Genomic DNA, 68,021 nt, shown 5'->3' on the forward strand with positions numbered 1-68,021 from the left:
TTGGTGAAAAGTAGTGCACTACATAGGGAATAGGGTGCCATTTCAGACACAGCCACAGTCCCAGCTCTCATTACTTCAGAGACAGGGTTTATCATAGGGCAGCTTTTATATGCCAGCTACAGAAGAGAACAGGCCTTAGATGAGTGTTTCAATGGCTGGTTGAATGGGGATGGATCATAGAAAAGGAATAGATGTAGAGATGCTGTGTTCTCTATTTCCCATCTGTTAATTCTCTCTCTCTCTCTTTAGAACTAGTACTCTAGCATAAAGAACAAGACGGACATTGATCTATGTAGCTAACACAAACAGATGGGTTTCTTTTCAATAACGTAATTCATCATCACGAAGCCACTTTTTTTCACCACAATTATTGATGTCATGTCCTCGTGTATAATAACAGCAAAGAACACCTGCCATTTACCTTTTTCCCATATCATAACAAGTGATGTTCTTTCTTCTTTTAAATAGGAGTAGAAATGTGTATTTTGTTGTCCAATCGAGCATAGTGCTGTTCAATGTGTATCCTGTCCAGCGTTCTCTGTTTCAAAAGATTTCACATACATTTAATTAAGTAACACATTACTTCAAACTTCACACTACTTCAGACTTCACTTTAAATATGTTTTTAGTCTAGCACTGTCCAATCCAAATTACTGTTTCAATTTCCATGTGTTTATGCTCAGCCAGCCTGCTTAGTTCCAGTCAGTCATGATGGCTCCACAGTTTAACAGATGACAGTCCAATCCAGTGTTGAATGTGTTTCCAGTCAGCCATGATGGATCCACAGGGACCGGTAGCTCATGTTTCTGTTGCTAAACCTAATTAACAGCTTGATATAATTATTGGAGGAGTCTGCTGGTCCCACAGATCATATCTGTCTCTGTCTGATTGTATCTTCTCCCTAGGGCCTTATCAGGCGCACCAACCAACTACTTGAGCCCCAGATGCTCCCTATTACACTTGGCCTGTGTCCCAAATGGCACCCTATTCCCTACCTCAAAAGTAGTGCACTATATAGGGAATAGGGTGCCATTTGGGACACACACCGGGAGGATAGAGGAGGATAGGGGATTATTGGTCCCTGTTTGATCAGGTGTTTAGACAAGCCCAATTATTGGCTGTGTCCGAAATCTGTCTTGCCTACTACTTACTAAAACTCGTACTACACACTATTTAGAAAGTACTGTTTAGTAAAATCGAACGCTGGGAGTCAGGAAGCAGGTGCAGAAGGTGGGTTGAATAATAGTAAAAGGCAGATAACCAAAACAGGAGACGTGTACCGAAACGTGACAAAACCAAGACTGCCTGATGACTGAGGCTACTGAGGGCTAAATAAAGGGAGCGTAATCAAGGTGATGATGAGGTCCAGGTATGCGTAACGATATGGAGCAGGTGTGCGTAGTAATGGTTGCCAGGTGTGCGTAATGATGGTTGCCAGGACCGGTGGTTAGTAGACCGGCGACGTCGAGCGGGGTAGCAGGAGTAGACGTGACAGTCCAAATGGATCTAAGTCTAATGGCCACCTTATGGACACTGTAACTCGTTTTAATCTGACGTCTAGAATTTGAGGTAGGTTTGGGCAAAACATTGTCTGATGACCCTAATGCTAACAACCCTGTCAAAAATCTGGTATAATTATTATTGGTAACGGCTGGACGAATCATGACAACAGGTGGGGAGTGTGTTGTGTACCTCCAATCAAGTTTATTTGTGAATTTCCATCAACATTGGTGTCATATTGGCTTACATATGATGGTAGAGAGATTTTAATTTAATATTGAGCTTCAACCAATGCATACCATAGTTGTGCCAAACGGCACGACTATAATCATTCTACTCATGTTTGACATATGACAAGAAGTGGCAAGTGGAATGAGAGTGGAATAAGAGTGGAATGAAAGCACAAACAGGTCTGGTACCCAGGCTAACATTCTACATCACTGACCACCTAATGAGGTCAAGCTTTCCTTGTGGAAAGATTTCTCAAGCAGCATGATTAAGTAATTAACAGCTCACATAGGGCTTCACTACAGACTGTCCTCCTACGCCAGACAGTGTATCATTTACCATCTAAATACGTTTTTAGAGCGTTAGAATTTAGAGTTGTTATGTGCTCATCTAAAATGTATGAATATCTGAGGTGTAGCGCAGAATGCAAATCATCCCTGATGTAAACAGTTTAAGGAACGATGTTTGTGTAGAGAAGCTGTCTAGTTGGTTCTTCATTTGCATGGCCTGTTTATGTGGATGCCTCTAGAGGTGGAAATACTGTAGTATCATGATTAAATTAAATAAACTGGCTGGTGATTTTTAAAATCAAATAGCAAGGATGAGTTGTCACAGATGAGACTACACACACACACACACACACGTTTTCTTGTTCTAGTTTGTTGATGAAGAAAACGCCATATGCAATGGTAAGGACTGCTACTGTACATGTCACTGTACACGTCACTTCCTGTTGAAGGCGGAATGAGGGAGAGCTCGGTTTGTTGTTTTGAAATTCTATTGAAAGGTTTCTTAGTAGCTAGCTACCTTTTGAGTTTGGATCCTGCGATGTGGTTGGACTACTAGGACTGCTACTATCTGTCCAGTGATCCTGCCGACCAAAGCCAGGTCTGAGGAGCTGTTTGGCTTGAACGCAGCCTGCGACGCGGTTAGCCATTGTGGCTGGGACCGCGGATTGTTCCGGGCTTTTGGTTGTCTAGATCCCTGCTGTTTGTTGTTGTTTCCAATCTTCCCTGTGACCTGCCCTGTCTGGAACTGCAAGGAGTAACAGCGGCGTAACCTACATTGCTACCATGACAGTTCTCCCAGGGTCAGCTTGATGAGTTGAAACAAGAGAACGGCAAGATGACAGCAATCTGTAAGTCATTGAGAGAGGACATCAGTTCTGTATGTAAATCCATGATAACAATGAAATCAGATTATCTCGAAGGGACAATCAAGGCGGAACAACATGGTTGTGGACGGAATTGTAGAATCTCCACAAGACCTGGAAGGAGTCTGAGGACAAAGTGAGGGAAATGATCTCAGAGAAACTGAAGATGGACCACAGGAAGATTGAGGTGGAGTACACCCACAGAACTGGAAAACCCACTACCAGCCCAGGTGACAGGCCTAGGCCGATATTGGCCAAGTTCCTGAGGTTCAAGGACAAGGTAGTTGTTCTGGAAAGAGCCAAGAACTTGAGAGAAACATATATCTTCCACAACGAGGACTATCCAGAAGCTGTGCGCCAGAAGAGGAAAGAACTTATCCCAGCCAGAGCGCGTGGGGACATTGCATACATCCGCTATGACAGGCTCATTGTCCACCCTCCCTCCCAAAAGCCTGGAAGGGATGAGAGAGCCAAGCCTATGGGTTTGTATCTCTGATAAGCTACCCAGGAAAGGGCTGAAAATAGCCATATCTGAGACTCACTTAGTTAATAATTTGATGATACAGCAGTAGCAATACAAGGATATAACATCTATAGAAGAGACAGGAATGATTATGGGGGAGGTGTTGCTGTATATATTCAGACTCATATCCCTGTAATGCTTAGAGAAGATCTTATGTCAAGTGTTATTGAAGTGTTGTGGTTGCAGGTTCACTTGGCACATCTAAAGCCTTTTCTTTTTGGGTGTTGCTATAGGCCACCAAGTGCTAACCGTCAGTATCTAAATAATATGTGTGAAATGCTTGTGATGTAAACAGAAAGGTCTACTTTCTTGGGGATCTGAATATTGACTGGTTTTCATCAAGCTGTCAGCTCAAGAGGAAGCTTCTCACTGTAACCAGCGCCTGTAATCTGGTTCAGGTTATTAATCAACCTACTATGGTGTTTACAAACACTACAGGAACAAGATCATCCAAATGTACTGTATTGATCACATTTTTACTAATACTGTAGAACTTTGTTCTAAAACTGTATCCGTACACATTGGATGCAGTGATCACAATATAGTGGCTATATCCAGGAAAGCCAAAGTTCCGAAAGCTGGGCCTAAAATAGTGTATAAGAGATCATACAAAATATTTATGTGGATGATGTTAAAAATATTTGTTGGTCTGATGTGATTAATAAGGAACGTCCAGACGCTGCACTTGATGCATTTATAAAATTGCTTCTTCCAATTATTGATAAACATGCACTTGTTAAGAAACTGACTGTTAGAACTGTTAAGGCTCCATGGATTGATGAGGAATTGAAAAACGATATGGTTGAAAGAGATGGAGCAAAAGGACCAAATCCAGAACAAATGTAAGAAAGTGTACAGTATTATATAAAGGCATTATTGCATGGAACTCCCTTCCACCTCATATTGCTCAAATGAACAGCAAACCTGATTTCAAAAAACAGATAAAGCAACACCTCGCGGCACCAATGCCTCTCCCCTATTTGACCTAGATAGTTTGTGTGTATGTATTGATATGTAGGCTACGTGTGACATTTTTTAAATTGATGTAGTTCTGTCCTTGAGCTGTTCTTGTCTATTAATGTTCTGTATTATGTCATGTTTCATGTTTTGTGTGAACCCCAGGAAGAGTAGCTGCTTCTTTCGCAACAGCTAATGGGGATCCTAATAAAATACCAAATACCAATACCTCAGTGCTCTGCTCTGTACCGCCACAGCCTCTCGCTGGCCCCAATGTGTTCTGTCATTTTAATTAAACTGTTGATTTAAAGCCTCAGCTTAAGAGCCGTCGTGCGTGCATGCTTTCATTTGTGGCTGTGTGTTGCCTTATTATGTTTGCATGTCTGAGTGCCATTGCTTTAAATCAAATCAAATTGTATTTGTCACATGCTTTGTAAACAACAGGTGTAGACTAACAGTGAAATGCTTACTTACGGGCCCTTCCCAACAATGCAGAGAGAAGAATAGAGGAATAATAGAAAAATAATAACACAAGGAATAAATACACAATGAGTAACGACAACTTGGCTATCTATATACACGGTGTACCAGTACCGAGTCGATGTGCAGGGGTACGAGGTAATTTAGGTATATACTGTATGTACATATAGGTAGTGATAAAGTGACTAGGCAACAGGATAGATAATAAACAGTAGCAGCAGTGTATGTGAGTCAAAAGAGTTAGTGCAAAACGGCTCAATGCAGATAGTCTGGGTAGTTTTGGTTAACTAATTAACGAACAATTTAGCAGTCTTATGGCTTGGGGGTAGAAGCTGTTCAGGGTCCTGTTGGTTCCAGACTTGGTGCATCGGTACCGCTTGCTGTGCGGTAGCAGAGAGAACAGTCTATGACTTGGGTATCTGGAGTTTGACCATTTTTAGGGCCTTCCTCTGACACCGCCTGGTATAGAGGTCCTGGATGGCAGGGAGCTCGGCCCCAATTATGTACTGGACCATACGTACTACCCTCTGTAGCGCCTTGCGGTCGGATGCCAAGCAGTTGCCATACCAAGCGGTGATGCAGCCAGTCAAGATGCTCTCAATGGTGCAGCTGAAGTACTTTTTGAGGATCTGAGGGCCCATGCCAAATCTTTTTAGCTTCCTGAGCATTGTCGTGCCTTCTTCACGACTGTGTTGGTGTGTGTGGACCATGATAATTCCTTAGTGATGTGGACACCGAGGAACATGAAGCTCTCGACCCGCTCCACTACAGCCCCGTCATTTCCTGTAGTCCACAATCAGCTCCTTTGTCTGGCTGACGTTAAGGGAGAGGTTGTTGTCCTGGCACCACACTGCCAGGTCACTGACCTCCTCCCTATGGGCTGTCTCATCATTGTCTGTGATCAGGCCAACCACTGTCGTGTCGTTAGCAAACTTAATAATGGTGTTGGAGTCGTGCACGGCTACACAGTTGTGGGTGAACAGGGAGTATAGGAGGGGACTAAGCACGCAACCCTGAGGGGCCCCTGTGTTGAGGGTCAGTGTGGCGGATGTGTTGTTGCCTACCCTCACCACCCAGGGGCGGCCCGTCAGGCAGTCCAGGATCCAGTTGCAGAGGTGTTGATGTGAGCCATGACCAGCCTTTCAAAGCATTTCATGGCTACAGATGTGAGTGCTACGGGGTGATAGTCATTTAGACAGGTTACCTTGGCGTTCTGGGGCACAAAGACTATGGTGGTCTGCTTGAAACATGTAGGTATTACAGACTGGTTCAGGGAGAGGTTTAAAATGTCAGTAAAGAAACTTGTCAGCGCATGTTCTGAGTATGCTTCCTGATAATCCATCTGGCCCTGCGGCCTTGTGAATGTTAACCTGTTTAATAATAATAATATGCCATTTAGCAGACGCTTTTATCCAAAGCGACTTACAGTCATGTGTGCATACATTTTTACGTATGGGTGGTCCCGGGGATCAAACCCACTACCCTGGCATTACAAGTGCCATGCTCTACCAATTGAGCTACAGAGGACCATGTTTAAAAGTCTTACTCTATCTTATTCCTGAATTGACACTTTGCCTGTTTGATGGCTTGTCCGATGTAGTAGCAGGATTTCTTATAATCGTCCAGATTGGTGTCCCGCTCCTTGAAAGCGGCAGCTTTAGCCTTTATCTCAGTGTGGATGTTTATTTTTTAGTATTTATTTTATTTTATTTTTTTGATATATATATATACTTTTTTTTGTTTCCATTTTTTTTTAGGGGGTAGATCAGCTTTAATATTGCAGATAAATTGTAACTTCCATAATTGTCTGCATCACTTCCAATCCCCATATGTTTTTTCCCGCAAATATATATATATACACTACCGTTCAAAAGTTTGGGGTCCTTGTTTTCGAAAGAAAATCATTTTTTTGTCCATTAAAACAACATCAAATTGATCAGAAATACAGTGTAGACATTGTTAATGTTGTAAATGGCTATTGTAGCTGGAAACGGCTGATTTTTTATGGAATATCTACATAGGCGTACAGAGGCCCATTATCAGCAACCATCAGTCCTGTGTTCCAATGGCATGTTGTGTTTGCTAATCCAAGTTTATAATTTTAAAAGGCTAATTGATCATTAGAAAGCCCTTTTGCAATTATGTTAGCACAGCTGAAAACTGTTGTGCTGATTAAAGAAGCAATAAAACTGGCATTCTTGAGACTACATTTTACATTACAGTCATTTAGCAGACGCTCTTATCCAGAGCGACTTACAGTTAGAGAGTGCATACATAATATTTTTTATTTTTCATACTGGCCCCCCGTGGGAATCGAACCCACAACCCTGGCTTTGCAAACGCCATGCTCTACCAACTGAGCTACATCCCTGCCGGCCATTCCCTCCCCTACCCTGGACGACGCTTGGCCAATTGTGCGCCGCCCCATGGGTCTCCCGGTCACGGCCAGCTACGACAGAGCCTGGATTCGAACCAGGATCTCTAGTGGCACAGCTGTGGCCTTAGACCACTGCGCCACTCGGGAGCATCAGCAATTGGAGTATCTGGAGCATCAGCAATTGTGGTTATGATTACAGGCTCAAAATGGCCAGAAAAAAATAACTTTCTTCTGAAACTCGTCAGTTTATTCTTGTTCTGAGAAATGAAGGCTATTCCATGCGAGAAATTGCCAAGAAACTGAAGATCTCGTACAACGCTGTGTACTACTCCCTTCACAGAACAGCGCAAACTGGCTCTAACCAGAATAGAAAGAGGAGTGGGAGGCCCCGGTGCACAACTGAGCAAGAGGACAAATACATTAGAGTGTCTAGTTTGAGAAACAGACGCCTTACAGGTCCTCGACTGGCAGCTTCATTAAATAGTACCCGCAAAACACTAGTCTCAATGTCAACAGTGAAGAGGCGACTCTGGGATGCTAACCTTCTGGGCAGAGTTGCAAAGAAAAAGCCATATCTCAGACTGCACATCTTAATCTTTTATTTTTATTGGCCAGTCTGCTATAGGCTTTTTCTTTGCAACTCTGCCTAGAAGGTCAGCATCCCGGAGTCGCCTCTTCATGTTTTTCTTTATTTTTACTATTTTTTACATTGTAAAATAATAGTGAAGACATCAAAACTATGAAATAACACATATGGAATCATGTAGTAACCAAAAAACTAATCAAAATATATTTTCTATTTGAGATTCTTCAAAGTAGCCACCCTTTGCCTTGATGACAGCTTTGCACACTCTTGGCATTCTCTCAACGAGCTTCATGAGGTAGTCACCTGGAATACATTTCAAATAATAGATGTGCCTTGTTAAAAGTTAATTTGTGGAATTTCTTTCCTTCTTAATGTGTTTGAGCCAATCAGTTGTGTTGTGACAAGGTAGGGGGGTATACAGAAGATAGCCCTATTTGGTAAAAGACCAAGCCTATATTATGGCAAGAACAGATCAAATAAGCGAAGAGAAATGACAGTCAATATGGAAAATTTCAAGAACTTTGAACGTTTCTTCAAGTGCAGTCACAAAAACCATGAAGCGCTATGATGAAACTGGCTCTCATGAAGACCACCACAGGAATGGAAGACCCAGAGTTACCTCTGCTGCAGAGGATAAGTTCGTTAAAGTTACCAGCCTCTGAAAAGCAGCCCAAATATATGCTTCACAGAGTTCATGTCACAGACACATCTCAACATCAACTGTTCAGAGGATACTGTGTGAATCAGGCCTTGATGGTTGAATTGCTGCAAAGAAACCATTACTAAAGGACACCATTAAGAAGAAGAAGATAACTACTTGGGCCAAGAAACATGAGCAATGGACATTAGACCGGTGGACATTTCTCCTTAGGGCTGGTGTCCAAATTTGAGATTTTTGGTTCCAACCGCTGTGTCTTTGTGTGACGCGGTGTGGATGAACGGATGATCTCTGCATGTGTAGTTCCCACCGTAAAGCATGGAGGAGGAGGTGTTATGGTGTAGGGGTGCTTTGCTGTGATTTATTTAGAATTCAAGGAACACTTAACCAGCATGGCTACCACAGCATTCTGCAGCGATACGCCATCCCATCTGGTTTGGGCTTAGTGGGACTATCATTTGTTTTTCAACAGGACAATGACCCAACACCTCCAGGCTGTGTAAGGGCTATTTGACCAAGAAGGAGAGTGATGGAGTGCTGCATCAGATGACCTGGCCTCCACAATCCCCTGACCTCAACCCAATTGAGATGGTTTGGGATGAGTCGGACGGCAGAGTGAAGGAAAAGCAGCCAACAAGTGCTCAGCATATGTGGGAACTCCTTCAAGACTGTTGGAAAAGCCTTCCAGGGGAAGCTGGTTGAGAGAATGCCAAGAGTGTGCAAAGCTGTCATCAAGGCAAAGGGTGGCTATTTGAAGAATCTCAAATATAAAATATATTTCGATTTGTTTAACACTTTTTGGGTTACTACTTGATTCCATATGTGTTATTTCATAGTTTTGATGTCTTCACTATTATTCTACAATGTAGAAAATAGTAAAAATAATGAAAAACCGTTGAATGAGTAGGTATGTCCAAACTTTTGACTGGTACTGTATCTATTCAAATATCTTGCATATCTTAATTTCCATCATTATCAATTAATATGTGTAGTAATGTCGGCAGTTCATGCGAAGGATTGTTAACTATAATCCGGATTGCCAATGCATTACATTACATTTTTGTCAAGCAATTACTATTTTAGCAAACAATTATTGTGGTTCATCCTATATTCTCCCTAACATCCTTACCCTCTTGCAACAGATGTGGGATACATACACACACACACACACACACACACACACACACACACACACACACACACACACACACACACACTTACACACTCAACCCCTTTCCTCCACAATCAATCATAAGCTCAGATGCTCAATGGTTGTTACATCCCAGAGCCCAACTCAAGAAAGGACCTGATTTATGAATGCATATACAGTTACAGCTGTTTGAGAAAGCATGCAAGATTGAGGAAAAATTGTCAAATATTTGAGATTTGATTCACCTATATCAAGTCCTAGGTGATGGAGATCAGATCCACCCCCTTCCCCTGAAACACACACACTCTGGTCCTCCATTGTAACCATTTTCCCAAGCACCTCCATGCAGTAATATGGCCCTTCTCTGATTGTCCGAGTGTGACCCCCTCCCCATGGGTTACTGCAGCCAGTGTTGCCAGCACTGCCACTACCTGGGTGGGGGTACCCCACCGGAATCCCCACCGGCTAGGTACAAGTTCGTCAAGGTTCTCATTAGCAGCTTTGAGAATGTCCTTGTATATTATGCTCTCCAATCAGGGGGCTCTGGCTTTGTAGGACCAACCCTGCCAGGCAGGCTCAAGAATCTTGAGGGGGCGGTGCTGCTCTAGTAGGTCTCTGACCGCATTTATCTTTCTGTTTTGGCTGCATATAGGCAACTTACAGCAGGGCCATAAAACAGATGGGGACTTCTCTTTGGTGTATGGGTCGCTCAGGTGGGTGTCTAGGATATAGGTTTGGGGACCGTTCCATCATGATTGGACAATAAAAAATTAATTAGATGTATACTTTATTTTAAAATGTATATCCCTCATCTGCACAAAATTGAAAGCTCTCTCTCACAACCCCTACTCACAGACACACATTGGTTCTGGAATATGTAACCATTTCCTTTCTCACTCACTTAACGCCACACTTTTCCAAACACAAAAACGCACACCACATCTTCCATCACAATACATCCACACATACCCACATACTGTGCCTTCTATGTCTTCTGTTTGCTATGTTTTTATCTCCACTATGTTGATTGAGTACTTTTGTGTTCTAATTAGTTATATTTGAAGATTTATTATTTCACTAGTTATCCTTTCTTGTAATGCCGTCTTATCCCTTTATAAAATACTATAAATACTATAAATGTGTTTTATTAGTACAATCCCTACCATTAGAACTTTCAGAATAGCCATGGAGTAGTCTTTGTGTCGCGGAACATTTGGTTGTCAATATACAGTTTATCGACTACGAGAGCAACACGCTTCCCTTTTAATCTATTTACCTTGAAGATTGGGTACAGAACTTTGCGCCGTTCTGCAATCTCCCTCGGGAACTGATCATTCATGCCTATTTTCATGTCAGCAAGTCTTTCACCTAGGCTTTTAACCATTACTTGATCCTTAAAGAAAGCAAATTTGGCAACGATTGGACGCTCATATCTCTGTCCTCTTTGTCTGAAATGTTTGAGTTGGATTTTATCGACAGCCTCGAGTGGGATTTGAAGCGCCGTAAGAAAGAAGTCCTTCACTATTTTTTCGGGAACCTCTCCTTCTTTTTCTTGGAGACCCGTAAGTACTAGATTTTCTCTCATCGATCTAGTCTGTATGTCTAGTAAGGCTTCTCTCAGAAAGTTGTTCTCCTTTTTAAGTTAATTAATTTCCGTTTCTATCTTAGTGACTGTCTCTTTTAGCTTTTTTGTATCTTTCTCCATTATCACAGGTTTTTCGTCAATCATTTCATGGCTCGCCTTCTACTCCTTTAAATCCTTAGTGACTAATTCTAGTATGCCCAGTTTGTCATTTATCGACTTCAACAGATCGCTTTCCACACTTACCTGTCCAAGTGGTGAAAAGCATAAATAATCTGTTTCCATCGAGGAGTCGCGGTTTCTCTTGGAGATTGACTCTCCTCGTTTATCCTCCGTCATGTTTGAGTGTTGCTCGTTGTTGTAATATTTGTCGATACATTTCTCTAGCCTTATGATTTGTTTTGTGTTATTATCCAGATTTAATGTTATTACCCACGAGTATATGAAGTGCTAATATCTAGTCTAACTTACTGATATTGAATATTGCGTTTTTATCTTGAGGTGATTCACACCGCTGTGTGTTCAATACGCTGTCTTGTCACGTGACCACAGTCTTGCAGTCTCTCAGTGTGGATGTTGCTTGTAATCCTTCTGGTTGGCATATGTACGTATCCACTGTGGGGATGACGTCGTCGATGCACTTATTAATGAAGCCGGTGACTGATGTGGTAAACTCCTCAATGTTATCGGATGAATCCCGGAACATTTTCCAGTCTGTGCTAGCAAAACAGTCCTGTAGCTTAGCATCCGCTTCATCGGACCGCTTCCTTATTGAGCGCGTCACTGGTACTTCCAGTTTGAGTTTTGGATTGTAAGCAGGAATCAGGAGGATAGAGTTATGGTCAGATTTGCCAAAGTGAGGGCAAGGGAGAGCTTTGTATGTGTTTCAGGGTGTAGAGTAAAGGTGATCTAGAGTTTTGTCTCCTCTAGTTGCACAGGTGACTTGCCGGTAAAAATGAGGCAAAACGGATTTCAGTTTCCCTGCATTAAAATCCCTGGCCACTAGGAGCGCTGCCTCTAGATGTGCATTTTCCTGTTTGCTTATGGCTCTAAACAGCTCGTTGAGTGCGGTCTTAGTGCCAGCATCGGTTTGTGGTGGTAAACAGACAGCTACGGAAAATATAGATTAAAACTATTTGGGTAAATAGTATGGTCTGCAGCTTATCATTAGGTATTCTAACTCAGGCGAGCAAAAACTAGAGACTTCCTTAACATTAGAGATCGCGCACCAGCTGTTGTTGAGAAATATACACACCCCTCCCCCTTAACCTTACCCAAGGCTGACAGTCTTGACGATGCATAGAAAAAACAGCCAGATGTATATTATCCATGTCCTTGTTCAGCAATGACTCCGCGAAACTTAGGATATTACAGTTCTTCAGGTCCCGTTGATAGAATAGTCTAGAACTGAGCTTTTCCACTTTGTATTCTAGTGATTGTACATTCACCAATAGAATGGAGGGTAGAGGCGGTTTATTTACTTTCCGACATCAGGATGCCCGCTCATTTGCCTCTCTTGCGCCGTCTCTTCCTCTTTCGAGTCCCGGGGATTAGGGCCTGGTGCGGAATGAGCAGTATATCCAGAGATGCCTACTCGTTGAAGTAGAAATGTTCATAAGCTGTTTTCGGTCATAGGAAATGATGGCGGAAACATTATGTACAAAAAAAGTTAAGAAAAGCACACACAAAATAGCAGAATTGGTCAGGAGCCCATAACACGGCTGCTATCCACTGCAGCACCATCTCCTCCAAATGTGAGTTTGTCTCTATATCTGCTTCAATGTGTGATAAATAAACCAGCAGCCGTATTACCCCGGACGCCAATTTCAGAGCCAGCCGAAAGTTGTTTTCCACATTATATTAAAAAGGCAATTTCGTGATGAAATATGTGTTCATGCATCAAACAAGCTTTATTGGAATGCTTATGAAACAAAGTCAATAGCAGGAAAACAGACTTTCAGCTACAAGCAAATTAATGGGTGGTTTTCATTCAGGTAATGCTGTTCAGCATGGTTTGGGATCAATTCCATTTCAATTCCAATTAATTAGTATTTCAGCATGATCACTTTGCTCGCATCTACACGCTCTCCTCCTCTCACCTTTTCCCTTCGCTTCTGGACTTCAATGCACAACACAACAGCTGTCTGTGAACAGGCGAAAAAACCTTTCCAAGCCAAACTTTCATACCATAACCGCTAACCGCTACACACAGCCTACATCGTTGTCACCATATTAGCTAACGTCTTAGTCAACATAGCTACTAGAACTAACGCATTAGTAAACCCACTACAATCATGCAGTACAGTGTACAGCAAACAGTTTAGCAGTTACACTGGCAGACCCAGGTGGCAATACATTTATAAAACCAAAAGCTTACTTTGACTTGGAAGAGTTCCAGTGTTGGATAGCCATAGCCAGCTAGCTAACATAGCATCCCTCTCTGTTTGAGCTGGGTGTTGGAGTAGGCTAAACTACAGTATATTATTAAATCAGAATAAATATTATCCTCACATGAATATATATTTATATGTACACTGTGTAAGAAAACCTGACATTCAGCATGCACGCTGGAGGCAAAATAAGTTGTATATTAAACCCAATTAAGCCATCAAATGTCAACAGTAGCAACCCTCACTAACAACCATGTTGTCTGTCCCTGTTGTAATTTCACAGGTGTCACTAGAAAGTCTAATTTCCCACGCACACAGAGAAGACTGTGATATACAACTGTCTCCTATTTGACAGTAAATAAGGGGAACATCCTGTTTGCCAAATGTCCTGTTGGACACTGAATATGGTGGGCATGTTAATTTGAAGATTAGTGAGAACTGAAGCATTCATGTGAAAGACAGTGTTAATGTGTATGCACACATGACTGTAAGTCGCTTTGGATAAAAGCATCTGCTAAATGGAATATATTATTACTATTATTCAATTATGAATATAGCCACGGCCAGGTAAAAACTGTATCAGACAAATCAAATGTTACTTTCTGGGGGGGGTCTCAAAATAAGGAGCAAGAGGAGTCTTGAGAATGATGTGTCTAACGCTGTGTATTGACAGATGAATGTTGAGTATATCAAGGAGAATTACGCAGGCCCCGGGAATCGAACCCAAAATCCTGCCATTGCAAGCGCCATGCTCTACCAACTGCAGTAACTCTTTGATTACAACTGCTAGACTATGTTACTGTATCTAGCCTCTAACATGTTAGACTGTATCTCACCTAGTTTGTCCTCTGTGTAGACATTAGGCTCCAGTAGGTTCTGTAGCTCAGTGCTCTGGATAAGGTAACTCTTCAGCTGGGTCATCATCTGCCTGATTTCCTGCAGCATCTCAGTGCTGGAGCTGTGCTTCCCCATGGTCTCCAGGATATACACCCTGTGGTCAGATACATTCATTGATTAGTCCATCAAGGGTGTCCGAATCGATTACAAAATTAGGGTAATTGAACACATTTTCCATTTCCCATTGGACAGGGATATGAGTAGGTGTCCACATACTTTTGGCCATTTTAGTGTAGCTGGCTGCATTCGCTAACTAAGTAAGTAAAAGTGAAAGTGAAATAAATACAATGAAATATAGCTATTTCTCTCTCACTCTCTCTCTTGCTTCTACTTCATTTTTGAATAAATTAATTTGTTCAAAACTGTTCAACTATTGTCTTTCTCTCTCTTTGAGTCAACTACTCACCACATTTTATGCACTCAATGCTAGCTCACTGTAGCTTATGCTTTCAGTACTAGATTCATTCTCTGATCCTTTGATTGGGTGGACAACATGTCAGTTCATGCTGCAAGAGCTCTGATAGGTTGGAGGACGTCCTCTGGAAGTTGTCATAATTACTGTGTATGTCTATGGAAGGGGGTGAGAACCAAGAGCCTCCTAGGTTTTGTATTGAAGTCAATGTACCCAGAGGAAAACGGAAACTATGTCACGGTTTCGGCCGAGGCGGCTCCTCCTCCTTGTTCGGGCAGGTTTCGCCGGTCGTCGTCTCCGGAGTTCTAGCTGCCACCGCTCGATGTTTCGTGTTTGTTTGGTTTTGTCTGTTAGTCACACCTGTTTTGTGTTAGGTCTCATTTAGCACCCTATTTAGTTTCCTTGTTATTAGGTTTGTGTTGTGTGTGATTGTTCGTGTCGTGGTTGCGCTACCCGTGTCGGTACGCTATTTTCCTGAGCTTCCTCCTTGTTGTGTTGAGGAGAGATTTACGCACCTGTGTGTGCGCTTGTATTTACACCTGTGTGCGTCTTTTGCCTCCGGGCTGTTTTGGATTACTTTTTCGTGCTCAGTAAAGTCTTGTTGGACTTACCCTCTGCTGCCTGCGCCTGATTCCACACCACACCCATACACAGCACCGTGACAGAATCACACACCATTAGATGGAATCAGCAGGAGCACCCGTCGACCCCATGGAGGAGCGTCTCCTTGGACACGAGCACCGGATCAACCGTATCGGGCACGCCTTGGAGGGCGTCATGGACACCCTTCGTCGATGGGAGACCAGCGGGGTTCCCATAGCCCCACCTATCGCACCATCACCTTCACCACCGGACAACCAGCCCGTCCATCGACCGGAACCCAGTGGGATTCGGCTCTCGCTCCCGAGGGCGTACGACGGCACCGCTGCCGGGTGTCAGGGGTTCCTCCTACAAGTGGAGCTCTACATTGCCACCATACACCCGGCGCCCTCGGGATACGAGAGCGTTTCCGCCCTCATCTCCTGTCTCACCGGCAAGGCGTTGGAGTGGGCCAACGCCGAGTGGAGGGGAATAGACTTCGCCACCGTCACCTATGCGGAGTTCTCCCGTCGCTTCCGTGCGGTCTTCGACCATCCACCAGAGGGGAGAGCGGCGGGGGAACGTCTATTCCACCTCCGACAGGGGATGAGGAGCGCTCAGGCGTTCGCGCTGGAGTTCCGGACTCTAGCGGCTGATGCGGGGTGGAATGAGAGGGCCCTCATAGACCACTTCCGATGTAGCCTTCGGGAGGACGTCCGCAGGGAGTTAGCCTGCAGGGACAGTACACTAACATTTGACCAGCTGGTGGACATGGCCATCCGACTGGACAACCTGCTGGCGACCCGCGGACGTCCCAGGTGGGGGCTCCCCATTCCACCCTCCAGCGCCTCCGAGCAGTGTCCGATGGAGCTTGGAGGTGCTGGCGCTAGAGGGAGAAGAGGTAGGAGCCCGAGGGGGGCAGTCTCCTGCACCAAGTGTGGGCGCGGAGGGCACACCGCGGCTAGGTGCTGGGGAGGGTCCCCTGGTGAGGGAGAGAGCAGGTCGTACAGTGGGGAGTCCACCCAGGTGAGTAGGCGCCCTACTTACCCAGAGCTTTCTGTTGTTCACATTACCTTACCTGTTTGTTTCCCACAGGTTGCACCTCGGTCCCAGCATAAGGCGCTAGTCGATTCAGGCGCAGCTGGGAATTTTGTAGACCGGAGATTCTGTGTTAAGTTAGGGATTCCCCTCCTTCCAGTCGACAAACCCTTTCCTGTACATGCCCTAGATAGTCGTCCGTTAGGATCTGGGTTGATTGGGGAGGTCACAGCGCCACTTCGGATGATGACGCAGGGGGGTCATGAGGAGACGATTCAACTCTATCTTATCGACTCTCCTGCGTATCCGGTGGTACTGGGGCTTCCCTGGTTGATGACCCATGATCCTACTATTTCGTGGCGAGAGAAAGCTCTTAAAGGGTGGTCTGCTCAGTGTGAGGGGTTATGTCTGGGTGTTTCCGTAGGGGCGACCTCGGTGGAGAGTCCGAACCAGATGCCAGCACTGCACATTCCTCCTGAGTATGAGGATTTGGCGCTCGTGTTCAGTAAGACCAGAGCGGCACAGTTGCCACCTCATAGACAAGGGGATTGTGCGATAGACCTCCAGACAGGAGCAGCGCTTCCGCGGAGCCATGTGTATCCTTTGTCACAGGAGGAGAAAAGGGCAATGGAGACTTACATTGCCGAGTCTCTGAGACAGGGATACATACGGGCCTCCACTTCTCCCGCGTCCTCGAGCTTCTTTTTTGTGAAGAAAAAGGATGGAGGTTTGCGTCCGTGTATTGATTACCGCGGTCTCAATCAGGTGACGGTGAAGTACAGCTATCCACTTCCTCTGATTGGGACCATGACGGAGTCCTTACGCGGGGCAAGGTTCTTCACAAAATTGGATCTCAGGAGCGCATATAACTTGGTGCGCATTAGGGAGGGCGATGAGTGGAAGACAGCATTTAGTACTACATCCGGCCATTACGAGTATCTCGTCATGCCATATGGGTTAATGAATGCTCCATCAGTCTTCCAATCGTTTGTAGACGAACTTTTCCGGGACATGCAGGCGCAGGGAGTAGTGGTGTACATAGATGATATTCTTGTGTACAGTGCTACTCGGGCCGAGCATGTAGCCCTGGTGCGCAGGGTATTGAGGAGACTGTTGGAGCATGACCTGTATGTCAAAGCTGAGAAATGTCTGTTCTTCCAGGAGTCAGTTTCCTTTTTGGGTTACCAGTTGTCTGCGTCAGGGGTGAGAATGGAGGTGGACCGAGTGTCCGCCGTGCGTAATTGGCAAACCCCAACTACGGTTAAAGAGGTGCAGCGGTTCTTGGGTTTTGCGAATTACTACCGGAGGTTTATCCGGGGTTTTGGACAGGTGGCAGCTCCCATAACGTCTCTTCTGAAGGGGGGTCCGGTGCGCTTGCAGTGGTCAGCTGAGGCGGACAGGGCCTTTGGGAGACTGAAGGACCTGTTTACCTCGGCCCCGGTGTTGGCGCACCCGGATCCCACTTTACCCTTCCAAGTTGAGGTGGACGCGTCTGAGGCCGGTATCGGGGCAGTTCTTTCTCAACGATCCGGTACACCACCTAAGCTCCGCCCCTGTGCTTTTTATTATAAGAAGCTCAGTCCGGCGGAGCGGAATTATGACGTAGGGGACAGGGAGCTGTTAGCCGTAGTACAGGCCCTAAAGGTGTGGAGGCATTGGCTTGAGGGGGCTCAGCACCCTTTCCTCATTTTGACTGACCATCGTAACCTGGAGTACATTCGGGCAGCTAGGAGACTGAATCCTCGCCAGGCTCGATGGACTATGTTTCTCGCCCGGTTTGTGTTCAAGATCACTTACATCCCTGGGTCCCAGAACGGGAAGGCAGATGCTCTGTCCCGTCGGTATGACACGGAGGAGAGGTGCGTGGAGTCCATTCCCATACTACCGGAGTCTTGTCTGGTGGCACCGGTGGTGTGGGAGGTCGATGCGGAGATCGAGCGGGCGTTACGCACCGAGCCTAGTCCTCCACAGTGTCCGGTGGGTCGGGTGTACGTCCCGCTCGAGGTCCGGGATCGGCTGATTTATTGGGCTCACACGTCCCCCTCCTCTGGACATCCGGGTATTGGCCGGACGGTGCACTGCCTTAGTACGAAGTACTGGTGGCCAACGTTAGCCAGGGATGTGAGGGTTTATGTCTCCTCCTGCTCAGTATGTGCCCAGTGTAAGGCGCCCAGACACTTGCCCAGGGGTAAATTACAGCCCCTGCCCGTTCCACAACGACCCTGGTCTCACCTCTCGGTGGATTTTGTTACCGATCTTCCCTCCTCCCAGGGGAATACCACCATCCTGGTCGTTGTGGATCGGTTCTCGAAGGCCTGTCGTCTCCTTCCCATGCCGGGTCTGCCTACGGCCCTACAGACCGCTGAGGCTCTATTTACTCACGTCTTCCGGCATTACGGGGTGCCCGAGGATATAGTGTCCGATCGAGGCCCCCAGTTTACCTCCAGAGTCTGGAGAGCATTTATGGAACGTTTGGGGGTCTCGGTGAGCCTTACCTCGGGTTACCACCCGGAGAGTAATGGGCAGGTTGAACGAGTCAACCAGGATGTGGGTAGGCTTCTGAGGTCATATTGTCAGGGCCGGCCGGAGGAGTGGGCGAGATATGTGCCCTGGGCCGAGATGGCACAGAACTCTCTCCACCACTCCTCCACCCAACTAACCCCTTTTCAGTGTGTATTAGGGTACCAGCCGGTTCTGGCACCATGGCATGAGAGCCAGATCGAGGCCCCCGCTGTGGATGAGTGGGTGCGGCGCTCGGAGGAGACGTGGGACGCTGCACACGTCCATCTGCAGCGTGCCATACGTCGACAGAAGACGAGCGCCGACCTACACCGCAGTGAGGGGCCAGTGTACGCACCTGGAGATCGAGTCTGGCTCTCAACCAGAAACCTGCCCCTCCGCCTGCCCTGCCGGAAGCTGGGTCGGCGGTTTGTGGGGCCTTTTAAAGTCCTGAGGAGATTGAACGAGGTGAGTTACAGGTTAGAACTACCTATTGATTACAAGAATATTAACCCCTCGTTCCATGTGTCTCTCCTCAGGCCGGTGGTAGCTGGTCCACTCCAGGACTTTGAGATTGAGGAGACTCCTCCGCCCCCGTTGGACATCGAGGGGGCTCCGGCGTACACGGTTCGGACCATCCTGGATTCGAGACGCCGGATGGGGGGTCTCCAATATCTCGTGGAGTGGGAGGGGTACGGTCCGGAGGAGCGGTGCTGGGTGCCAAGGAGGGACATTCTGGATCCGTCCCTGATGACCGAATTCCATCGTGGTCATCCTACGCGCCCTGCTCCGCGTCCCCCTGGTCGTCCCCGAGGCCGGAGGCGGCGCGCGGCTGGAGCCGCGCGTCAAGGGGGGGGTACTGTCACGGTTTCGGCCGAGGCGGCTCCTCCTCCTTGTTCGGGCAGGTTTCGCCGGTCGTCGTCTCCGGAGTTCTAGCTGCCACCGCTCGATGTTTCGTGTTTGTTTGGTTTTGTCTGTTAGTCACACCTGTTTTGTGTTAGGTCTCATTTAGCACCCTATTTAGTTTCCTTGTTGTTAGGTTTGTGTTGTGTGTGATTGTTCGTGTCGTGGTTGCGCTACCCGTGTCGGTACGCTATTTTCCTGAGCTTCCTCCTTGTTGTGTTGAGGAGAGATTTACGCACCTGTGTGTGCGCTTGTATTTACGCCTGTGTGCGTCTTTTGCCTCCGGGCTGTTTTGGATTACTTTTTCGTGCTCAGTAAAGTCTTGTTGGACTTACCCTCTGCTGCCTGCGCCTGATTCCACACCACACCCATACACAGCACCGTGACAAACTAGCTGTCCTCCAGCTACACCATGGTGCTACACAGACAGTGCTGTTGAGGCTACTGTAGACCTTCATTGCAAAACAGTGTGTTTTAATCAATTATTTGGTTAATATACTGTGGGGAGAACAAGTATTTGATACACTGCCGATTTTGCAGGTTTTCCTACTTACGCTGCAGGATTTTAATCCATGACGGCGTAGTGTGTTACTAATGGTTTTCTTTGAGACTGTGGTCCCAGCTCTCTTCAGGTCATTGACCAGGTCCAGCCGTGTAGTTCTGGGCTGATCCCTCACCTTCCTCATGATCATTGATGCCCCACGAGGTGAGATCTTGCATGGAGCCCCAGACCGAGGGTGATTGACGGTCATCTTGAACTTCTTCAATTTTCTAATAATTGCGCCAACAGTTGTTGCCATCTCACCAAGCTGCTTGCCTATTGTCCTGTAGCCCATCCCAGCCTTGTGCAGGTCTACAATTTTATCCCTGATGTCCTTACACAGCTCTCTGGTCTTGGCCATTGTGGAGAGGTTGGAGTCTGTTTGATTGAGTGTGTGGACAGGTGTCTTTTATACAGGTAACGAGTTCAAACAGGTGCAGTTAATACAGGTCATGAGTGGAGAACAGGAGGGCTTCTTAAAGAAAAACTAACAGGTCTGTGAGAGCCGGAATTCTTACTGGTTGGTAGGTGATCAAATACTTATGTCATGCAATAAAATGCAAATTAATTACTTAAAAATCATACAATGTGATTTTCTGGATTTTTGTTTTAGATTCCGTCTCTCACAGTTGAAGTATACCTAGGATAAAAATTACAGACGTCTACATGCTTTGTAAGTAGGAAAACCTGCAAAATTGGCAGTGTATCAAATACTTGTTCTCCCCACTGTATTTAGTATAGTTTTATCTAAAAAGGAAAACTTTGTTAATGTTTCGCTATTAAATTTTTCTGAAATTCACTGAGGATGGTCCTCTCCTTCCTCTGCTCCTCTCCTCTCTGCAAACCGCATAGCCCCTGACCTCTCCTCCTCTCCCCTACAGCACACAGTCTAGCCCTTCTCCTCCTCTCCTCTCCTCCTCTCCTCCCCTCTGCCTCTCCTCCTCTCCTCTCCCACACACAAAACCCCCACACTCCTCCCCTCCTGTCCTTCTCTCTAACACACATAGCTCTTCTCTCCTCTCCGCTTCCCTCCGCACACCTCCTAGTCTCAGTGACTCGTGGTGATAATCTCTCTGTTCCCAGAAGGCCCTGGCTCCCCGCTGCTTTAGGCTCATCATCCCTTATTATTACACTTCCTCAATAGAAGCCTGCGGTTGCTATGGAAGCCAGCAGCAGCTCTGGTCTAGGCACTGCCTGGTGAGTGTTAGACATAGAAATAGAATCCCTAGAATGGACTTGATTTCCATTCTAGTTATTCTATTTATGGCATTAGCTGTATTGGGAGATAAACAGTGTCTGGGATTTTTTGTGATATTTGGGGGCAGAAACGAGCTGACGAGGGAAAAGTTTTGTTGACGTGTGGCTTGATTAAACCATATTATGAAGTAAATGTGCGGTGAGTGGTTGAAATTGAGAGCCCTCTTATTGAACTGCGGTAAGTTGTATGCAATAATATTGCAATGATTTGACTGTTTTATGCGGAAAGAGTTTATTTGTTTATTTGGATCCCCATTAGCTTTTGCAGAGACAGTAGATCTTTTTCCTGGGGTCCACAAAAAACACAAAACATGACAAGTAACAAAACACTGGTACACTGATAGACAAGGACAGTCACACGAAGGTATATAGTGGGGTAAAATTTGAAAGCCCTCGCTTAATTTGCGGGAAATTCTTGATTTTGCAACCCCCAAAAAAATAAGAGGAGGGACTAGATAAGCCCTGGATGTACCTCACTTTACTGTTACAGCAGGCGGCAGCCACTTACAGTATCATGCAAAGGTCAAAGAAATACACTGGTATGAAATATTGAATACCTGAAGAACATTACATGGTGGAAAAAGGGAGTGTTATCTTTCCAGTCTGAACCTAGAGAGGACAGTAACAATATATTGAGAAGGTTTAAGGTAATGAACGTGGAAGTGTTTGGCAGCTCTGTAGGTATGGGGTTGTATTGGCATGTTTATTGAGTCTACTCTCCATTCCCTTTATTGTAGTTTTTCCAATGCCAGCCCACTAAGCCGGATTAACACAGGCGTATATTTGCAATTCAGCTAAATGGAAATTTCACAGGATATATATATATATTGTGTGTGTGTGTGTGTGTGTGTGTTATACACACATAGGTGTGTATCCATCGTCTTCTGTATGTGGTTACCTTTATAACATGAATCCAAGTCATACTACTGCCCCCTGCTGTAACAGTGTGTAATCACAGGAGATTAGACGCAGCATACAACTAGAACACAGATTGGGCTAAACTAACCACTTATTCTGTTCTCTCTCCCCAGACTCTACAGACTGACAGAGGAGAAACAGTTACTCTGGACTTGTACAGGACTCATCACAGGAACTACGCATCTCTCTCTCTCCGAGGCCTGTCTCATCAGTAGATTCTCTTTAGAAGCCCCACAGTGAAGACACAGTGATACCTTTGGACAATTGAAGCAAGCACACACATTTTCCTCAGGAAAATGCTGCTAACTGATGCTGACTCACATGATCAGCTGACACCAATAGACGTGGTCCTTCCGTGAGGACTCGGCCACTAGAAAGTCTACAACTGAAGATACGTGGATTTGTCATTTTCCTATGGAGCAATAAAGCCCAACTGCTATGTTCATTGTATTACTGAGGGGATTCCCAGGTTATGGAGTTGTGTAGTGAGACCTTGATGTCAGCAGTAGCACAGCAGACTCAATGGAACTGCGCTGAGATAGGGGATGCACCAGTCTGCATGGCTTAAACAGACCATAATATATCAATGCAATTATCCCAAGTGCATTTTTTTCAACAATGTAAAAAAATCTGAATGTATCTGTTAATTTAGTTGGGATTGATCAGGTACACTTGACTTTTGCCCCTAAAATAACTGACTGAGAAAACTGTAAACTGCAACTTTTGTTTTGGAGGACTACAACAGGAAGTTCAGCTCTGTAAAACTACAACCCCCATTACCCACCATGGTGTTGCCGCAGCCAGACAAGCGCCACGTGTGCCTGACCACCATGGTGATCATGACCAGCATGGCCTTTATGGACGCCTACCTGGTAGAGCAGAACCAGGGGCCCAGGAAGGTAAGAGGCCTTAAACATTTTTTTATTAAGCTGTAGTCTGTGATTCAAAAAAGAATAAAACTATACATCATTAATTTAAAAGTCCGAAAATAGATGTACCATTCGTAGACTGTAGCTTTGAATTACAAAATTATTTAAAGTTGGCCTTTTAATCAGTGATTTTACTGTTTTGACATCCTTTTTTTTTTTTTTTCATCTCTTTCATTGCCTTTCAATTGTTTGCTTTTTATTTATTTCAATATATTGTTTTACTGTAGAAACTGTTTTGCGATTTTAATGTTAGGTAAATGAAGTATGATGTGTATTTGTAGATCGGGGTGTGCATCATCGTGCTGGTGGGAGACATCTGTTTCCTCATCGTGCTGCGCTACGTGGCGGTTTGGGTCGGGGCTGAGGTGAAGACCGCCCGTCGCGGCTACGCCATGATCCTCTGGTTCCTCTATATCTTTGTCCTGGAGATCAAGCTCTACTTCGTCTTCCAGGTAGGGAGACGGCTGGGCCAGAAACCAGAGGGTCATGAGTTCCAATACCAGTGCCTACCGGGGAAAATCTGGTGGGGAGTGGGCCGGTGTAATAGGACTTTCCAGGTGAACAAAAAGGAGAGCAGTCATTGATGAAGTCATTCAAAATCAATACGGTTTAATTACAAGAATTCAGGGAGACACCTCCAGAACAGATGCATAGAACATTTCTAACTGGCCTCTTGGAGACCCTTAATATCCTAATCAGACAGCACCAAGTGTACCTTAAACACCAGCCAGAGAGGCTTCTGGAAGTCCAAACAAAAGACATTGACTGTCAGCTGCAAAAGAATCACACAGTGTTTCACATAATAAAATGATTATCAGTGTCCTCAGTCCTTGCACCTCCAGTCTGGCGTCAATCACTATCAGCAGATATTAGTTTAATCCATAACATCTAGTCTAGTGACCATCAACCCGAGTGTTACAAACAGAACGCTGGAAATCATGTGTAGTACAGAAAGGGAAGATATAGAAATATGCTAAACATTGCATTAAACACTCTAAACTGAATATTAACTTTATTCATCTTAAATATTGCCATTACAGCCGGCAACTGGAGTGTTGCTGGCATCAGTATCCCAGATACCATCTCCTTTCGTTGTACCCTTGAGCAGGATACTTCGCCCCTAAACTGCTCCAGGGACGCTGCACTGTGGCTAACCGTGGGGTGTGTATGTGTGTGTATTGGCTGGGGGGCGGGGAGGGGATGCTGCAACCTGATCTCATAGTTTAATGTCGGGACTTGACAGGGCTGGATACTGACAGAGATCCTGAAAAAGACACATTTCAATATCTCTCTGACAATTAACAACAAAGAATGTCTTATATCTTCTAGAACTACAAGGCGGACAGGAAGAGCCTGGAGACAGTGGCCCGGAAGGCTCTAACCTTACTCCTCTCTGTGTGCGTCCCGGGGCTGTACCTGGTCCTTGTGGCTCTGGACAGCATGGAGTACGTGAGAACCTTCCGGAAGAAGGAGGACATGCGGGGGAGGCTGTTCTGGGTGGCCCTGGACTTGCTGGATGTTCTGGACATCCAGGCCAACCTGTGGGAGCCCCAGCGGACGGGCCTGCCCATCTGGGCCGAGGGACTGATGTTCTTCTACTGCTACATCCTCCTCCTTATCCTGCCCTGCGTATCCCTCTCTGAGATCAGTGTCCAGGGGGAACACGTCTCGCCTCAGAAGATGATGCTGTACCCTGTTCTTAGTCTCGTTACTATAAACATAGTGACTATCTTGATCCGCGGGGTCAACATGGTGCTGTTCCAGGATAGTAGGGTTTCCACAATTTTCATAGGGAAGAACGTGGTGGCCATAGCCACGAAGGCCTGTACGTTTCTGGAGTACAGGAGGCAGGTGAAGGAGTTCCCTCCACAGGACCCTAGCATGGCAGGTATAGCATTAGAGCTGCAGCAAGGGAACTCTGTGGGTCACAGCCACGGGCACAACCAGACCTTACCCAATGCCACCACTAGCCTCCCCGATGAACTCTCACCGACCGAGGTCATAGACACATGACCCTCGCCCATGGATAGTTAGATCCTTTTCACACTGTAATGCCGAGCGGATCCATGCTGTGATGTCTTTGGTATTTTTCTTTCACACTGTGCTTTCCAGCAACTACCAGTGCAGTACAGCTTGGCTTAGCTTGGCTCAGTAGTGTGAAAATGGTGGCAAGTGTCTGACCCTGGGCACAGCTAGACTGGACTAGACTTCTCAGAGCTCAGTATGACCCCAACCAAGACTGTTCCCGTCCTATGGGGTGGCAGAAGCAGAAAGAAACACCATGTTTCACTGAGGCCGCTCCAGCTCAGGAAAACGGCCCAGCGCCTTGCCAGCCAGCCTACCAGATGAACTGATGAGATCATTCTGATAAAGACTGATGTGTTTTTCTATTTTATTGTGTGTGTTTCTATACTTCTCTATGGTGGACTAGCAGACAGACAGACACATACTGGTGACCTCAGATACAAAGCCCAGCTCAGCTGACAGGAGCTTATAGTCTACCAGTTAACCAGACCTTTGTGCAAATACTACTCAAAATAATTTCAAATACTCTTTCTGGACTTGATTGAGCTTGCCTGGCACAATGGAACCAATTGAATAGTGGCAATACTGAAAACCACACCCATCTGGCACTCCAGGCAGGCTAGAGCAAACATTAAACGTTTTTGAAAGATTTCCAGTAGTATTTGAACCCAGGTCTCCTGTAAACTCCTTGTCCTTTTTGACTCACTGGGATTTTTTGTAATTCCAAGACAATGTTTTTAAGTGATGGTGTAATGCTGTAATTCTCTTTGTCATTTTAAATATATATATATATATATATATACACATACATACATACAGTGTATATATATATATATACTGTCATTGAAGCAGCATTCATTTGAGGAATTTCAGAGTGAGGATGGTTAGAGGGAAACAAAGAGAGGGAGGGGTGGACGGTGGAAGAGAAAGCAAGAAGAGAGAGAGGGAGTGAGTTAGAGAGAAAGAAAGAAAGATGGGAGGGAGGGTGGGAGTGGGAGGAAAAGGGCTTGGGAGAGCGGCAGTGTGTGTCGGGGGTGGTGGGTGGGAGGAATGGAGGGATGGAGGATGGGTAAAGGGCTGGGGAGAGCGGCAGTGTGTGTCGGGGGTGGTGGGTGGGAGGAATGGAGGGATGGAGGATGGGTAAAGCTGCTTATTAGGTGTAAGCCTCTCAGAAAGGGATCCAATTACCATGCTACTGTGAGGCTTTTAAAGTACGAGACCAGACCATATGTATGGTGTCCATATTAGGACATCCTTAGAGTCACAAGAAGGTGGTGTCAGACACCTGGGCCCGTATGTATCAAGCATCTCAGAGTAGGAGTTCTGATCTAGGATCAGTTTTGCCTTATAAATCATAATGAATTAGAGGAATGACCTGATCCTAGTTCAGCACTCTGACTCTGAGATACTTTGTGAATACGGGCCCTGACTATACCCACTCCTTGTGACTCAGAGGCTGTCCTAATATGGGCACTAGGTGAAACACCTCTGTGTTTCCCTGAGCTCAGCACTAATGGAATAATAAAGAGGGTCCACAGCCCTTATAGTTTCTCAATGTGTCTTAGTATGTGTGCTTATGTAGCATTGTGTGTTTGAGTGTGTGTGTTTGTGTGTGCTTATGTAGCATTGTGTGTGTGTGTGTGTGTGTGTGGGTGGGGGGGGGTGGGGGGGGTGGGGGGGGGGGGGGGGGGGGTGAGTGCTTGTTTTTGTGTGATACACATACCTTATAAAACTCTACTTTAAAAAACTACAATGAAAAATCCATATGCTCTTTCTTTGGCAGGAAACATGCATGCATAATATTTAGTATAAAACATGAAAGACCAAGCTCTCAAACAACATTCAAATTACCATAGATGTGTTTAGCTGAGAGATACACAATGTCTTAACTTTTTTTTAATGGTGGAAACAGAATATACTAAAAGGCCAAAAGTGCTCGTCGAATATCTCATTACAAAATCATGGGCATTAATATGGAGTTGGTTCCTCCTTTGCTGCTTCTGGGAAGGCTTTCCACTAGATGTTAGAACATTGCTGTGGGGACTTGCTTCTATTCAGCCATAAGAGCATTAGTGAGGTCGGGCACTGATGTTGGGCGATTAGGCTTGGCTAGCAGTCGACGTTCCAATTCATCCCAAAGGTGTTCAGTGGCTTTGAGGTTAGGGCTCTGTGCAGGCCAGTCAAGTTGTTCCACACTGATCTCGACAAACCATTTCTGTATGGACTTCGCTTTGTGCACGGGGGCAATGTCATGCTGAAACAGGAAAGGGCCTTCCCCAAACTGTTGCCACAAAGTTGGAAGCACAAAATCTTCTAGAATGTAATGTATGCTGTAGCATTAAGATTTCCCTTCACTGGAACTAAGGGGCCTAGCCCGAACCATGAAAAACAGCCCCAGACCATTATTCCTGTTCCACCAAACTTTACAGTTTGCACTACGCATTTGGGCAGGTAGCGTTTTCCCGGCATCCGCCAAACCCAGATTCGTCCGTCGGACTGCCAGATGGTGAAGCGTGATTCATCACTCCAGAGAACGTGTTTCCACTGCTCCAGAGTCCAATGGCGGCGAGCTTTACACCACTCCAGCCGATGCTTGGCATTGCGCATGGTGATCTTAGGCTTGTGTGCGGCTGCTCGACCATGGACACCCATTTCATGAAGCCCACGACGAACAGTTCTTGTGCTGACGTTGCTTCCAGGGGCAGTTTGGAACTCGGTAGTGAGTGTTGCGACCGAGGACAGACGATTATACAGTACTGTCCCAGGCTATACAGTACCATGTCCCAGGCTATACAGTACCATGTCCCAGGCTATACAGTACCATGTCCCAGGCTATACAGTACCATGTCCCAGGCTATACAGTACCATGTCCCAGGCTATACAGTACCATGCAAAATGCACAATAAGATGCTGAAGTCTTACTTAGTTCCTGTAAATAAGTATTTGGGTGCTGTGGCCCAGGAGTATGAAAAAGACGACCAGGGGAGGTGATACAGTAACATGGCCAGGAGAGGGAACAGATTACAGCAATAAGAAAAAAAGGGTACCGTATAGTAGGATAGAGAAGCAGCATCAATGGAGGGGAATCATTGGTTTGCAGAAAGCAATTTAGAGTCTGCCGATTGGGTGAGTCTGCCAGGTAGCACCACTGGGTCCGGTGATAAATAATAGTCTCTGCTGTCCTGGGTCTACTTATCTATCACAGCAGAGCAGAGAGCTAGCCGGGTCTCTGGGTCTCTAGCTGATTCTGATTCTATGGCCACTTCCCCTTGGACCCTAGACAAGAAATAACCAATGAGCATTGTTGCAGATGACTACAAAACGGATATCCAAACAGGACAGATGAAGAGGCAAGCCTTAATCTTTAACTCTTATATGTTAAGTCCCCTATTTGGGGGACTTTGAGCAGTTCTGGACCGGTTCCAACAGACTTGTCTTGGGGTTCGGAGTCTTATAGTGCAAGAAAGCCCCATCCAAGGTTGCCATGTCTGCAGTTTTCCTGAAACTGGGCTACTTTGATAACGATTTTGAAGGGGTGAAAATGTATTGGTCGCGGGATGCAGGTTTTTGGGCTACATCTAAATTGCCCCGCGGCTGCCATGGCATTTCTCTTTTTTTTAAATCTATAATGCACACACACATAAACGCACACACACACGCACACTCAGGCACACACTCACGCACACATACAGAAAAACACACACAAACACACGTACAGGGCTCATCGTTGCTGAATGACAGCTCTCTGCTTATTATAGCCACAAGTCTGCCTATATTGTCATAAGCACATGTAAAACATGATAATAAACATTAGAGAGAGAGAGAGAGAGAGAGAGAGAGAGAGAGAGAGAGAGAGAGAGAGAGATATTAACTCATAAATCACAGGTCTGCCGCATTACCAAATTAATGGTCCACTCTCCAAAAGTAATGGGGTCAGGCTGGTGTATTTAGCTTCGGCACCCATTTATTTTCTCATCATAAGTTTATTAAAATATTCAATTTTTAACACATCATAACTTGGATGTTGGGGGAATAGATCATCATCTGCTGTCCAAGTTCTTAGCTAAGGGTTTGTGCTCCCCTAGACGCACACACACACACACACACGCACACACACACACGCACGCAGGCACGTGCACATACACACATACACACACACACACGCGCACACACGCGCACATACACACACACACACACGTGTGCACACAATTCAGGCCGGGATTCAATGCGAAGCGCGTTGTAGAGTCCTGTCGACAATGCACCTTTTAAAGTCAATGTTCCCGCGCAGATGTCGGCTCATTCGGAATTGACCTTCAAATCAAGCACCCTGCAACCCGCCTCAGGTTGAATTCTGGCCGCAGGTCCCTTTGAGAAGTAAATTACAAACTGCTTTTCAATTTACCCTAACCCTGCTGTATATTACATTACGTGTCAAACTCATTCCACGGAGGGCAGAGTGTCTGCAGGTTTTCACTCCTCCCTTGTAGTTGATTGATGAATTAAGGTCACTAATTAGTAAAGATACTCCCCTAACCTGGTTGTCTAGGTCTTAATTGAAAGGAAAAACCAAAAACCCGCAGACACTAGGCCCTCCATGGAATGAGTTTGACACCTCTGCCTTACACCTTCCACCAGACTGCAGAGACCATCAGTTAAGTGCATCAGCTAAAAAAAACGTGTGAATTTCCATATGACCAAAAAAAAAATTTTAAACATAAGAACATAGGAACCATGGAGGAACAATAACCATATTAATACAATGATCAATCGTTTGCTTGATTTCCTCATTATGAACAGCCCCATGGTAGACCCACAGCTGAACAACGATGGCACCATCGCAATGGAAGTCTCTCAATGTATTTATTAGTTCAATCAACAATTGAACTGGATCAAAACAATCATGTAAACAAATGCATGTAAAAATCCTGTGTCAATTGATGCTCCACATTCACAGTTTATCCTTCATCAAACATCACATAAAGATCTGATAAATATCTTTATTGACTTTTAAATTCGGAAAGAAAACGTAATTATTTAAATCAGGGTACGCTATGAATTGTTTTGTTGAAATCAGGGTACGTTATTTATGTACAGGCTTAGAGCAGTCATCTTACTACTGGGAGTTGACGACCAAAAAGTTTCTGCATATAGGAGATAAGCCACTTCTGTCTCTCAATGGTGGTTAACAGCTTACTCTTCTCCCTGAACACTGCATCATCTGCCACCACGATGTTCCTCTTCTCCTCATGCAGAGCCCAGTCACCCAGCCAGCCATTGGCCATGTCCTCATCCATCTGCGACTGGCCCACCATTGGGAGCCACTGCTCCCCCAGGAGCTCTGCCTTGCTCTTGGCCGCACCAAGGTCTTGGGCTGACATCATCTGAATGCTCCAATCACGGAGCGAGATGGAGGGCCAGAGAACCTCCCACTCCTCCCTCTTGTTGGAGTCTCCTGAATCGCCTGGAGGGGTGCCTCTGGAAGCAGACAGAAGAACAGGAATGATAGAACTCACTTCCAATATAGGAACAATGGATCTCACGAGGAACCATTTCTATATATAGAACTCTTCCATATAAGAACAATGGATCTCACTAGGAACGATAGAACCATTTCTATTGATAGAACTCACTACAATTACAGGAACAATAGTGCTCACTACCATAGAAAGATTGATCTCACTACCATGGTGTCTTAGTCTCAAATTACAACAGTAAAAGGGTAGATAAAGATCAAATCAAATCAAAATCAGATCAAATTTTATTGGCCACATGCGCCGAATACAACAGGTGCAGACATTACAGTGAAATGCTTACTTACAGCCCTTAACCAACAGTGCATTTATTTTTAATAAAAAAGTAAAATAAAACAACAACAAAAAAAGTGTTGAGAAAAAAAGAGCAGAAGTAAAATAAAATAACAGTAGGGAGGCTATATATACAGGGGGGTACCGGTGCAGAGTCAATGTGCGGGGGCACCGGCTAGTTGAGGTAATTGAAGTAATATGTACATGTGGGTAGAGTTAAAGTGACTATGCATAAATAATTAACAGAGACGCAGCAGCGTAAAAAGATGGGGTGGGGGGGCAGTGCAAATAGTCCGGGTAGCCATGATTAGCTGTTCAGGAGTCAAGATGAAGATGAAGGGAGCTCACACTTTTGGGGAAAAGGGGGAGAAACAGGATGGACTATCTGGGTGAATTTCTAAATTGTTTACTTGTTCCTCATGACCTCTTTCGACCGACTCACCTCGCCTCCTTTTCAAAATGTCAGAAGAAACAAGTTCTGTCCTCAATCCGTGGAGAAGATGAAAGATAGGGGACGGGAAGAATGAGGATTCACTCTCTGTCTTACTTCTGTCTTACAGGGAGGAAGGACAGGTAATTGGGACACTGAGTGAGTCTTACCTGTGTATGGGTCGGAGGCATGGCTGAGGGTAGCTGGAGGTCACCAGAGTCATGGCCATTATGGTCAGCAGCAGGAGGGTGAGGCGTGAGGCAGCGGGAGGAGCCAAACCAGCCATCCTTAAATCCACTCGACTGGCCCACCAACCAACACCAGCCAGCCAATCGGAAGAAAACATATTAGTGTTTTATTCTCTTGTGATACAGTACATTCGTATTCACTCACTCTTTCAATCTCGGATAACCCAGAACTAAAGTCTTGAATAATTGGTCAGATGCTTGATTAAGTTCTGGGTCCATACGTGTTAAAAGAAGAGATAAAATGAGGATTGGAACCAGAACGAAGAGCTCCACCCTCTCTCTTTGCAAGTTACGGGCCGAATGTCCCATCCTCTTCCGAAATTCGAAAGATGCTAACACCTGCGAAATCATGATTTGTCCAAATAGCCAGTGACGGAAAAACCCACTAGAACTAACGTTGCTCGTCATCTCATGCATCCTGTTGTGTCATGCCAGATCAACGGTACCATTTGTGCTTACGCAGTCTGTTCACGAGAGATGACTCACTCTTTTAATACTACTTTCACATTTACACTCAGTGAAATAATGAAGGTCACACACTTTAAACTCCTACTTTACTAGATAAACTCAGTACCTTCTCATATACCAATTGTCTAGCATATAATGCAAACACGCTATCAGTACACTAGATATTCTCACTGAATTATACATCAATGGGTTACTGCGTTAACACTCACATCACACACTCCAGAAATCAACATGCACTGTGATACATTATATACATTTGAATTGTAACCTAGTAATGTGCTGTATTACGAAATAAGTGCTAAATTGCTGTCAATATTATTTATACTAGGCGTACTCTATTTCTTCAATTTTTTGGTGACTTTTCTTCTGCCTAAAAACATAAGCAATCTCAAAGACACCAGTGTCACGTTCGTCGGTAAGAGAGGAGGACCAAGGCGCAGCGTTGAATGCGAACATATTTATTATAGGTGATACACGATCAAAACGATAACGTGACAGTCAACGGTCTAACACAAACCAACTAGAACAAGATCCCACAACTATTGTGGGAAAACAGCCTGTTTAAATGTGGTTCCCAATCAGAGACAACCAGCCACAGCTGACACTCGTTGCCTCTGATTGAGAACCACACTGGCAACATAGAAAAGAAACAACTAGACCTACAACACAGAAATCTACACACCCTGGCTCAACATAACAGTACCCCCCCCCAGGGCGTGACAGTACCCCCCTCCAACCGCGCCAACCAAATACCACAGGGGAGGGACCGGGTGGGCACTCCGCCTAGGCGGTGGATCCGGCTCCGGGCCTGATCCCCGCTCCCTCTCCAACCCCCCAAAGTACCCCTGGTCCGGTCTGGCCCCGCTGGCCGGAGCTGGACTGCACATTGGTGGAGCGGATTGCTCTAGCTCCGGCGTGAAGCATCTGACCGGTGCCGGACTGACGACGCACACCACTGGCTTGGTGTGGGGAACAGGCACGGGCCGTGCCGGGCTGACGACGCACACCACTGGCATGGTGTGGGGAACAGGCACGGTCCGTGCCGGGCTGACGACGCACACCACTGGCTTGGTGTGGGGAGCGGGAGCGGGCCGTGCCGGGCTGACGACGCACACCACTGGCTTGGTGTGGGGGGCAGGAGCGGGCCGAACCGGGCTGGCGATGCGCACCACTGGCTTGGTGTGGGGAACAGGCACGGGCCGTGCCGGGCTGACGACGCACACCACTGGCTTGGTGTGGGGAACAGGCACAGGCCGTGCCGGGCTGGAGACTCGCACCATTGGCCTGGTGCGGGGAGCAGGAACAGGCCGGACCGTACTGGGGACACACACCACTGGCCCTACGCAGGGATCTGGAACGGGCCGGACCGGACTGGTAACACACCCCAGTACCCTTCGCCGTGCCTCTACACCTTCCATCCCCTCTTCGACCAGTGGCCCCCGTAACCTGGCGGCCTCCTCTGCCAACCCGCTGGGCCGCTCTGTCGCGGTCTCCTGCTGGCCCGTCGTCCACGGCGTTAGCCCCCCCCCCCCTAAAAATGTTATGGGCTTCACTCCTAGCCGTGGACCAGGTCTCCATACTTCTCGCCAGCCTTTCGCCCTTCTGCTTCCACGTCAAGCCCCTCTCTTCCTCACCCGGCTTGACCCAGTCGAGGAGGCGCTGGATATCCGCTAGGGTTTTCCCTGGCGATGGCTCCTGGACCCGCTGCTTGGTCCCGTTCTGGTGGGATCTTCTGTCACGTTCGTCGGTAAGAGAGGAGGACCAAGGCGCAGCGTTGAATGCGAACATATTTATTATAGGTGATACACGATCAAAACGATAACGTGACAGTCAACGGTCTAACACAAACCAACTAGAACAAGATCCCACAACTATTGTGGGAAAACAGCCTGTTTAAATGTGGTTCCCAATCAGAGACAACCAGCCACAGCTGACACTCGTTGCCTCTGATTGAGAACCACACTGGCAAAATAGAAAAGAAACAACTAGACCTACAACACAGAAATCTACACACCCTGGCTCAACATAACAGTGTCCCCAGAGCCAGGGCGTGACAACCAGAGAGCAGTGTAAATTCATCATATTAAATATAATACAATAAATAAACTATACACAAAAAAGCGAGACAAAAGTAACATTCAATACACAACATTTAATTCAAGTATTACAAAGTAATTTCCAAAGTAATTTCATGAAGGTTTATCTTACCCTTGTCTCAAGTGCATTGTGGTCAGGAACCAAAGTCTTCAGCTTGTTTCTCCAGTGAGTCTCCTGCCTCTGGCTTCACCTCTTACCACAGGGTCTCTTACTGTATGTGTGTGGTGGAGAGGCTAAGTACTCTCAGGTGTGTGTGAATACGGACTGTCTGTACACAAGGGTATGTACAGCTCACAATAGAAGGAGTCAGAGTTTGCCTGCTCTTATAAACCCTTGGGGAAGGGATGCTTCTGATGGATGGTAGGGTAGAGTAGAGTATGGAAAGCAGATGGTATTAGATAAAAGGCCACATCTCGTTGTCTTTTTTAAAAAGCTACCTGAAACATCACTAACGACACCTTGGATGGATGTATTTGGTATGATTCTTAATTTATACAGGAGGACTCAAAGAGAGAGAGAGAGAGAGAGAGAGAGAGAGAGAGAGAGAGAGAGAGAGAGAGAGAGAGAGAGAGAGAGAGAGAGAGAGAGAGAGAGAGAGAGAGAGAGAGAGAGAGAGAGAGACACTAGCTTGGACGTTACAGAGCCTGATGTCTTGAGGGATGAAAGAAAACATTTTAGAACATAGATACATGTGCCCAGCCCCTGGGAAATCAAAACTGTGTTTTAATCTAGCAACCAACACCATTATGTTGAGTCCATGACCCTGGAAGTCCTCGCAACCTTTCCTGAACCCAGGGTGGAATATCAGCGCAACAAAAATAGGGACTAAGACCTGCTTGACTCAAAGGGAAAATTGAATATGTATTACGGAATACATTAGAATGCTGGTTGTTGTCATGAATGTCTGTGGAATGCGGTAGGCCAGAGTCAAGCGCAGGACACAGAATGAAATGAAAATCTACTTTACTGTATAGTAAAGAACCAAGCAAAACCTCCAACACAGGGAGGAGCAAACCCGCTCACAAACGTCACTCGAAACAAGTAACAAACACGCACAACACACAGTGGGGCGAACAGGTTAAATAGGGAAGGACATAATACCATAATGGGAAACAGGTGTGCAACACTAGACAACAACCAGATGAACATAGAAACATGAAACATAGATCGGCAGCAGCTAGTATTCCGGTGACGACGAAGGAAGGGCAGTCTTGGCAGAACCCGTGACAGTTGTTGCATTCATTCTGTTAGCTGCCTACGCACACCGTGGAACACAGGGACACAGGGAGAAGCGATGCATTGGTCTCATTAAAATTGAAGAGTCCCTTTACACACCTGTCAAATACGACAAATCACTCTCAATGAACACACACATAGGCACACACACACACACACACACACACACACACACACACACACACACACACACACACACACACACACACACACATCTAAACAAATCTGGTTCCACCAATAAGGTGAGTGTTAAACCAGAAAATACCCTCTAAAGTACCTGTGACAACTATTACATACTATTCCACTTCACTTTGTAAATGGTTTCTTTAGCTATCTATTGGCCAAACAAATAAATGCTGTATGCACAATGTACCAAGCTCGATCCATAATGTTTCAACATCTATACCCATCCCTGTGTTTCAACATCACTGAACACCTTACTCATAGAAGCAGAAAAGGTCTGATTGATGGCCCCAAAGATCTGGACGTTGTCATCTTTGTGAGACGATCCATAGGCATTTGCATACACCTGGTCTCGTTACCCAGGTGGAACATCATTAGGTAGTCATTTAAAAATAATGGCCGGCGTGGAAGTAGCTGTTTCTCAGAACAATAACCTTATACCTCCTTGCCTGCCACTTATTATGGACTGATAGAACAGAAGGAAGGAGAGGGGGAAAGACGAAGAGGGGAAGGAGGAGAGAGGGGGAAAGAAAGAGAGGGGGAGAAAGATAGAGATAGAAAGAGAGGGAGAATGTGTGAGAGAGAGAGGGTGTGTAAGAGAGAGAGAGAGGGTGTGTAAGAGAGAGCGAGGGTGTGTAAGAGAGAGAGAGGGTGTGTAAGAGAGAGAGAGGTGGTGTGTAAGAGAGAGAGGGTGTGTAAGAGAGAGAGAGGGTGTGTGAGAGAGAGAGGGTGTGTAAAAGAGAGAGGGGGTGTGTAAGAGAGAGAGGGTGTGTAAGAGAGAGAGAGGGTGTGTGAAAGAGAGAGGGTGTGTAAGAGAGAGAGATGGTGTGTAAGAGAGAGAGAGAGAGTGTAAGAGAGAGAGAGAGGGTGTGTAAGAGAGAGAGATGGTGTGTAAGAGAGAGAGGGTGTGTAAGAGAGAGAGAGGGTGTGTGAGAGAGAGGGTGTGTAAGAGAGAGAGAGGGTGTGTAAGAGAGAGAGAGGGTGTGTAAGAGAGAGAGATGGTGTGTAAGAGAGAGAGGGTGTGTAAGAGAGAGAGAGGGTGTGTGAGAGAGAGAGGGTGTGTAAGAGAGAGAGATGGTGTGTAAGAGAGAGAGATGGTGTGTAAGAGAGAGAGGGTGTGTAAGAGAGAGAGAGGGTGTGTGAGAGAGAGAGGGTGTGTAAGAGAGAGACAGGGTGTGTAAGAGAGAGAGGGTGTGTAAGAGAGAGAGAGGGTGTGTAAGAGAGAGAGGGGGTGTGTAAGAGAGAGAGAGGGTGTGTAAGAGAGAGAGAGATGGTGTGTAAGAGAGAGAGGGTGTGTAAGAGAGAGAGAGGGTGTGTGAGAGAGAGAGGGTGTGTAAGAGAGAGAGAGGGTGTGTGTAATAGAGAGAGAGAGTGTGTGTAAGAGAGAGAGAGGGGGTGTAAGAGAGAGAGAGGGTGTGTAAGAGAGATAGAGGGTGTGTGAGAGAGAGGGGGTGTGTGTAAGAGAAAGAGAGGGTGTGTAAGAGAGAGAGAGGGTGTGTGAGAGAGAGAGGGTGTGTAAGAGAGAGAGGGTGTGTAAGAGAGAGAGAGAGTGTGTGTAAGAGAGAGAGAGAGTGTGTGTAAGAGAGAGAGAGGGTGTGTAAGAGAGAGAGATGGTGTGTGAGAGAGAGAGGGTGTGTAAGAGAGAGAGGGTGTGTAAGAGAGAGAGAGGGTGTGTGAGAGAGAGAGGGTGTGTAAGAGAGAGAGAGGGTGTGTAAGAGAGAGAGGGGGTGTGTAAGAGAGAGAGAGGGTGTGTAAGAGAGAGAGGGTGTGTAAGAGAGAGAGAGGGTGTGTAAGAGAGAGAGGGGGTGTGTAAGAGAGAGAGAGGGTGTGTAAGAGAGAGAGATGGTGTGTAAGAGAGAGAGGGTGTGTAAGAGAGAGAGAGGGTGTGTGAGAGAGAGGGTGTGTAAGAGAGAGAGAGGGTGTGTGTAAGAGAGAGAGAGAGTGTGTGTAAGAGAGAGAGAGGGTGTGTAAGAGAGAGAGAGGGTGTGTGAGAGAGAGAGGGGGTGTGTAAGAGAGAGAGAGGGTGTGTGTAAGAGAAAGAGAGGGTGTGTAAGAGAGAGAGAGGGTGTGTGAGAGAGAGAGGGTGTGTAAGAGAGAGAGGGTGTGTAAGAGAGAGAGAGAGTGTGTGTAAGAGAGAGAGAGAGTGTGTGTAAGAGAGAGAGAGGGTGTGTAAGAGAGAGAGAGGGTGTGTGTAAGAGAGAGAGAGAGTGTGTGTAAGAGAGAGAGAGGGTGTGTAAGAGAGAGAGAGGGTGTGTGTGAGAGAGAGGGTGTGTAAGAGAGAGAGAGAGTGTGTGTGAGAGAGAGGGTGTGTAAGAGAGAGAGAGGGTGTGTGTAAGAGAGAGAGAGAGTGTGTGTAAGAGAGAGAGAGGGTGTGTAAGAGAGAGAGAGGGTGTGTGAGAGAGGGGGGGGTGTGTAAGAGAGAGAGAGGGTGTGTGTAAGAGAAAGAGAGGGTGTGTAAGAGAGAGAGAGGGTGTGTGAGAGAGAGAGGGTGTGTAAGAGAGAGAGGGTGTGTAAGAGAGAGAGAGAGTGTGTGTAAGAGAGAGAGAGAGTGTGTGTAAGAGAGAGAGAGGGTGTGTGTAAGAGAGAGAGAGTGTGTGTGTAAGAGAGAGAGAGGGTGTGTAAGAGAGAGAGAGGGTGTGTGTGAGAGAGAGGGTGTGTAAGAGAGAGAGAGAGTGTGTGTAAGAGAGAGAGAGAGTGTGTGTAAGAGAGAGAGAGGGTGTGTAAGAGAGAGAGAGGGTGTGTGTAAGAGAGAGAGAGAGTGTGTGTAAGAGAGAGAGGGTGTGTAAGAGAGAGAGAGGGTGTGTGTGAGAGAGAGGGTGTGTAAGAGAGAGAGGGTGTGTAAGAGAGAGAGAGAGTGTGTGTAAGAGAGAGAGAGTGTGTGTGTAAGAGAGAGAGAGGGTGTGTGAGAGAGAGAGGGTGTGTAAGAGAGAGAGAGGGTGTGTAACAGAGAGAGAGGGTGTGTAAGAGAGAGAGGGTGTGTAAGAGAGAGAGGGTGTGTAAGAGAGAGAGAGGGTGTGTAAGAGAGAGAGGGTGTGTAAGAGAGAGAGGGTGTGTAAGAGAGAGAGAGGGTGTGTAAGAGAGAGAGAGAGGGTGTGTAAGAGAGAGGGGTTGTGTAAGAGAGAGAGGGTGTGTAAGAGAGAGAGGGTGTGTAAGAGAGAGGGGTTGTGTAAGAGAGAGAGAGGGAGTGTAGGAGAGAGGGGTTGTGTAAGAGAGAGAGAGGGTGTGTAAGAGAGAGAGAGAGGGTGTGTGGAGAGAGAGAGGGTGTGTAAGAGAGAGAGGGTGTGTAAGAGAGAGAGAGGGTGTGTAAGAGAGAGAGGGTGTGTAAGAGAGAGAGAGGGTGTGTAAGAGAGAGAGAGGGTGTGTAAGAGAGAGAGAGGGTGTGTAAGAGAGAGAGATGGTGTGTAAGAGAGAGAGAGGGTGTGTAAGAGAGAGAGAGGGTGTGTAAGAGAGAGAGAGGGTGTGTAAGAGAGAGAGGGGGGGTGTGTAAGAGAGAGAGAGGGTGTGTAAGAGAGAGAGAGGGTGTGTAAGAGAGAGAGAGGGTGTGTAAGAGAGAGAGGATGATAGATGGGGGAAGCGAGGTGATGAGCGGTAAGTAGTCCGCGAGAAGGTACCTTACAAAGCGATGGGGTCACACTATTCTAAAACCTCCTTATAATGTCATTGTGTCGAGCAGAGTAGGGCTAACAGAGTGTCATTGTGTCGAGCAGAACAGGGCTAACAGAGTGTCATTGTGTCGAGCAGAACAGGGCTAACATAGTGGCATTGTGTCAAGCAGAACAGGGCTAACAGATTGGCATTGTGTCAAGCAGAACAGGGCTAACAGAGTGTCATTCTGTCGAGCAGAACAAGGCTAACATAGTGTCATTCTGTCGAGCAGAACAGGGCTACCAGACTGTCATTGTGTCGAGCAGAACGGGGCTAACAAAGTGTAATTGTGTCGAGCAGAACAGGGCTAACAGAATGTCATTGTGTCAAGCAAAACAGGGCTAACAGAGTGTCATTGTGTCAAGTAGAACAAGGGCAAACAGAGTGGCATTATGTCGAGCAGAACAGGGCTACCAGACTGTCATTGTGTCGAGCAGAACAGGGCTAACAGAGTGGAATTTTGTCGAGCAGAACAGGGCTAACAGAGTGTCATTGTGTCAAGCAGAACAGGGCTAACAGAGTGTCATTGTGTCAAGTAGAACAGGGCTAACAGAGTGTCATTCTGTCGAGCAGAACAGGGCTACCAGACTGCCATTGTGTCGAGCAGAACAGGGCTAACACAGTGTCATTGTGTCGAGCAGAACGGGGCTAACTTTTGCTTTATTGGGTGCAGGGACAATGGTGGCCATCTTGAAGCATGTGGGGACAGCAGACTAGGATAGGAGAGATTGAATATGTCCGTAAACACACCAGCCAGCTGGTCTGCGCATGCTCTGAGGACACGGCCAGGGATGCTGTCTGGGCCGCGTCGGTGGCACTGTGTTATCCTCAAAGGGGGCGAAGAAGGTGTTTAAAAAAACGTACAAAATGGAATTCAAATAATTCAACCGATGTTGTTCAAAAGCTGAAAAATAACCAACATTTCAGTTAATCGCTCAGCACTAATACATATGTAAGTAAGGTTTGAAATGATTATGTTTTAGTCAAATATTATATATGTTTGGACTTCTTGCGTTCAATTTGCAGTCTACAAATTATTTTTAATTATGTTCCAGCCCCCGACCATCGCGCAAGAAAAAAATCTGCCCGCAGCTGAATCTAGTTGATGAACCCTGGTTTAGGAGATATATCAGTGAAGACCCCCTCTTCCAGGGCAATAGGAGACGCTGCATGTATTTCTGTACACTGCCAGGGGGAGGAAGAATCATGTCTAAACCAATTTAGGATGGGGCAAAACGCTAGTGCCTGGAAATACAATTTAAAGTTGGGTCCTCTTTGCAAGTTTGTTAATTTTGCCATACCTTGCCATATACTATTCATTTCGAAACCTCACTGTGAATTGTATCCCAATATCCAGAAGGGGGAGCCATGGGAAGCATTGAAGTACAGAAATTCAGCCATGGCAATATATTCATTTTGACAATAGATATTCTGCCGGTTAAAGCAACTGGGATATTATTCCATCTACTGAGGTCAGATTGAATAGATTTTAGCGTTCTGCTAAAGTTTTTGGCAATGGTTTTATCTAAGAAAGGAAATATATCTACTCCCAAATACTGAAAATAGGAAATATTGGAATTTCTGAAATGATTCTTTGTGCGTTTCATCTCTTAATATTTCCACATAAAACCATTTCACCTTTCACCTTTTAAAAACAAAACAATTCACTTATCAATGTGAAAAAACAACAATCAAAGCCATAATGCTATATAAGGTCATTATGACAGTTTTATTAATTACAGTATAATAAGGCTGTACACCATCAGTGCCTGGTAGACTTGTATTTGAACTTAATGAATGGCATTGTAGCAGATCCCCTCCAGAATGAGACTTGAAAGGTTCTTCCAGGACACCAATGTAATGTGGCCACAGCACAGCTACAAGAGTATACAAACCAGCACAGCAAATATGGATGTACAGTACAGGGAGTAGCAGAGTCGTTCTTGAGCATATAAACCTAGTGAGATAATTATTGGCAAGGATACTGTCATGCTAAATTCAATTAGCAAAACCAATGAACAGCTGATTGTCAGTCTGAACTGTGGCAGAAGCAAATAATCTGTTAAATATGAAAACAAACACCGTCCGGACAGGATACATGGATTGCGTCCCAAATAACACCCTATTCCCTACATAGTGCATTACTTTTGACCAGAGCCCTATGGGCCCTGGTCAAAAGTAGTGCACTACATAGGGAATAGGGTACCATTTGGGATACAGGCAGAGACTCCTTGTCCTGATCCCTTACAGTTTAATTATACAGCCTATTGTGCCCTTTCAAACTAGAGGAGGACGATATCCTCTTTATCTCTGTAGCTTTGGTCAACTTTGCAGAGAGAGGAAGGCAGACTCACAGAGCTAGATGAGTTACCATAGAAGTAATATAGAAGCTGAAGTGAACTTGAGTGGATCCCCTGTGTGATATTTAACGTCTGAAGTATGAACCAGTCCTACATGAGTTGATGGTGGTGGGTCTTCTTCACTGAGCAATATGAGTTACAATAGAAGTCATACAGATGTACTGTCTTAATTTGATCGCTCTGTTGTCGCAGATAGTTTTCCTGCGCAGCAGGAAAAGGCTTCTAAAGTTTGTAATTTCCACTTTAAAATGTTAGACTTGATTTGCCCTAACGAAAAATGTGTCAACCCTACAAAAATGTCCATTAATTATAACCCACATAATAATTCACATTTCCTGTTGCTGCAGGATTATTGTCCTGCTGTGAGAAATTGATCAAATTAAGATAGAGCACATCTGTATAGAAGCTAAAGTCAACTTGAGTCTCCTGTTTTGTGATTTGATATTTAGACCTGAAGATCAAGGTGCACATCTGTATAGAAGCTAAAGTCAACTGGAGTCTCCTGTTTTGTGATTTGATATTTAGACCTGAAGATCAAGGTGCACATCTGTATAGAAGCTAAAGTCAACTGGAGTCTCCTGTTGTGTGATTTGATATTTAGACCTGAAGATCAAGGTGCACATCTGTATTGAAGCTAAAGTCAACTTGAGTCTCCTGTTGTGTGATTTGATATGTAGACCTGAAGATCAAGGTGCACATCTGTATAGAAGCTAAAGTCAACTGGAGTCTCCTGTTGTGTGATTTGATATTTAGACCTGAAGATCAAGGTGAGGTGATGGGGGTGGTTCTCTTCTTTCAGAATGTCTCCACATGTTGTCAATGGCAGACCTAAACATTGTGTATATGGTTGTGTATAAGGCAAAAACCAATGTCTCATTTAAAATGGCAATAATGATTGAGGGGGAAGCCATTGTATTCACTTGAGCAGCTCCTTGATCCTTTGAGTCCCACGTACGCATGCACACACGCACACACGCACACACGCATGTACCCGCACACTGATGTCATCATATCTCCATCAGACTCTCCTCCTCCTCAGGCTCTGGCTCGGTTGCGGGAGCAGGCTCCTCGCTCTCCGCCTCCTGTCCTTCTGCCTCCTGTCCTTCTGCCTCCTGGGATTCTGCCTCCTGTCCTTCTGCCTCCTGTCCTTCTGCCTCCTGTCCTTCTGCGTCCTGTCCTTCTGCCTCCTGTCCTTCTGCCTTCTGTCCTTCTGCCTCCTGTCCTTCTGCCTCCTGTCCTTCTGCCTCCTGTCCTTCTGCGTCCTGTCCTTCTGCCTCCTGTCCTTCTGCCTCCTGTCCTTCTGCCTCCTGTCCTTCTGCGTCCTGTCCTTCTGCCTCCTGTCCTTCTGCGTCCTGTCCTTCTGCGTCCTGTCCTTCTGCGTCCTGTCCTTCTGCGTCCTGTCCTTCTGCCTCCTGTCCTTCTGACTCTGTCCTTCCAGGCCGGTAGACAAAGTAGTACTCCTTGTGGGGCTCACTGTGGTGAAGACTGGACTTGATAGTAAGGGGGAACTCCTCAGGGGCCAGAAGCTGATGGTGGCCCTCCACCAGCACACTCAGGCTGTAAAATAGAATAGAACAGAATAGAATAGAACAGAATAGAATAGAACAGAACAGATAGAACAGAATAGAACAGAATAGAACAGAATAGAACAGAATAGAATAGAACAGATAGAACAGAACAGAATAGAATAGAACAGATAGAACAGAACAGATAGAACAGAACATAACAGAGCAGAATAGAACAGAACAGAATAGAACAGAATATAATAGAACAGAATAGAACAGAACAGAACAGAATAGAACAGAGCAGAATAGAACAGAACAGAATAGAACAGAACAGAATAGAACAGAACAGAATAGAACAGAGCAGAACAGAACAGAGCAGAACATAACAGAATAGAACAGAACAGATAGAACAGAACAGATAGAACAGAACAGAATAGAACAGAACAGAACAGAACAGAATAGAATAGAACATAATAGAATAGAGCAGAGCAGAATAGAACAGAACAGAATAGAACAGAACAGAACAGAATAGAACAGAACAGATAGAACAGAACAGATAGAACAGAACAGATAGAACAGAGCAGAATAGAACAGAACAGAATAGAATAGAACAGAATAGAACAGAACAGAATAGAACAGAGCAGAATAGAACAGAACAGAATAGAACAGAGCAGAACAGAACAGAACAGAATATAATATAACAGAACAGAATAGAACAGAACAGATATAACAGAACAGATAGAACAGAACAGAACAGAACAGAACAGAACAGAATATAATAGAACAGAATAGAACAGAACAGAATAGAACAGAGCAGAGCAGAATAGAACAGAACAGAATAGAACCGAACAGAATAGAACAGAGCAGAATAGAACAGAGCAGAATAGAACAGAGCAGAATAGAATAGAACAGAATAGAACAGAGCAGAATAGAACAGAGCAGAATAGAACAGAACAGAATAGAACAGAACAGAATAGAACAAAGCAGAATAGAACAGAGCAGAATAGAACAGAACAGAATAGAACAGAGCAGAATAGAACGGAATAGAATAGAACAGAATATAACAGAAGAGAATAGGTTAGAATGGAATAGAATATAACAGAATAGAATGGAATAAATACTTCATTTTGTGAGTTAGGGTCAGCATACACATATTGATATGCTCAGGGTCAGCCACGGAGCAACGCCCCTGGATGGAGAGAGCAGTTTTGAAGGGGTTAAGTGCCTTGGTCAAGGGCACAATGGCAGGAGATTGTACCTGTAGGACTCTGGCTCTGCCACCTCAAACTTGACAGCACACTGGGAACACAGGTCCTGGGCTGTGGTGTTGGGGTGGACCCCCAGCGTCTTAGTGTTACACCCCACCTCCAGGAACGACACGTTGATGAAGTCCTGCAACGGGACAGCGCAGAAAGAGGAATGACATGAAATATCATATGACAATTTGTTTTATTGTCAACATAATGACAATACAATTTCAAAGAATACTGATATAGTCATAATGATCAAATGTCAAAATACTGCAGTGACATTTTCTATTCTATTACTCTGCGTCAAGCCTGACTTGGAAAGACCAACTGGACTACCGGGCCTAGTTTAGGGGGTCTCTTTTCCCAGCCTAACCCTAACCCTAACCCTAGCTTTATCCCTAATCCTAACCCTAGCCTTATCCCTAACCCTAATCCTAAACCTAAACTTATCCCTAACCCTAACCCTAATCCTAACCCTTATCCCTAACCCTAACCCTAACCCTTATCCCTAACCCTAACCCTAACCCTAACCCTAAACCTAACCCTAACCCTAGCCTTATCCCTAACCCTAACCCTAACCCTAATCCTAACCCTAACCCTAACCCTAATCCTAATCCTCCTAATCCTAACCCTAACCCTAATCCTAACCCTTATCCCTAATCCTAACCCTAATCCTAACCCTAATCCTAATCCTTATCCCTAACCCTAACCCTAATCCTAACCCTAGCCTTATCCCTAATCCTAACCCTAATCCTAACCCTAGCCTTATCCCTAACCCTAACCCTAATCCTAGCCTTATCCCTAACCCTAACCCTAATCCTAACCCTAGCCTTATCCCTAATCCTAACCCTAATCCTAACCCTAGACTTATCCCTAATCCTAACCCTAATCCTAACCCTAGCCTTATCCCTAACCCTAATCCTAACCCTAACCCTAGCCTTATCCCTAACCCTAACCCTAATCCTAACCCTAACCCTAATCCTAATCCTAACCCTAGCCTTATCCTTATCCCTAACCCTAACCCTAACCCTAATCCTAACCCTAACCCTAATCCTAACCCTAACCCTAACCCTAGCCTTATCCCTAACCCTAACCCTCTGTGTGTGCTACCCTGGTGGTCCTGACATGTACTGACCTGTACAGATGAACGTGACACGCTGGCTTTGTTCAGGGTGCGTCTCTTCTCCCAGCGGTGGATAGAGTCCTGGATCTCCAGACTGAGCTGCCGTGTCACAACCTGCTTGTCATAGTTCTTTATGTGCTCCAACGCTCCATACATAGTCGTCAGGTAGTAGGAGCCTGGTGACACACACAAGATAGTCATCATTAGTAGGCACATACACTGCATCTAACAGTGGTACTATGTGTGCGTCAGTGCTGTTATGTGTGTGTTCGTATGTGTGTGTGTACGTGTGTGTGTGTGCGCGTGTGTATGGAATTTAGTTTGTCCCTACCCTCTCCTAGCTGCAGTGCAGGGTCCATCAGCTCCATCATATACTCTACATCCAGTAGCAGGAAGGCCATGTTGCTCCTGGCCAGGACGTACATCAGCACCGGGAGGAAGTCATCTGCACCATGGGCCCTCCCTGCTGAACACATCAACCACCATCTTAGTCAGTTCACCTGACAATCAGGTATTTGTCAATCAGGTATTTGTGAGGCAGTACTGATCAATCATCCTCAACTTCAATCTCCACTCTCAGTCAGGTATTTGTAGACACTGGTGTCGTCCGGCAGTAATGATCAATCATTATCAATGTCAATCTGCACTTGTACACTAGCCCTGACTTTCGTTTGCAGATAGTCGAGTAATAATTAAAAAGAGACTTGGGAGGATGGCATCATGAGACTACTCTTACACTAACAAACAACATGACCAACCACCAAAATCTACCCAGAAACAAAGACAGCACCTCACCTGGACAGCCTATGGACATGGATTCATAGATGATCTTGCAGGTCTTAAGGAGCAGATCAATCTTCTTCTGAGGGGAGTACTCCTGGTGGAGGGTCATCAACTTCAGCTGGATCTAAAATAGATGGATGGACGGATGGACGAACAGATGGATAGATGTACTTTGTTAATCCCTGAGGGGAAATTCATGTCATACAGCGGCAGACAAAACCCCCACTGTACAAGACAAAAACAGAATATAAAGTCAGGAGCCATATAAAAGTGAATGCCCTGGTCAACGGTAAATCCCTACATTAGTGCCATTAAGGTGTCATTTCAGATGCAGCCCATAACTGTCTACCTTCTCCATGACAGGGGTCTCTGGGATGCTGGTGGTGATCCCCAGTTCTGTGGTGGTGGTACCCAGGACGACACTCTGGTTCTCCCTCAGTCTCTTCAGACAGCCGTCCCTGGCGTGGATGTTTTTCAGGCCTGAATACACAGCCTCCTGCAGAGGCTTCAGCATAGCCTTACACAGGGCAGCCTCAATAATCACCTCTGGAGAACAACATGACAAAACAGTGGCCACCATTTCTATTTGAGAAGAGAGCTTGTTGCAGGCAGCTACATTTAGTCTTCAGTGCAATGCAAAGTAGGAAACTAGAACGTGGTTCCTCATTGGTGCTGGTTATACTCGCTGAGCAAATCTGGAAGCTGTTAAAAAAATTATTAATTAAATGTATTTTTGCTGGATGATCACCTCTGGAGAGGAATGACACACAACACGCTGGTTAGAAATCAATGGTCTCCCTTGGAGCGGTCTATGTCTATGGCACTCTGCGTCCTTACACAGGGCTAAATATGTATTGATTTGACTTTATCTCAGATTCCCTGTCTATTCGACGCCATCTGACACATGTATTTTTGCCTGCAGTTATAGTTCTTTATGGACAAAAGATAACCAAATGGTTATTAATTCAGTATGAATATTATCCTCACTTGAATATATATACGGTATTTATATGTACACTTTGTAAGAAAACCTGACATTCAGCATTCACGTTGGAGGCTAAATAAGTTGGAACACCGACTGCGAGCCAGGCCTAATCGCCCAACATCAGTGCACGACCTCACTAACGCTTTTGTGGCTGAATGGAAGCAAGTCCCTGCAGCAATGTTCCAACATCTAGTGGAAATAATTCCTAGAAGAGTGGAGGCTGTTATTTCAGCAAAAAAAAAAAAAAACTCCATATTAATGCCCATGATTTTGGAATGAGATGTTCGACGAGCAGCTGTCCACATACTTTTGGTCATGTAATGTATGTCAGCTAATTAATTCAGTATGAATATTAACCTCACTGCATTTATACTGCATTTATATGTACACTGTGTAAGAAAACCTGACACTCAGCATTCACGCTGGAGGCAAAATAAGTTGTATATTAAACCCAATTAAGCCATCAAATGTCAACAGTAGCAACCCTCACTAACAACCATGTTGTCTGTCCCTGTTGTAATTTCACAGGTGTCACTAGAAAGTCTAATTTCCCACGCACACAGAGAAGACTGTGATATACAACTGTCTCCTATTTGACAGTAAATAAGGGGAACATCCTGTTTGCCAAATGTCCTGTTGGACACTGAATATGGTGGGCATGTTAATTTGAAGATTAGTGAGAACTGAAGCATTCATGTGAAAGACAGTGTTAATGTGTATGCACACATGACTGTAAGTCGCTTTGGATAAAAGCATCTGCTAAATGGAATATATTATTACTATTATTCAATTATGAATATAGCCACGGCCAGGTAGAAACTGTATCAGACAAATCAAATGTTACTTTCTGGGGGGGGGGTCTCAAAATAAGGAGCAAGAGGAGTTTTGAGAATGATGTGTCTAACGCTGTGTATTAACAGATGAATGTTGAGTATATCAAGGAGAATTACACAGGCCCGGGGAATCGAACCCAAAATCCTGCCATTGCAAGCGCCATGCTCTACCAACTGCAGTAACTCTTTGATTACAACTGCTAGACTATGTTACTGTATCTAGCCTCTAACATGTTAGACTGTATCTCACCTAGTTTGTCCTCTGTGTAGACATTAGGCTCCAGTAGGTTCTGTAGCTCAGTGCTCTGGATAAGGTAACTCTTCAGCTGGGTCATCATCTGCCTGATTTCCTGCAGCATCTCAGTGCTGGAGCTGTGCTTCCCCATGGTCTCCAGGATATACACCCTGGGGTCAGATACGTTCATTGATTAGTCCATCAAGGGTGTCCGAATCGATTACAAAATTAGGGACATTGAACAAATTTAAGTGACATTTTCCATTGCCCATTAGACAGGGATATGAACAAGATTCAGTTTTGAGTCAAAATATGTGTGGCCCTAATCAGCCCTAGCAACCATCAACTAAGTGATTCTGAAAAACCTGTGTTGAACGGATCTCCTACCTGTAGTCCTTCACCAGGGTCCCGAAGTAGGAGCTCCCATCTCTGGACAGCTCTAGGATTCTCCTCTGGAGCTTGTGGTCGGTGCTCATGAAGTTAGTGAACACGCTGGAGAGGCGGTGCTTGGCTCGGTCCAGCATGATGGTACGGTTCCTCTTCATCAACACCTGGAGGTTGTTATTGACTTTTAATGATAGCATTTTATTTGGATTATTTTACAGAAAGATGTCATACAGATTCACATACAGTAACAAAGTCACAGCAGCAATTGAATAGGTACAGAAATGAAGCTTTTAGTTAGGTTACTGTATGATGTCAGTTATACAGCACGTAATAATGTTAAATGGGAAGTCAAGGGGACTTCCTGGTGAAATAAAGGTGAAATAAATCAATTAAAGATATATGAACCTTGGTGTTGTTGGTCCCACCGGCTCCTACAGCCCCGCTGGCCACAGTGTCAGCCTCCTCCTCTGTACTGCTGGTAGAGTAGGAGTCATGGTCCAGGGTAGGGAAGGCAGCTTCACCATCAGGGGAGTACAGGGACACATCTGCCCCCCTGGCCTCCTTGGCCTCCCCCACGGGGACGGAGGTCGGCCTCCGGGCAGGCGAGGGGGTGCTGGAGGTCTGGGGGGTATCCGATGATGAATTGATTGACAGAAGTCCTCCGCCTATCACGTTTCGGGAGAGAGGTGTGGTGGGCGTGGCCTGAGAGGGTTTCTTCTTCCTGGGAGGCGGGACTGGAGGTGCGGCCCTTTTTGTCAGCAGGGCTGTAGCCACGGTAACAACCTCACTGATGTTTGAAGCCTCTGATGTCCCTTTGTTCTGCAGTGTCTCTGTCTCACCAGCAGGGGGTTCCACTCCTAACTTCTCCTCTGCCATGTTAGTGGTGTCATCGATGCAGACCAGTGAAGCAACAGGCACTGGGCCAACACCGCCCTCCTGTCCCGGGATTGGGGGACGCTTCTGTGAGGGTTTCGGCCGTAGGGGCACGAGTGGTATCCTGTGTGGGGGTGGTCGCGGTGCTGGGTGTCTCTGTCCTGCTGTTGCTCCGTGCGGTGACAGAGGCTGTAGAGGCTGAGTAGCTGCTACTGAGTCAGTAAGAGTAACCCACACCTCTCTCTCCGAGACGAGTTGAGAAGCACCTCCCTCTCCATCCCCACTGTCTTTGCTGCTGTCTCCTTCCCCTTTCTGCCCTGCTGCCTTGGCTATTACTATTTGCGGTGGGGGTGGAGACCTGGGGGAGACACTTTCCCCTCTGGCACCCTGCTTAGCCCCCTGTGACAGAATCAAGCCCTCTGGGATGTTTGGGGGCCGGGGTGGGGGTCGTTTGAACTTGTGGGGTACCTGCCCTTGCCCCTGCCCTGGGCCTGGGGTGTTCAGACTCTGGCTCCTGTGGATGGGAGCTGGGGTGGGGGTGGAGGCCTCCAGGCTGCTGCAGTACTCCTCGATGAAGATGGGGTTGATGTACCACAGACAGTCATTACTATTCCCGGTGGACAGCTGGATCTCACAGGAGGAACTGCTGTGGCCCTGACCCTGGTTGTCACGTTTGACCATTTTTGAGGAGCTGTTAAGCTGAGAACCCCAGAAATCTGTGAGGAGAAAAAGGTCATTGTGATTACTGAGAACATTTCCAAGTAATGCTTTATTTCCGAGTGCTGTTGATCTTTTTCATAGAAGTGAGAAAGAAAGAGTTACCAGCCCACCATCAGAAAGAGTTACCAGCCCACCATCAGAAAGAGTTACCAGCCTACCATCAGAAAGAGTTACCAGCCCACCATCAGAAAGAGTTACCAGCCCACCATCAGAAAGAGTTACCAGCCCACCATCAGAAAGAGTTACCAGCCCACCATCAGAAAGAGTTACCAGCCCACCATCAGAAAGAGTTACCAGCCCACCATCAGAAAGAGTTACTAGCCCACCATCAGAAAGAGTTACCAGCCCACCATCAGAAAGAGTTACCAGCCCACCATCACTAGGGCTGAACTCTATTATCGTCAGATAATTATACTTTTATTTTCACAAGATAACAAGCTTTATCAAAGACAACTGGTTGATGATGAGCGATCAGTATTCACAATGCAGAGAGGAACTAACTACATTAGAGAGAACATATAAATGGAACTTTGTTCTAAGATGAATCGGAAGGGTTTTGTTTCATAGCTATTACAGTTTTTTACGATTGTTTACACACTAAAATTAAAATTTCCACACAATTAGCAAAATTGTACTCCAATGAGCAAAACACCTCCACAGATTTGCACAACATTACACACAATGTCCGCCTCACCCTTTTTGAAAAACATTACACACAGTGATTTGTAAAACTCTACACACATTTTCACACCTTAGACACAGATAAGGATCGTGAGGTTACTTCCTTGTAATTACAAAGCACCGGATTGCCAATTACCACACTAATGAACGAATTGGATAAACACATCTACCAGGTGTGGAAGCACACATGTGCTAATTTGAAAACGCAGCACTCAGGTGTGCTATAAACGGCAGCAGGTGAGTTCACCTGTCTTCAACAAAAATGGAAGGAGTTAGAAGAAGAAGAAGAGTGAGAATGAGAGGGGGAGCTCAAAGAGGAGATGAAGGCGGTAGAGGAAGAGGAGAAGGAGGTAGAGGAAGAGGCATAGGTAGAGGAGAAGAAGGTAGAGGAAGAGAAGGAGGTAGAGGAAGACACCTAGGTAGAGGAAGAGGTAGAGAAGGACTTGAAGAGTTGATAGAACCTGAACAAAGAAGACGAGGACCAAATTTGACTCGAGAAATCCGTGCAACACTTATTGACCATGTTATCAACCATGGACTGACACTGATGGAAGCTGGACAAAGAGTTCAACCAAATCTCAGCAGAAATACTGTTGCGTCAGTAATTCGGACATTTCATCGAGAAAACAGGTAAGCTAACCACACAGTATACATTGAAACTGAAGCTTGTATAATCAATATTGTTTACTGTGACATTTGACAGTAGGCTGCATATATATATATATATATATATTTATTTATTTTTATCTTATTTTGTTTTTACATAGGATTGAGGGTCGAGGACACCAAGGTGGAAGGGGCCCTATGTTTAGTCGTGCACAAGAGGCCGCCATTGTGAACATGGTTTTGGCCAATAATTGTATCAGGCTACGAGAAATCCAAGCCAATATCATCAATGATGACAATATTTTCAATAACATCCAACGAGTCTCTCTGTCAACATTAGGTCGAATCCTAAAGAAAAATCAAATATACATGAAGCAACTGTATCGGGTACCATTTGACAGAAATTCAGAGAGAGTGAAACATCTGCGCAATGAGTATGTGGAGGTATGCATTGTTCATCTGACTATGGTGTGGTATCATGCACTGCTCATAATGTTCTGTCACAAAAAAAATACTGTGCTATAGATATTGAATAGCATCCTATTTTCTTTAATGTGTTTCAGAGAGTCTTGCAAATGGATGCTGCTGAAATTCAACATGAATTTATATATGTGGATGAGGCTGGATTTAACCTTGCAAAAACAAGAAGAAGAGGGAGAAATGTAATTGGGCACAGGGCAATCACCAATGTGCCAGGGCAGCGAGGGGGTAACATCACCCTTTGCGCTGCTATCACACAAAATGGGGTCCTCCACCACCATGCAAATCTGGGACCCTATAATGCAAATCTGATACTTGCATTTCTTGACCGATTGCATGAGATTGTCACAGCATTACACCAAGTGGACCAGATGCGGTACATTGTCGTTTGGGACAATGTCTCATTTCATCGGGCTGCTCTAGTCCAGAACTGGTTCCATGATCACCCTGATTTTGAAGTTTTATACCTTCCCCCATACTCCCCCTTCCTGAATCCTATAGAATAATTTTTTTCAACGTGGCGGTGGAAGGTATATGACCTGCGGCCTTATGACCGTTTGCCCCTCATTCAGGCCATGGAACAGGCATGTGATCTTATTGAAGCAGCTTCAGTGCAGGGGTGGATTCGTCACACAAGGCGATTCTTCCAACGGTGCCTTGCCAATGAAGACATAGCCTGTGATGTGGATGAAATGTTATGGCCTGATCCAGCCAGACGGAGAGACGGATAGTTACAGTATTCTTGTTGCTTTTACAGTAGTTTTCTTTCATTTCTGTTTACTTTTACTTTACTTTTCTTCAGAGTCAAAGTTTATGTACTGTAATTCATGCAGTAATTTTTATTTGTCTACGGATTTTATTTGTTTACAGTAATTGATATCATTGTTGGTTGATTACTGTAACTGATTATGGTAAGAAATACTGTAAGTATTGAAATAAATACTTGAAATATTCAGTCTGCAGCATCAAGTGTTGTGCAGTGCTTGGTAAGGTTATAGTAGGCCTACAGTATTTGTCTACATTCTCCTTATATCTCAAAACAAATCATGAATAATGTTGTGAGTTTCTCACTATTTTTTGTCACCTAAATTATCTCTCACATACAGTAAGAATGTCTGGCCAAAAATGTATTTTTTTTTTTTTTTACAAATGTGTTTTTTATTTATCACAGCAGTGTGAAACTGGCTGCAATAGTGTATGATCATTGATGACTGTGTTGGTTAAATGAAAACAAATAGCATTTTCACAAATATGTGTATATGTTTTGACTGAAGTGTGTCATTTTGCAAACAATCTAGGAATTTTGCTAATTGATTGTGGTGTTTGGATAATTGTGATTATATTTTGACAAAAATAACTCTGTTTTCAAAATCGCGTGTAAACAATTGAAAAAAACTGTAAAGGAGGAAGCTAGCCCATATAGCCTGCACGCACGCACACACACACACTGTACTTGTGCGTGTGACATTCAAACGTGAAACTGAAACACACACTCCACGCACTCACTCACACTGTTGAGACACTTCGCCTCCATTTCACTCAAAGGCTCTTCTTTCTCTGGTCAACTTTGCCTGAAAGTGATATAATGACCTCATATACATAACCTACCTATTTTTAAAATAGAACACAGAGGTTTTCAGAATGTCCCACTGCCTACCTGAGCCTAACGTCGATATCATCTCTATATCTTCATACTTGGTTGCCTGGACGATGACCTGAGGCAACCTCAGAGTGAAGGGTAGAATATCCCTGGAAGATAATTCATCACATCATTATTAATGTATTAGTAAAAAATATTTTCAAGTGCCAGATGTAGGATCTTAATTTGATCAACCTGTTGCAGGATAACTTTCCTGTAATTCAGGACATTTTAAACTTGTAAGTTTCTCATTTCCACTTTGAAATTTCAGACTTGATTTTCCCTTAAGAAAAATGTATCAACCCCTACTAAAATGTCCATTAATTATAATCCACATAATAATTCACACTTCCTGTCGCTGCAGGATTATTTTCCTGCTGTATCAAACTGGCTCAAATTAAGATCCTACATCTGTAGGATCTGCAGGATAATCTTGTCTTGTCGGCTGACACGGTAGATACTACAGGATACTATACGTTGAACTATAGGATCTGAAGGGTATAGTCTTGTCTTACCGGCTGACACAGTAGAAGGCGATGAGTTTGAATATGTTGTCAAAGACCAGAACAGACCCTTCCAGGTATATCACTGTTAGAGGAGGGAGAGGGTGTTATAACACAATATTATACGAATACTGACATTCTACATCAGATTGATCCCTTAGTCATGTAGTAGAGATGGATTGGGACTGAGAGGTTGCACACATGATTCAAGAGATGAAACTGCAAACATACTTTTCAACAGATTCTCTCTCTCCCTCTCTCTCTCCATCTCTCAATCGCTCTCTCTCTCTCACACACACATCCCTATGCTGCGGCCAGGGTCTGGTGAGCTCAAAGTAGCAGGAAGTCCTGTAATGTCAACATCCAGCCCAGGACAGGAAGTCTGTGGTCACACAGTGAGCACCCTCACCCTCCCACTCCTCTCCCCCACAGGAGTCACAAATAGAGCATGTCACACAGAGCAGCTGTAAGAATGTGTGTGTGTGGATGGATGGGCTAGCATTATGTGTTCTGTGTGTGTGGATGGATGGGCTAGCATTATGTGTTCTGTGTGTGTGAATGGATGGGCTAGCATTATGTGTTCTGTGTGTGTGAATGGATGGGCTAGCATCATGTGTTCTGTGTGTGTGAATGGATGGGCTAGCATCATGTGTTCTGTGTGTGTGGATGGATGGGCTAGCATCATGTGTTCTGTGTGTGTGAATGGATGGGCTAGCATCATGTGTTCTGTGTGTGTGAATGGATGGGCTAGCATCATATGTTCTCTGTGTGTGGATGGATGGGCTAGCATTATGTGTTCTGTGTGTGTGGATGGATGGGCTAGCATCATGTGTTCTGTGTGTGTGGATGGATGGGCTAGCATCATCTGTTCTATGTGTGTGAATGGATGGGCTAGCATCATGTGTTCTGTGTGTGTGAATGGATGGGCTAGCATCATATGTTCTCTGTGTGTGGATGGATGGGCTAGCATCATGTGTTCTGTTTATGGATTGATGGATGGGGTAGCATCATGTGTTCTGTTTATGGATTGATGGATGGGCTAGCATCATGTGTTCTGTTTATGGATTGATGGATGGGGTAGCATCATGTGTTCTGTTTATGGATTGATGGATGGGGTAGCATCATGTGTTCTGTTTATGGATTGATGGATGGGCTAGCATCATGTGTTCTGTTTATGGATTGATGGATGGGGTAGCATCATGTGTTCTGTTTATGGATTGATGGATGGGGTAGCATCATGTGTTCTGTTTATGGATTGATGGATGGGCTAGCATCATGTGTTCTGTTTATGGATTGATGGATGGGGTAGCATCATGTGTTCTGTTTATGGATTGATGGATGGGGTAGCAGGACCGAGGGCTGTAACACGGATAGTCCCCATACCTATTTACCACTGACTGTTCACCCGGGTCTGAGGACAGGACACTGACTGTTGAGGCTTAGGGTTAGGATAAATCCAGTTACAAGGGGCATTATATTAAAACATTATAGACCTTCTCTGGTTAGGATACTCACATGACTTCTCCTCTTTAACCAGAACATCCTGGACCTGAGGCTTCCCCTGCTGGTTAGACACACATACTGACAGCACCATGGATTTCTGGTCGGGGCTTTTACGCACTAAAAATATCTGTGGGTACACAACGTAATGCTATTAATATTTATTATCATACAACAAATATAAATGAGGAACTCTTTCAAAGATGTCTGCCCCTACATGCGTTGTGTAAGTATTTTTGATGTACTGTGAGTGAGTATGTGACCAATTAATGAATGTGTGAACGGTTTGTACAGCTAAATCATCGATGTTCGGCTGCAGAACAGTCGACCAAGGTCGACCACAGATACATAATGTGCCTATGTGTTTGTGTAAAGAACATGTTAGTAACTCTCACCCCAGGGATTTCTTTCTTCAGTATGAGTGTGGTCCTGTCCTGGGCCATACCCAGCTGCAACCACACCGGGCAAGTTTTGATCAGTTTCTCCAGGATACTGATGCTAGGTGGTGGGGCTGTGGCTTGGGTTGGTGATGGGGCTGGCGAGGAGGCCGAAGCTGGGGCGGGCTTGGGAACAAGAGGGACTAGTGGGGAGGGTAGTGGGGGAGAGGAGTGCTTCATGGGTGGAAGTGGGGGTCTGGGGAGAGCTGGAGAGGAGGGTTTGGCTATCGAGTGAGGGTGAGGTACGGGGGGTCTCGGCTGGGGTGGTCCAGAGAGTTTTCGCGGTGGTGAGGGTCTAGGAAGAGGGGGTGAGGAGAACCTTGAGAAAGAAGGAACAGGGGCAGACGGAGGTACGGAAGGATTTGAGATAGGATGAATGGGGGGAGTGGAAAGTGGGGTTTTTGCTATAGGAGGTATGTGGGGAGAAGAGAGAGGAAGTGAGGAGGGTTTTGAGATGGGAGCAGAGAGGAGCATAGATGAGGGCTTTGGGACTGGCTGAGATGAAGCTGCTGGTAGGGTTGGTTCTGAAGAGGAGAGCTCTGGGACTGAAGAGGACATATGTAAGGGGAGGGGAGGAGCAGAGACATCCAGGATGTCAGGAAGGGGGAGTGTAGAGGGCTCTGAGACTTGAGGAGGTACAGGTGTGGGGAGGGGGGGAGTAGATGTCTCTGGGACATCAGGTACGAGGGGTGTGGGGAGTGGGGGAGTTGAGGTCTCTAAGACTTGAGGGGGTAGTGATGTGACGAGGGTGGAAGCAGAGATCTCCGGGACATCGGGGACTAGGGGTCTGGATAAGGGGGGAGTACATTCCTTTGGGACAGTGGCATCAGTGACATCAGAGACATCAGTTGTGTCAGTGGCATCAATGGCCAAGTCAATTTGAGAAGGGAGCGATTCAGAAGCTGAATGAAAGGGCAGTGTGGGTGAGGATGGTGAGGAGGGTATGAGGGGTGAAGGGAGGAGTGGGGATGAGTCCAGGTAGACAGGTGGAGGTGAGGGAGTTGGTTCAGGGGGTGGGGAGGGTTTGGAGGGGAGAGTCGGGGGAAGGGAGAGGGCAGGTCTGGGAGGGGGGAATGGTGCTGTTGATCCTGAAGATGAGGTAGGGGTGATGGGGGGTCTAGGTGGGGAGCGAGGCTCAGCATTCACCCTTTTGGAGAGATGAAAGATAGGAGAGAGAGAGAGAGAGAGAGAGAGAGAGAGAGAGAGAGAGAGAGAGAGAGAGAGAGAGAGAGAGAGAGAGAGAGAGAGAGAGAGAGAGAGAGAGAGAGAGAGAGAGAGAGAAAGACAAAAATAATGTTGTTCCAAAAAAGGTCCAGTTGCAAGGACCACAAATTCCATCTAGACACCGTTGCCCTAGAGCAGGGTTTCCCAAACTCGGTGCACGTTTTGTTTTTTGCCCTAGCAGTACACAGCTGATTCAAATAATCAACTAATCATCAAGCTTTTATGATTTGAATCAGCCGTGTTATACATGCTATACAGCAAAAACCAAAACGTGCACCCCTTGGGGTCCCGAGAACTGAGTTTGGGAAACCCTGCCCTAGAGCACACAAAAAACTATACATACCACGGCCTAAACATCAGCGCCACAGGTACTGTAACTTCCACAAAGCTGTGAACGATCTGAGAGACAAGGCAAGAAGGGCCTTCTACACCATCAAAAGGAACTAAACATTCAACATACCAATTAGGATCTGGCTAAAAATACTTGAATCAGTTATAGAACACATTGCCCTTTATGGTTGTGAGGTCTGGGGTCTGCTCACCAACCAATCATTCACAAAATGGGACAAACAACAAATTGAGACTCTGCATGCAGAATTCTGCTAAAATATCCTCTGTGTACAACATAAAACACAAAATAATGCATGCTGAGCAGAATTAGGCTGATACCTGCTAATTATCAAAATCCAGAAAAGAGCCGTTAAATTCTACAACCACCTAAAAGGAAGTGATTCCCAAACCTTCCATAACAAAGCCATCACCTACAGAGAGATAAACCTGGAGAAGAGTCCCCTAAGGAAGCTGATCCTGGGGCTCTGTTCACAAACACAAACAGACCCCACAGAGCCCCAGGACAGCAACACAATTAGACCCAACCAAATCATGAGAAAACAAAAAGATAATTACTTGACACATTGGAAAGAATTAACAAAAAAACTGAGCAAACTATAATGCTATTTGGCCCTAAACAGAGAGTACACAGTGGCAGAATACCTGACCACTATGACTGACCCAACATTATGGAAAGCTTTGACTATGTACAGACTCAGTGAGCATGGCCTTGCTATTGAGAAAGGCTGCCGTTGGCAGACCTGGCTCGCAAGAGAAGACAGGCTATGTGCACATTGACCACAAAATGAGGTGGAAACTGAGCTGTATTTCCTAACCTCCTGCCAAATGTATGACCATATTAGAGACACATATTTCCCTCAGATTACACAGACCCACAAAACAAATCAAATTCTGATAAACTCCCATATCTATTGGGTGAAATACCACAGTGAGACAGAGAAAGAAAGAAAGAAATAGAGAGAGATAGAGAGATAAGATTTACTACCTTTGCAATGGGTGACTAACATGTATATTACCCATGACTGTATATAACATGTATATTTAATAGCTCTAGAAAGGTTTTATTCTGCATTCTCATAAGTAGCCTATTTATTTATTCATTTATTTAACCTTCATCAACGCTGATTTAAGTTCATTTAACAAGTGACATAAATAAGGGATCATAGCTTTCACCTGGATTCAACTGGTCAGTCTATGTCATGGAAAAAGCAGGTGTTCTTAATGTTTTGTATACTCAGTGTACATCAAGCGGACTCACGTCACACTACAGAAACAGGAGATAGGCTCCTATGATCTGCCAAGGCTCGTGGTTAATACTGTTTGCTTTGAAACGATCATCTTGCCAAGGGTGAGTTATCTTTGGCATAAACTTGCAAAAGTTAGGATTGTTAAAAAATAAAGTACACAATCAAAAAAGTTTGTTGAAGTAGAAGGCCTTATCTTTGGTTTAGAGACCTTGAGCCCAGAGTTACACAGACTAAACTCCTGTCCATTTGTTTGTTTTTACATAGCACACCCAGCTGACCTTCTAGTACAGAGTTAGAGCCACAGAACTAGTGTGCGATTCCATTCCAGTGGGAGAGGGAAATATTTTTGGTATCTCAGATTGTTCTGGCAATTCTCACATAGAAACTTCATTAGGAGGAAGGACGTTTGACATGCTTTTTACATTTGTATCACAAAAGTTTGTGAGAAAATCATGATGAAAGTGGCCATTTTAGGTCCTTTGTAGACCCATGCCTCCTGTAAGACCCAGTGATCCATGAACCGTACATGAGACAGACAACATCTTGGTATCATTATACTCCTTATAGGGTGCTCTAACATATGGAGTATATCTAGATTCTGAAATACAATTATTCACAGTCATTTATTCGCTCTGGATAAGAGCGCCTGCTAAATGACTAAAAAGTAAAAAATTTAATACCAAAAATATTTTCTGCTACAACTGCCGTGGACCAGTTAGAGGCTCTAAGCCCATTCTAGAGATTAGATTTCTATGGTTGGAACAGAGTTTGTTTCTGCATACCCAGTAGATGTTCCGGTCTCCTGAGAGAGAACAGCTGTTTTCATCATTCAGTCGTTCGGACTCCAAACTCTTTCCTAAAGTCCTTCAAAGCAACCTCCTGCGTCAGTCACACACAACTCCACTGGAACAATCCATGTTGGTAGCCTGAGAACTCCTCCATGTCCTTGGATCAGTTCTCAATCTCCTTTTTCTATCTCACACTGTGTTCCCCTCTATCTTTATTTTTCACACTCTAGTCCAGCACAGTTTACAAAAAGTTAGGTGACAGGAAAAGTATTCTCTCTCTCTCTGACTCTCTCTTTCCCCCTCTCCTCTTTCTGTGTGTCTCTACTTCCTGTCTCTCTGAGCTGTGTTGCTTTCAGGAAGAGGCAGTCCAGTGTGGGCAGGCTGCCCCCCTTCTCTCCTCTCCTCCACTCTTCCCCCATTCACACAGCTAGCCTTCAGGTCTGCCAGGAAGATCACAGATCTCCTAAAAAAAACAGTTCTAGTTCTAGACCCTCCTTCCTGTTCTCCTCTTCTTGTCCCACTTCTCTTTCTCACACACTCGGTAGTTCTTCTCTCTCTATCTCTCTCTCTCTCTCACACACTAGGTAGTTTTTTTCTCTCTCTATCTCTCTCTCTCTCACACACACTCGGTAGTTCTTCTCTCTCTCTATCTCTCTCTCTCACACACACTCGGTAGTTCTTCTCTCTCTCTATCTCTCTCTCTCACACACACTCAGTAGTTCTTCTCTCTCTCTATCTCTCTCTCTCACACACACTCGGTAGTTCTTCTCTCTCTCTATCACTCTCTCTCACACACTCGGTAGTTCTTCTCTCTCTCGATCTCTCTCTCTCACACACTCGGTAGTTCTTCTCTCTCTCTATCTCTCTCTCTCACACACTCGGTAGTTATTTTCTCTCTCTATCGCTCTCTCTCTCACACACACACTCTGTAGTTCTTCTCTCTCTCTATCTCTCTCTCACACACTCAGTAGTTCTTCGCTCTCTCTCTCTATCTCTCTCTCTCTCTCACACACTCGGTAGTTCATCTCTCTCTCTATCTATCTCTCTTTCTCACACACTCAGTAGTTCTTCTCTCTCCATCTCTCTCTTTCTCACACACTCGGTAGTTCTTCGCTCTCTCTCTCTATCTCTCTCTCTCTCTCTCTCTCTCTCTCTCAATTCAATTCAATTCAATTCAATTCAATTCAATAGACTTTATTGACATGGCAAGTAAAATTACTTACATTGTCAAAGTATACATATAACAAAAATGGTGGGACCAACAGCAATAATAATAGTAGTAGTGGAAATGGGATTACCATTAACAGCAACTACAACAACAATATTAATGAGAATAACAATACATTAAAGCAATAGTAGTCGACCAATCTCAACATGACTGAGAAGACACATTACATGCTATGAAAGCCAAAACAAAACAGGAAATATTATTGACATTACATCATACTTTTCACTGGCTGTCCCTCAGGTTGTGGCAGGAGGACACATATTTGGCTGCCAAAATTGCACATTTTGGCTTTTCACACAATAAATATTTGATTTTTTCTTCCTCTTTTAAAGTTTCAAATTCTTTGTACTGAATGATAATTTTGGGAAAGAAAGATTCTCTTAGGTCTGAGTATTTGTCACAGTGTAATAGGAAATGCAGCTCTGTCTCTACCTCTCCCCGGGGGCAGAGTGAGCACAGCCTGTCCTCTCTGGGCAGCCAGGTTTGCCTGTGACGACCGGTCTCTATAGCCAGACTGTGCTCACTGAGTCTGTACCTAGTCAGTGTTTTTCTCAGTTTTCTATCAGTCACAGTGGTCAGATAGTCTGCCACCATGTACTGTCTGTTTAGAGCCAAATAGCATTGAAGTTTACTTAGATTTTTTGTGGTGTCTTTCCAATAGGTGATATATTTTTCTTTTTGCTTTGTGATGATTTGGTTGGGCCAGATTTTCTGAGTGCTGTCCTGAGGCTCTATGAGGTTGGTTTTGGTTAGTGAACTGAGCCTCAGAACCAGCTGGCTGAGGGGACTCTTCTCTTGTTTCATCTCTTGACATAGTAGAGCTGTGTGATGGAATGTTTTGGGGTCACTTGTTTTTAGATGCTTGTAAAATTTGATGGCTCTTTTTTCTATTCGAATAAGGAGGGGGTATTGGCCCAATTCTGCTCTACATGCGTTATTTGGAGTTTTTCTTTGCACTTGCAATACAGTCTTGCAAAACTCTGCATGCAGTATTTCGATTGGATGTTTGTCCCATTTGGTAAATTCAGTATTAGAGAGCGGACCCCATACTTCGCTGCCATATAGAGCAATTGGTTCTATAACTGATTGGAAAATTTTGAGCCAGATTCTAATTGGAATTTCGATTTTAATATTCCTTTTAATGGCATAGAATGCTCTTCTTGCTTTGTCTCTCAGCTCATTCACAGCCATGTGAAAGCTACCTGTGTTGCTGATATTTAGTCCTAGATATGTGTAATTTTTGGTGTGTTCTAATAGAACTGTGTCCAAATAGAATTTATATATTGTCATCCTGATTTCCGGACCTTTTTTGAAATATCATTATATTCGGGTTTTTTAGATTAACGATCTAGATGCTGCTGTAACCCCTCCTTAGTGGGAGACAGTAGCACCAGGTCATCTGCGTACAGCAGACACTTGATTTCAGTGTTGTGTAGGGTGAGACCAGGTGCTGCCGATTCTTCTAATGTTTTTGCCACTTCGTTAATGTAGATGTCAAATAGTGTTGGACTTATTGGGCAGCCCTGTTTCACTCCACGTCCCTGAGAGAAGAAGTCTGTTTGCTTGTTGTTTTAATCGCACATTTGTTTTTAGTGTACATTGATTTAATAGCATCATATGTTTTCCCTCCAATACCACTTTCTATTAGTTTGTAAAAAAGACCTTCGTGCCAAATTGAATCAAATGCTTTCTTGAAGTCTACAAAACACGAGTAGATTTTGCCTTTGTTTTGATTTACTTGTTTGTCAATTAGAGTCTGGAGGGTGTAAATGTGGTCTGTTGTACGATAATTTTTTACAAATCCAATCTGGCTTCTGCTTAGGACGTTGTGTTCATCAAGGAAATTATGTAGTCTGCTGTTTATGATACTGCTGAGAATTTTCCCCAAGTTGCTGTTAACGCAAATTCCTCTGTAATTATTTGGGTCAAATTTGTCTCCATTTTTATAAATTGGTGTGATCAAACCTTGGTTCCAAATATCGGGGGAAATACCTGCAGTTAGGATAATGTTGAAGAGTTTGAGTATAGCCAATTTGAATTTGTGGTCTGTATATTTGATCATTTCATTTAAAATACCATCAGCACCACAGGCCTTTTTGGGTTGGAGAGTGCAAAGTTTTTCCAATAATTCTTGTTCTGTAATTGGGGTATCCACAGGATTCTGATAGTCTTTGACTGCTGATTCAAGGATTTGTAATTTTTCTTGTATATCTTGTTGTTCTGGGCTCTTAGTTATATTGCTGTAGAGGTTTGCAAAGTGATTTCTCCACATATCCCCATTTTGGATAGCCAATTCCTCATTATGAGGTTTGTTTAATTTATTCCAATTCTCCCAGAAGTGGTTTGATTCTATGGATTACTCAATCACATCTAGCTGATTTCTAATGTGTTGTTCCTTTTTTGTTCTTAGGGTGTGTTTGTATTGCTTCAGTGTTTCCCCATATTGAAGGCGTATATTTTTGTTGTCTGGGTCTCTGTGTTTATGATTAGATATATTTCTCAATGACTTTCTTAGATTTTTGCAATCATTATCAAACCATTTTTCATGATCTATTATTTTTGGTTTGCTCTTATGTTTCTTAAGATTAGCCAAGGAGGCTAATTTGTCAAATATAAACATTACATTTACATTTACGTCATTTAGCAGACGCTCTTATCCAGAGCGACTTACAAATTGGTGCATTCACCCTATAGCCAGTGGGTTAACCACTTTACAAATTTTTATTTTGGGGGGGGGGGGGGGTAGAAGGATTACTTTATCCTATCCCAGGTATTCCTTAAAGAGGTGGGGTTTAAAATGTCTCCGGAAGGTGGTGAGTGACTCCGCTGTCCTGGCGTCGTGAGGGAGCTTGTTCCACCATTGGGGTGCCAGAGCAGCGAACAGTTTTGACTGGGCTGAGCGGGAACTATGCTTCCGCAGAGGAAGGGGAGCCAGCAGGCCAGAGGTGGATGAACGCAATGCCCTCGTTTGGGTGTAGGGACTGATCAGAGCCTGAAGGTACGGAGGTGCCGTTCCCCTCACTGCTCCATAGGCAAGCACCATGGTCTTGTAACGGATGCGAGCTTCAACTGGAAGCCAGTGGAGTGTGCGGAGGAGGGGGGTGACGTGAGAGAACTTGGGAAGGTTGAACACCAGACGGGCTGCGGCATTCTGGATGAGTTGTAGGGGTTTAATGGCACAGGCAGGGAGCCCAGCCAACAGCGAGTTGCAGTAATCCAGACGGGAGATGACAAGTGCCTGGATTAGGACCTGTGCCGCTTCCTGTGTAAGGCAGGGTCGTACTCTCCAAATGTTGTAGAGCATGAACCTGCAGGATCGGGTCACCGCCTTGATGTTAGCGGAGAACGACAGGGTGTTGTCCAGGGTCACGCCAAGGCTCTTCGCACTCTGGGAGGAGGACACAACGGAGTTGTCAACCGTGATGGCGAGATCATGGAACGGGCAGTCCTTCCCCGGGAGGAAGAGCAGCTCCGTCTTGCCAGGGTTCAGCTTGAGGTGGTGATCCGTCATCCATACTGATATGTCTGCCAGACATGCAGAGATGCGATTCGCCACCTGGTTATCAGAAGGGGGAAAGGAGAAGATTAGTTGTGTATCGTCAGCGTAGCAATGATAGGAGAGGCCATGTGAGGATATGACAGAGCCAAGTGACTTGGTGTATAGGGAGAAAAGGAGAGGGCCTAGAACTGAGCCCTGGGGGACACCAGTGGTGAGAGCACGTGGTGCGGAGACAGCTTCTCGTCACGCCACTTGGTAGGAGCGACCGGTCAGGTAGGACGCAATCCAGGAGTGAGCCGCGCCGGAGATGCCCAGCTCGGAGAGGGTGGAGAGGAGGATCTGATGGTTCACAGTATCAAAGGCAGCAGACAGGTCTAGAAGGACAAGAGCAGAGGAGAGAGAGTTAGCTTTAGCAGTGCGGAGAGCCTCCGTGACACAGAGAAGAGCAGTCTCAGTTGAATGACCAGTCCTGAAACCTGAATGGTTTGGATCAAGAAGGTCATTCTGAGAGAGATAGCAAGAGAGTTGGCTAAAGACGGCACGCTCAATAGTTTTGGAAAGAAAAGAAAGAAGGGATACTGGTCTGTAGTTGTTGACATCAGTGGGATCGAGTGTTGGTTTTTTGAGAAGGGGTGCAACTCTCGCTCTCTTGAAGACGGAAGGGACATAGCCAGCGGTCAAGGATGAGTTGATCAGCGAGGTGAGGTAGGGGAGAAGGTCACCGGAGATGGTCTGGAGAAGAGAGGAGGGGATGGGGTCAAGCGGGCAGGTTGTTGGGCGGCCTGCAGTCACTAGTCGCAAGATTTTATCTGGAGAGAGAGGGGAGAAAGAAGTCAAAGCATAGGGTAGGGCAGTGTGAGCAGGACCAGCAGTGTCATTAGACTTAACAAACGAGGATCGGATGTCGTCAACCTTCTTTTCAAAGTGGTTGACGAAGTCATCCACAGAGAGGGAGGGGGGGGGGGGGGGGTGGGGGAGGATTCAGCAGTGAGGAGAATGTGGCAAAGAGCTTCCTAGGGTTAGAGGCAGATGCTTGGAATTTAGAGTGGTAGAAAGTGGCCTTAGCAGCAGAAACAGATGAAGAAAATGTAGAGAGGAGGGAGTAAAAATATGCCAGGTCGGCAGGGAGTTTAGTTTTCTTCCATTTCCGCTCAGCTGCCCGGAGCTCTGTTCTGTGAGCTCGCAATGAGTCATCAAGCCACGGAGCTGGAGGGGAGGACCGAGCCGGCCGGGAGGATAGGGGACACAGGGAGTCAAAGGATGCAGAAAGGGAGGAGAGGAGGGTTGAGGAGGCAGAATCAGGAGATAGGAGGGAGAAGGATTGAGCAGAGGGAAGAGATGATAGGATGGAAGAGGAGAGAGTAGTGGGAGAGAGAGAGCGAAGGTTGCGGCGGCGCGTTACCATCTGTGTAGGGGCAGAGTGAGTAGTGTTGGAGGAGAGCGAGAGAGAAAAGGATACAAAGTAGTGGTCGGAGACATGGAGGGGAGTTGCAGTGAGATTAGTAGAAGAGCAACATCTAGTAAAGATGAAGTCAAGCGTATTGCCTGCCTTGTGAGTAGGGGGGGACGGTGAGAGGGTGAGGTCAAAAGAGGAGAGGAGTGGAAAGAAGGAGGCAGAGAGAAATGAGTCAAATGTAGACGTAGGGAGGTTGAAATCCCCCAAAACTGTGAAGGGTGAGCCATCCTCAGGAAAGGAACTTATCAAGGCGTCAAGCTCATTGATGAACTCTCCAAGGGAACCTGGAGGGCGATAGATGACAAGGATATTAAGCTTAAATGGGCTAGTGACTGTGACAGCGTGGAATTCAAATGAGGAGATAGACAGATGGGTTAGGGGAAAAATTGAGAATGACCACTTGGGAGAGATGAGGATTCCTGTGCCACCACCCCTCTGACCAGATGCTCTCGGGGTATGCGAGAACACATGGTCAGACGAGGAGAGAGCAGTAGGAGTAGCAGTGTTTTCAGTGGTAATCCATGTTTCCGTCAGCGCCAGGAAGTCGAGGGACTGGAGGGTAGCATAGGCTGGGATGAAGTCAGCCTTGTTGGCAGCAGAACGGCAGTTCCAGAGGCTGCCTGAGACCTGGAACTCCAGGTGTGTGGTGCGTGCAGGGACCACCAGGTTAGAGAGGCAGCAGCCACGCGGTGTGAGGCGTTTGTGTAGCCTGTGCGGAGAGGAGAGAACAGGGATAGGCAGAGGCATAGTTGACAGGCTGTAGCAGATGGCTACAATAATGCAGAGGAGATCGGAATGAAATGAACTAAACATCTGGGAAAGGAGAGAGCAGGGCCTCCCTTACCAAAAAAATATAACTCTCCCAACTTCCACCTCAGAAACTATAATTGTTTCACTGAACCACCCGAATAAAACTCTCCCAACTTCCACTTTAGAAATTAGAATTGTTGTAAACTACAGCGGTTCAATGTTTCAAGGAATAGACTCAACTTACTTTATTCAGCTAGCTAACTATGACGCCATAGCTAACTAGCATGCTAGCATCCAATAACACACAGTTTAGCACCAATACTTGGTTACAACAAACTACCAATAGTGTGTTAACACACTAAACAGATAATTCGTGTCCGTGTCTAGTTCTTTCATAACGCAGCAATAATTAAACGTTGGCTAGCTAGCACAAAGATATTGTATTTAGCTACCACAGTACAGCTAGCTGGTAGTGTTGGCTAGCTAGCAATGGCTGCTGTGTTGACTTTGTTTGAAAAACGGCGTCGCTGCGAACGAATGTAGCTGGCTAAAAGGATATTGTATTTAGTTGCTACCGTTGCTAATAGCTACTCCAACTAGTCCAGGAGGTGAGTTAGCTAGCTAGCTTCGTGCTACACCCGGCACCGCCGCACCGCCGAATACAAAAGTAACCTACAATAACTACATACAACAACTACCCACAACAGCCCACGATGCCTACCTATAATACCTAGTAATATACAGCCCACGATGCCTACCTATAATACCTAACTACAATCTAAATACATAGTTTAAGCCTCACTCGACAAAGCCCAAGCTATGTATAAAGCCAAACTTACCCGACGCCAGCTGTCTGGGTGGCAGACTGCAATCAGTAGCTGTAAT

The 68,021-nt window shown here is 45.3% G+C and overlaps 2 protein-coding genes and 1 pseudogene across 3 annotated transcripts; 1 reads left to right on the top strand and 2 right to left on the bottom strand.

Moving 5' to 3' along the window:
* Positions 1-23,413: 23,413 nt before the first annotated feature.
* Positions 23,414-25,570, top strand: tmem121aa (transmembrane protein 121Aa; the record flags this gene model as incomplete). Its single annotated transcript, XM_084143608.1, has 3 exons — positions 23,414-23,527; positions 23,839-24,009; positions 24,887-25,570. 3 exons carry the CDS (start codon positions 23,414-23,416, stop codon positions 25,568-25,570), a joined length of 969 nt encoding a protein of 322 aa, XP_083999734.1.
* Positions 25,571-30,695: 5,125 nt separating this feature from the next.
* Positions 30,696-32,102, bottom strand: LOC311102309 (tuberoinfundibular peptide of 39 residues-like; annotated as a pseudogene). The gene is made up of 2 exons: positions 31,987-32,102; positions 30,696-31,057 (listed from the first exon to the last, which is right to left on the bottom strand). The product of its transcript is annotated as a tuberoinfundibular peptide of 39 residues-like (transcript).
* A 9,294-nt stretch (positions 32,103-41,396) lies between these two features.
* Positions 41,397-60,511, bottom strand: LOC311102311 (ras and Rab interactor 3-like). Its single transcript, XM_084143612.1, has 14 exons — positions 60,198-60,511; positions 56,552-57,740; positions 56,172-56,286; positions 54,669-54,741; positions 54,172-54,263; positions 49,560-50,743; positions 49,155-49,318; positions 48,783-48,937; positions 47,064-47,260; positions 46,727-46,838; positions 46,263-46,394; positions 45,944-46,107; positions 44,817-44,950; positions 41,397-43,610 (listed from the first exon to the last, which is right to left on the bottom strand). The coding sequence occupies exons 1-14, from the start codon at positions 60,242-60,244 to the stop codon at positions 43,061-43,063; spliced, it is 4,308 nt and encodes a 1,435-aa protein (XP_083999738.1). The 5' UTR covers positions 60,245-60,511; the 3' UTR covers positions 41,397-43,060.
* Positions 60,512-68,021: the final 7,510 nt, after the last annotated feature.

This window comes from Coregonus lavaretus (genome assembly GCF_964263955.1).
Source record: "Coregonus lavaretus genome assembly, chromosome: 27".
Classification (NCBI taxonomy): Eukaryota; Metazoa; Chordata; class Actinopteri; order Salmoniformes; family Salmonidae; genus Coregonus; species Coregonus lavaretus.

Bases quoted from the DNA above. Each gene is read 5' to 3' on its own strand.
- LOC311102311 (XM_084143612.1), bottom strand. From the start codon at position 60,244: ATGATGAAAACAGCTGTTCTCTCTCAGGAGACCGGAACATCTACTGG. The intron at 56,287-56,551 runs GTGAGAGTTACT...GTGTACCCACAG, and splicing joins TGAAGAAAGAAATCCCTGGG to ATATTTTTAGTGCGTAAAAG. The intron at 50,744-54,171 runs GTAGGCAGTGGG...TTCTCCTCACAG, and splicing joins GATATCGACGTTAGGCTCAG to ATTTCTGGGGTTCTCAGCTT.